Source organism: Hypanus sabinus, assembly GCF_030144855.1.
Source record: "Hypanus sabinus isolate sHypSab1 chromosome X2 unlocalized genomic scaffold, sHypSab1.hap1 SUPER_X2_unloc_1, whole genome shotgun sequence".
Taxonomy (NCBI): domain Eukaryota; kingdom Metazoa; phylum Chordata; class Chondrichthyes; order Myliobatiformes; family Dasyatidae; genus Hypanus; species Hypanus sabinus.
Window position 1 is genome coordinate 363,368 of NW_026778979.1, and position 72,089 is coordinate 435,456.

Genomic DNA, 72,089 nt, shown 5'->3' on the forward strand with positions numbered 1-72,089 from the left:
CTTCTGTGAATCTTGCTGGAGGACTCCTAAGTCCCTCTGCACCTCTGGTGTTTGGCCCTTCCTCCCATTCAGATAATGGTCCGCACTATTGTTCATTTAACCAAAATGCATTTTCATACATTTCCCAACACTCTATATAATCTGCTACTTTTTTCCCATTCTTCCAATTTGTCTTCTTTCTGGTACAATTGCATTGCTTCCTCAGCACTACCTATCCCTCCACCTATCTTTTTATCATCTGCAAACTTTGCCACAAAGGCATCAATTCCATTATCTAAATCATTAATCCATCAATGTGAAAACCTGCGGTCCCAATACTGACCCTGAAGAACACCACTGGTCACAGGCAACAAACCAGAAAAGGCCCCTTTTATTCCCACTCGCAGTCTCCTGTCTGTCAGCCATTCCACTATCCATGCCAGTATCTTTCCTCTAACACAATAGGACTTTATCCTGTTCAGCAGTCTCATATGTGGCACCTTATCAAATGCCTTCTAAACTCCAAGTAAATGGCACCCACTGGCTCCCTTTGTTCACCATTCCTGTAATTTCCTCGAAGAACAGATTTACCAGGCATGATTTCCCTTTACAGATACCATACTGACTTTGACTTATTTTGTCATTAGTCTCTTGGTACCTCGAAAGCTCAAACTTAATAAGGGATTCCAACATGTTCTCAACCATCGAGGTTTGGTTAACTGACCTATACTTTCCCATCTTTTTCCTTCCACTCTTGTTAAAGAGTGGAGTGATATTTGCAATCCTCCAGTCCTCCGGGACCATGTCAGAATTAAGTGAATTTTGAAAGACCATTACCAATGCATCGGTTATCTCTCCAGAAACCTCTCTCAGGTCTCTGGGACGTAATCCATCATGTCCTGGTGACTTATCCAACTTAAGACCCTTTCGTGTGCCGAGTACTTTTCCTTTTGTAATAGCAATGACACTCAATGCTACTGCCTGCTAGTTAAGGACCACTACACACTGCTAACGTCTTCCACAGTGAAGACATATGCAAAGTACCCATTACGTTATCTGAAATTTCTTTGTCCCCAATTACTATCTCACCAACATCATTTTCCAGTGGTTCAATATGAACTCTCAACTCACTTTTACTCTTTATATTACTGAGAAAATGTTTATTACCCTGCTTTATATTATTGGCTTGCTTGCCCTCATATATCACCTTTTCCCTTCCTATAGCTTGTTTAGTTGCCTTGTGTTAGATTTTACAACGTTTTATTTCATCCAAATTCCACTCACTTTTGAAACCTTATATATGCCCTTTCCTTGGCTTTTATGCAGTCCTTCACTTACTTTGTCAATCACCGTTTCCTACCCCTGCCGCTTAAGAACGTCTTCGTCTGTGGACCGTATCTATGCTGCGCCTTGTGAACTATTCCCAGAATCTTCAGCCATCTATGTTTTGCCGTTATTCCAGCTAGTATCCTTTCTAATCCACCTGGCAGAGCTTCTCTCTCATGTCTCTGTAATTCGCTTTGTACCATTGCGCTACTGATATATGTAAGCTATGCTTCTCACTCTCAGATTGCTGTTTGAATTCCATCATTTTGTGATCACTGCCTCCTAAGGTTCCTTTGCATTAAGCTACCTATTAACGTCTTGGCTTTTACACAACACCCAATCTAAGATAGCCTTTTCCTGAGTAGTCGCAAGCACGAGATACTCTGCAAAGCTATCACGTTGGTATTCAATAAATTCCCTCTCTTGCGAGCCAACACTTTAAATATGCTTGATTTTCCTATTCCCCTTGCATATTGATGTCCTCCATTACAATAGTGTCATTACCATTTTTACATGCCTCTTCCAGCTCCTTTTTCAATGTCAACCTTTCCTCTTGGCTACTATTGTGAGGCCTAACATAATTCTCATCATGTTTATTTTCACCTTTGCAATTTCGCATCTTCACCCACAAAGATTAAACAAGGATTGAACCCCATATCACGTCTTTCTAAAGATGTAATTCCATCACGAGCCACACTACCGCCTAAGTTGCCCTGCCTGTCCTTCGATACAATGTATGTCCTGTGATCCTGAGGTCCCAACTATGGCCACGACTCAGTGACGCCCACAGAATCAAAGCGACCAATATATAATTGCACCAAGTGTTCGTCCACCTTGGTCCGAATGCTAGGCGCATTAACTACAACGCCTTCAGTTCTGCATCTGCGCCCTTATGAATTTTACCTGTGTGGTGCATTTCAACACTTCTATCTGTCTGCATTTCAACCCAATCATCAGCTTCTCCTTCCTTACATTCATGTTACATCTATCATCTACCTTTAAGCTTGTTGGCGCATCCTCAGCTCTGTCACCCTGGTTCCCACACCGCTGCCATGTTGAAACACTCTCAACAGCTCCAGTAAATCTGTCCGCAGTAATATTGGTCCCCCTCGTAATCGTTCAACCTATCCATTTTGGACAGGACACGACTGTCCCAGAGGTTGTCCTAATTATCCAAAAGCCTGAATCCCTGCTCCCCGCTGGAATTCTTCAGCCGGGCATTTATCTGCCACCTCATTCTATTCCCCCGTTCACTATCGTGCGAAACAGACAACAATCCCGAGATTACTATGAGTTCCAGATTCTCAGCTTCCTTCAAGACCACCTCCTGTTTTTCCCTCCAGTGTCATTGATCCCAATATGTGCCATGACTTCTGGCTGCGCTCCCTCTCTTTTCAGCATGTTGTGGACGTGCCCAGAAACATTTCGGACCCTGGCACCGGGGAGACAAAATACCATCTGTGTCCCTTTTAATGTCCACAGAACCGCCTATCTGTCCCTCAGACTATAGAGTTCCCTATTACTGCTGCCATACTTTTCAGTTCCTATTGTTCTGTGCAACATCAGGGAATTGCCTGAATTCATGTACAAGTTCCCTGTAGCAGAGGAGACTGTAGAGGTGTGGTAGGCGTGTATTGCCTGAGTTCATGAACCAGCTCCTCGGAGAATACGAGACTGTAGAGTAGAGCGGGGTGTGTTATATCGCGACTGGTTCAGCCTGGAAAATGAAACAAAAATAATCTTCCTTTTCTGTGGGTCAGTACTACAGATTAAACTTAAATGATTGTCAAAAGCATCGGATCCTTTATGAAACATAGAAACACAGAAAACCTGCAGAACAATACAGGCCTATTGTCCCACAGATATGTGTCAGATGTGTCCCCACCTGAGAAAGTACCAAGGGTTACCCATAGCCCTCTAGTTCTCTGAGCTCTATGTACCTGTCCAGGTTCTCTTAACAGACCCTATCATATCCACCTCCACCACCATCGCCGATAGCCTATTCCACGCAATCACCACTTTCCGTGTAAAAGGTTGACCCTGACATCTCCTCTGTACCTACTTCCAAGCACCGTAAAATTAGCCATTCACATGCTAGCCATTTCAGCCCTGGGAAAAAAGCCTCTGACTCTCTACGTGATTAATGCCTCTCATCACCTTATACACCTCTATCGGATCATCTCTCATCCTCTGTCACTCCAAGCAGAAAAGACCGTGTTCACACAACCTATTCTCATAAGGCATGCTCCCCAGTCCAGTCAACATCCTCGTAAATCTTCCCTGCACCCTTTCATGTGTTCAACATCCTTCCTGTCCTGACGCGACCAGAATTGAGCAAATCATTGCAAATGAAGTCTGACCATGTTCCTGTATATCTGCAGCATTACCTCTCGGCTCCTAAACTCAGTTCCACGGTGTTCGAAAGTCAATGCACCGCATGTTTCTTAAACACAGAGTTAACCTGCGCAGCCGCTTTGAGTGTCTTAAGAAATTAGACGCCACATTGCCAATAGTCTTTCCATTAATGCTATAATCTGCCACCATATTTGACCTACCAAAATGAACCTCTTCGCACTTATCTGGATTGACCTCCAACTGCCACTTCTCAGCCCAGTTTTGCATCCTATCAATGTCCTGCTGTACACTCTGACATCACTCCACACCATTGACAACACCTCCAGCCTTTGTGTCATCAGGAAATTTACTAATACATAAAGTACGGTGTGTTACACCATTACTGGCTAGGCTGCAAAATGAAAACTCTGTGGCTCAGTACTGACAACTTAAACCGAAAGGACTATCAGCAACATCAGATCAGTTATGAGAAAAAATGAACTAAATTGCCCATTGCCCCCCTCCACTGTTACCCTCTGCAGTGTTGCTCAGTTCAACAGAAGCTGAGCAGTGAAACCACCCGCTCCACACAACACTCTCCTCTCCAGAATCACGTGTGCACCTGGTGCTCGCTGGAACACCGGGGAATCAGGAAACTACAAACGGAGGGGCGAGTGGAGGCTTTAACAGCGAATCTGAATCAGATCAGAAACGTTTCTGTGCCATCAGTCATTTTCAGACACTCTGTCTCTGAGCTCCAAACAATGTCTTCAATATGTTTTCTTTTTGAGGAAATACGCGATTGTTCCATGTTCATCAGATCAGGCATTGACAACCTATTTCCTCAGATGTTCGACAGAAACACATGGAGACTCTGCGGGAATAAACTGAAAAACTAAGAGTGAACACGATCCTGATGAGAGAGAAGGTGAAGGTTTTCCAGCTGGTCGATCGATACGCTGAGCTCACGGTCATTTCTACTGTTCGAGATCGGACACTGGTGGAACATGAGCTGCTGGCAAGAGGCAGAGACCACGAGGAGTGGAGACAGAAACATCTCTGCAAAGACTTGGAGAAACTCCACATTGCTAATCTGTTTCAGAATCGTTACTCACATAGTTTTCGGGAAGAAATGAAAAGAACCTCAGGATGTTCGGCAGCAGTGGCCGGAGTCCCGGGGATCGGGAAAACAACAATGGTACAAAAGATTGTTTATGACTGGTCCACAGGGAAAATATACGAGCAATTCCATTTTGTATTCGTTTTCAAATTCCGAGATTTCAACTCCATTAACTGCAGAATAAATCTGAGGGAATTGATTCTGGATCAATATCCTTACTTTGGGAATGTTCTGAGAGAGGTGTGGAAGAACCCAGAGGGCTTATTGTTTATTTTTGATGGTTTAGATGAATTCAAACACAGAATCGATTTTGCTGACAGTCGGAGAGACACAGAACCCAAGCACCAGTGCCCAGATCCCGAGTGGTGGTGTGAAGTGTCGGACATTGTGTACAGTTTAATCCAACACAAGCTGCTCCCAGGGTGCTCAGTGCTGGTGACCACCCGCCCTACTGCGTTACATTTATTGGAAAAGTCAGAGATCAGCATCTGGGCTGAAATCCTGGGATTTGTTGGTGAGGAACGGAAGGAATATTTCATCAGATATTTTGATGATCAGACGGTGGCAGAAGCTGTTTTCAAATACGTGAAGGAGAACGAGATCCTATACACCATGAGCTACAACCCCTCCTACTGCTGGATCCTCGCTCTGGCACTGGGCCCCTTTTTCTCACAAAGAGTCAGTGACCCGCAGCGAGTTCCCAAGAACATCACCCAACTCTATTCCTACTATATCTACAATATCCTGAAAAACCACGGCCGTGAAATTGAGAACCCCCGTGAAGTGTTACTCAGGGTTGGTCAGATGGCCTTCAGAGGAGTGTCCGAGAAGAAGATTGTGTTTACGGGTGAAGATTTGATCAACTACAATCTGCAGCCTTCCCAGTTCCTGTCCGGGTTCCTGATGGAGCTTTTGGAGAGAGAAAATTCTGCCCGGAGCGTGGTGTACACATTCCCACACCTCACCATCCAAGAGTTTGTAGCTGCAGTCGCACAATTCCTGACTCTACATCCCGGCGATATACTGAAATTCCTCACTGAAGCCCACAACACGACAGATGGGCGATTTCAGGTATTTCTCCGATTTGTTGCTGGTCTCTCCTCCCCAATGACAGCTCGGGGCCTGGAGGAGTTTCTGGGTCCATTTCTTCATCAAACAACCTGCCGGGTGATTGACTGGGTGAAAGAGGAAGTTAAACGCCAGATTGGAAACGCAAGGAGTGAAGCTGGTAAAAGGAGCCTCCTGAACACATTGCACTACCTGTTTGAGTCTCAGAATCGTGGACTGGCTCAGGCTACACTGGGATCTGTGGAAAATCTTTCATTCAGTGAAATGTCACTGACCCCGATTGACTGCGCGGTCCTGGCCCATGTCATCGGATTCTGTGATACAATAATAAACCTCGATCTGGCTGGCAGCCACATTCAGTGTGAAGGAATCCAGCGGCTGGGACCCGGGCTGCACAAGTGCCAGGATTTGAGGTAACTTGATTTATCGCTCACTCTGAACTGTGAAACTTCCATTGTGATTTTGGTAAAGTTGTAGTAAATCCGATTGTGAAGAATTGTGTAAAATCACCAGGGGATCGGTCTGTATTTCCCCAAGGATGAGAGCTTTCTGTGTTTCGTTGTTAAGGGCTGTGTAGACTTTAGATTAGTAAAGAATGGCCATTTGATTAATGGTAGTAAATCACAGGAATGGCCGTGACTGCAGCAGGTTGGTCAGAGTTTCACACACCCTTCCCGGTGAAGGACAAGAGATCGTCAGCGGACTGTCCCTATGGGAAAGAAATAATTATCATTATGAAATTGTCCTCCACCGCCCTTCCCCGCGTGTGACTATCACCATCAGTCCACCTATGTGACTGTGCTCACTACCGGATACCCAGACCCCATGGGTGCATCTGCTCTCCCGCATGTGGGGCTCAGTTCAGATCCACCCCTCCCGTGCAATCCCTCGTCTTGTCGGAATGTCCTTTCCCATCAGTATCCTCCTATGGGATCTCTCTTTCCCATCCCCCTTCCTCTTGTGTGATCTCTTCTCCTTCCTCCCGTGGGACCACTCCTCTTTCCTCTTCTGGGATCTCTCTTCTTTCCTCATGTGGGATCTCTCCTCTTTCCTCTGTGGGACCTCTCCTCCAGCCTCCCCCGTGATCTCTCTTCCTCAATCACCATCCTCTTGCAGGTTCTCTCTTCCTATCCCTTTTCCTCAGGTGGGTTTGCTTCCACCATCTCACATCGAAACTTTCCCTTTAACAAATCTTCCTCACTGTGGGACTTTCCCCCATCCTTCAACCCACCCCCTTCCGATTCTCCCACGTCTGGAACACGTTTCTAACTATTGGTGAATGACACAGAATATGTGGAGTTTACATGGTCACGCTGACAGACAAACTTACTGACATTCGGTGAATACCCTGGAGCTGGGCAGTGAGGAACATGGGCAGTGATGGGAACTCCGACCGGTGATTTACTGATGGGTTTAATTTTTCCTGAAATATCTGAGTGCGAGAAATTCCCTCAGACACACGGGTTGAATCACTTTGTACATCAATTTGTCTGTTTGTTTAGACTTGGGCGTAATGAACTGGGAGATTCTGGGATGCGGCACTAAAGAACCCGGAGTGTAAAATAGAGAAACTGCGGTAAGTACGGGACTGTGGGAGATTGTGCTTACAGTCACTGGGTGTCTGACACTGAACACTAACGAGATATGTAATTGTGTTACTGATAAACACTGGCTATTTGTGCCGTCTCCTGTTTCGCTGTGTCCTTTACTCCGCTCTCTCTCATCTCCAGGCTGAGCCATGTCGGTGTCACAGATTCCGGTGCCAAGGAACTCACTTCCGCACTCAATACAAACCGATCACTTACGGAGCTGCTCCTGAGTGAAAATGACCTGGGAGATTCAGGAGTGAAACTGGTGTCTGCAGCTCTGAGGAATCCGGAGTGTAAAATACAGAAATTGGGGTAAGTACCAGACTGTGGGAGATTGTGTTTACAGTCACTGGGTGTCTGACACTGAACATTAATGTGATCAGTTGTGTTACTGATAAACGCTCGAGATTTGTACTGTCTCCTGTCTCTCTGTGTCTTTCACCTTCACTGTCTCTCATCTCCAGGCTGGAGAAAGTTGGTCTCACAGATTCTGGTGCCGAAGATCTCGCCTCCGCTCTCAGTACAAACCCATCAATGTCGGAGCTGTACCTTGGTGATAATAAGCTGAGAGATACCGGAGTTAAACTGATGTCAGTGGGTTTGAGGAACCCGGAGTGTAATTTACAGAAACTGCGGTAAGTACCAGACTGGGGTATCGAATTTACAGTCACTGGGTGTCTGACACTGAACAATAATGTGATCAGTAATTGTGTATCTAATAAACTCTGGGGATCTGCAGCGTCTCCTTTCTCTCTGTGTCAGTCATCCTCTCTCTCTCATCTCCAGGCTGGAGAGAGTCGGTCTCACACAATCTGGTGCCAAGGATCTAGCCTCCGCTCTCAGTACAAACCCATCACTGACGGAGTTGCAACTGAGTGATAATGAACTGGGTGATTCAGGAGTGAAACTGGTGTCTGCGGCTCTGAGGAACCCGGGGTGTAAAATACAGAAACTGGTGTAAGTACCAGACTGTGGGAGACTGTGTTTGCAGTCACTGTGTCTGACACTGAGAACTAATGTGATCAGTAATTGTGTTACTGATAAACACCGAGGACTTGTCCCGTCTCCTGTCTCTCTGTGTCTTTCACCCTCGTTATCTCTCATCTCCAGGCTGGACAATGTCGGTCTCACAGATTCTGGTATCGAGGATCTCGGCTGCGCTCTCAGTACAAATTTATCACTGACGGAGCTGGATCTAGGATGGAACTCTCTCACAGATCGATCTGTCCCCGGTCTCCGCCGCCTCATACTGACTCTCCCCAGTCTGGTATGGATCCGGTGAGTGTCTGTGTTAATGTTCGATGCGATAAAATAACAGCGGATCCGCGGGTTTTCTGGTTTCCCGGTCTCCTGTAACTGATACTGATGTGTAATCTGTTTATTTCATCTTTATTCATCCATCTGTTTCAGGCTGGGTGGGAATCAGTTCAGTGAGACCGGGAGGAAGGAACTGAGATCTCTGCAGGAACCCAGACCCGGACTAAGAGTGTGGACCGCGTGAATCTATGAATACGTGAACATCCACGTCCACGTGATGAGGACACTTTGGCCGATTCCCCCCTCCCATTTAACTTCCCCTCCCCTTTAACTCCCGCCCTTAAATTGCCGCGCACCAGATTTAATTCCCAAAGGTTTTGAAGGAACCTGCTTCAGTCTCGTGCTCCGCGAAAAGAGAAGCGATCCCGCAGCCGCAGTGACGTAATTCCGCCTCCTGTCCAGCAGAGGCGCTGTTTCCGCCGGTTATCCGCTTTCGAGACTCCCCACGTGAGATGGAGAATTACGCGAGGATGGCGGGTTTCATTCTGGGACGCCATTGATGACATTAAGAAAACCCTCGACTTTATCTTTGAAGTGGTGAGCACCCTGAAGTCTGATGTCGTGCAAATCAATGGGCCTTGTACGGACCACGAAAAGGTAATTCAGACTTTGGAGCTGAGGCCGAGCATTATCGGAGAAGGTGGAATCTGAAATTCTCGACATTCCAGAGCAAACAGATGAAAATGTTAAAAATAAAGTAGCTCAAAAATGCGAAGCAGTAGCTCCGGAGTCCAACGAGGAGATTTGACGACGCGTGGAAGCTGCCCATCGTCTCGGTCGGATAAGAGGGAATAAGAATTCAAGGATAAGAATGGAGGAATTCCAGGGGCGGGTGGAATATATTTGAAGCAGGGTTTAAGGGTCGGCCCAACAAAAGATGCCTCGGTTGACCATTTTTCGATTTTCAAACTGAACCACCAGCAATCTGGAATGGACACTATCCAGAAAAAAAAGAGTACTTGCTCTTGCAGAGGCTGTGGTTCGCCGAGGACCTGACTGCAGCTGATAAGTTTGCCCGACAGAAGCTGTGGCCGCTGGTGGAGGCGACTAGAAAAGATGAGAAGCGTGCTTTGTTTGCTGGTACTCGAGCTTTCATTGATGGAAAAGAGATCCGAGCAGAACTGTAACGTGTTGGTGTGGCAACTGGTCTACTATCACTGCTAATATTCGAATCTGGTCTTTGTTTATGTCGGACTGGGATAGTTTTTTCTTACTTTTATTATTAGAAATGAAGAATTTTTTTCTGTATATATATAGTCTGTCATGAGACTGTTTTTCTTTAATGCCAGGGGACTTAGTCACACTGTTAACCGTAAGGCTTTATTCTTGTTCTTCAAGCAGCATAAACATGTAGATTTCTTCTTCTTAATCCAAGAGTCACACTCTGTGACTGAAGACGTTAAACTATGGAAATCCCTGTGGGGGAATGATGCTTGGTTATCACATAGTTGTGGACATTCTGCGGGGGTTCTTATTCTGATGTTTAACTTTAAAGGATATGTTTTGCACTCTGAGGCGGACAAACATGGCCATTTTCTGGTTCGAATTGTTCAATATTGTGATAACACTTCTCATATTTCTAATATTTATGGATATAATATTATAAATGATAATGAAAGATTACTTGATATTTTGGGAAAACATGTTTTGGTTATTGGCTCTTCAAATTTCCTAACTTTTACTCGTTACGATAGGAAACTTTAATATCGTTTTAGATTTTAAAAAATTGACCGATGTTCCCCATGGTAACACTCCACTTATAATAACTTTACTAACTTTATTCTGAAGTTTAATATTATAGATATTTGGAGAGAGCACTTTCTTGGAGTAAGAGATTATACTTGGACTAATTACTATTATATGCATGTCTAGATTAGATTACTGGTTACTATCCATACCTTAAGAAATGATAGTCTCTTTTATTTTTTCCCTCATCTTTAACAGATCATAAAGCTACCTCTATACAAATTGCATTGTCTTCAGCTGAATCCAACTTAAAATAAGATTGGGAACTAAATAATTCCATTTTGGGGCAAAAAGTTGTCCCTTTGCACATTAAAACGTTGGCAAACTCCTTCTTACGTAAAGCGATGGCAAAGAATAATTTCTCTACAAATTGGGAACATTTAAATTCGAATTTGCCAAATTTGAAAGGAAATGTAGTCGTGACTTAGTAAAGAAAAGAAAATCGGAAGAACGATTATTGATCTCAGAGACTACAACTTTATGTGAATTGATTCCAGATAACCTTCCAGGGACAGATAAGAGGAACTAGCTTTATTAAAGGATAAGTTATACCATTTCTAACTTATAAAGGCAGATTGTGCATATGTGAGATCTAGAAAGCAATGGCTGCAAGAGGGTGAACAACGGACAGCTTATTTCTTTCGTTTAGAAAAGCAACGTGCCCAATTCAATTCCATTCATTAGAAAAATATTGATGGTGTGACCACAGAGTAATCTAATAAAAAGTGTAAAATATGTACTGCTTGTTCTGCTCAAACTTTGTGAAGTATCTACTCTACATTTCATGAATGATATTAATATTCCTAGGAACCTGTCGAATGATTAGAAAGCCTTGTGTGATGCTCTTATTACCGTGGGAGAGGTTAAGGCTGCCATCTCAAATGTAAAAATCAATAAGTCGCCGGGTGTGAACGGTCTGACTGCGGAATTGTGTAAGATGTTTTCTGACACCTTAGCTCACTTTTTACTAAATTTGTTATTTTAGAATACATTGATAAAGAATTTCTTTCCACTTCTTTAACACAGGGCCTTATTACTTTAATTCCCACCCGAAGAAAAGATGAAATATTTGTCGATAATTGGCGTCCTATTTGCCTTCTCAATAGTGATTATAAAATTCTGGCCCAAATCATTGCTGACAGAATGAACATAGTTTTACCATTTATTATTGACGAAACACAGTCAGGTTTCATAAAGGGTCATCATATGTCTCATAATGTCAGATTGATTATTCTCATCTTGTTTAAAATGATAGTTTTATACTGTTTCTGATTTTCGCAAAGCTTTTGATACTATTGAGCAGCAGTTTATCATCACTGCTCTTGGTAAATTTGGATTTGGTCCAGTATTTTGTCAGGCGGGGTGGAATTATCCCGGGAGGGAATCTTTTTGTTCCCCTTACTGAGGACGGTGCATTCAGCAGTCTGGCCGATATAATGATGTTAGATTGACAAATCCCTCGGCAGTGAGCCTAGATCTACAGCGCTCTCGGACGCGGGCCTGAAGTGTGATTTTATAATCATCGGTTCCCCGATGCAGAGTGGTGGTGAGAAACGGGAAGGATTATTCAGACTGGCACTCGTTGTCGCCGGTCAGCTAATTGTGTGTGAATGTGAGTGAGTAGAGAGCACGTCAGCGCTCACACACGTCAGCGCTCACACGTTGTTTACCTTACACTTGTCATGATGAATCCACTAAACGGCTGCAGCTTCCTGTCTTGGTGTCGGACTTTATTCACATTAGAGCAGAAACGATGACCTGGGGTTACTGCTGCCCTCCGCCCCCGGAGAACTACAATAATGGGTCTGAGCTCCTCACACTGACACAGTAGCATCTCAGCCCCAGGCTGAGGGACGTCAGAATTGCGGAGTCTGGGTGCTCAGGATCTCATCTCCACTCTACCCCCACCGTGGCTACCTGCCCCTGCAGACAGGCACAATAGACTGTTATGTCAGACGTGATTTCACTTATGTCCCAAGTGCGATAAGGTTGGGGGATGGAATACCGGGCACAGGCTGAAGCTCCATCTACATCATCCCATCACACACACTCCCGGGGTCAGACACAGAGTGAAGCTCCCTCCACACCGACCCATCACACACTCCCGGGGTCAGACACAGAGTGAAGCTCCCTCCACATCGACCCATCACACACTCCCGAGTTCAGACACGGAGTAAAACTCTCTCCTCGCTGTCCGATCTCGCCCTCTCATACCCAGCCACGGAGAAGCGGTCTCTGTGACGTGAGATGTATCAGCTAAGTTCAGTTTGAAACTGTCGCACAGGAACATCCTCCATCCCACACACGAGTTGAATCTACGTAGGGGTGGTTAGAGAGAGGGGGAGTGATGAAGTGTGCACGGAGGTGGAGCGGGTGGGAGGGGGCACAAATGGGAAGGGAAATGGTGGTGGATATTAGAACGCTAGCGGTTGACAACCGAATTTGACGTCTATCGTGGAGAAGTAGCCCAGGATGAAATTGAAGATGAGGATAATTTTGCAAAATGAGACCCCAACACTTGGCGTCCTATCTCACTGACCGCACTCCTAACGGGACGCTGTCCCTTCCCGTCCACTGACACTGGTCTCGATCTCAATCCAATGCCATCTTTTCCCATTCATTCCTGTCATCCGCACTCCCAATAGACGTCACCCCTTCCCATTCACTCCACCCATTCGCATTCCTAACGGGACGCTGTCCCTTCCCGTCCACTGACACTGGCCTCGATCTCAATCCAATGCCATCTTTTCCCATTCATTCCTGTCATCCGCACTCCCAATAGACGTCACCCCTTCCCATTCACGCCACCCATTCGCATTCCTAACGGGACGCACTACGACCCATTCGCTCCCATCATCCGAAAATTCCAACGGGACCCCACCGCTTCCCACTCACTCCCACCATCCACACTCTCAATAGACCCCAAGAGGGTGACGCTGTGACATAAAATGCAAAAGATGTGTTTAAAATGTCTGACGGGACAGTTTAGGGCTGGTGATACTTTTTTAAAGTAGGCTTCGGGAATGGAGGGGGTGAGAGGCCGATTGAAAGCGGCCTTCACCATCGTTAATTTTGTTGAGAAAAAGGGAGAGATTTGGTGACTGAAGGAGACCCCGTTCGGCCGGGTTAAAACGGGACCAAGGAGGGAGCGATGCCTTGGTTAAAGTGAGCGGCAGAGAAGGAGTGAAGGACACGTTGACTGCAAATGGCCGACGCTCCTCTGAAATGGCTGCTGGGGAGAGTGTGACGGATTTGGTAGAAGTGAGCATAAGAGAGGGAGGGACGCGCTGACTTAAAACGGAAGAATCCTGGGTTAATGTTGCACAGACTGACAAATACAGAATGAGACACACTCTCACACTGTAACAGAGACTGACAGATACAGAATGAATCCCATACTCTCACACTGTAACAGAGACTGGCAGATACAGAATGAAACCCATACTCTCACACTGTAACAGAGACTGGCAGATACAGAATGAATCCCATACTCTCACACTGTAACAGAGACTGACAGATACAGAATGAAACCCAGACTCTCACACTGTAACAGAGACTGACAGATACAGAATGAAACCCACACTCTCACACTGTAACAGAGACTGACAGATACAGAATGAAACCCACACTCTCACACTGTTTCAGAGACTGTTATACGCGAATAAAATTCTTACGTTAACACTAAACCAGAGAGTGACACCGCCCGAACCCCACAGTCCAAGCCTGTAACAGGGACTGATATCCACAAAATGATCTCCATACACTCACATTGCTCCGAAGGCTGGTGAGTTATGAATGAACCACCCCTCTACACACTGTACTGGCGACAGACAGGTAAGGATAATCTCATTTCCACCGTCCGCATGTCCCCGCCTCCTCAGAGACAGCCGTTTATCAGCCCTACCCCGCCCGCACAGGGACCCCGCTTGTGTCGCGTCTTTTAAATTCTGCAACTGCCCTTTTTCGGGGGTTTTTCACACTACGTCAAGGTATCCATTCAGAAAATTCAATTTAATGTTTTTATGGATTCTGCCTGACATGCTGATTATTTTAAGTATTTTGTTCAATAGTGGACACATCATCAAACAACAATATCGGCTTCAAATCATCTACCTCTTTAGGGGCTGCTCCATATTACTGCAGCATACTCCCGTTTGTAAATACTTCGATGCATATTGGCTCCACATCTCCCTGACTCCACAAACACGAATCGCTGTCCCACCACTCTACAGGGATCAGCTGCCGGCTGATGTGGTCACAATGTCTGCACCGCACTCGCTGATACATCGGCATCACAGCGTTGTCGGTAACTGATCGGGTCCGCAGACTTCACACACAAAACTGCAAATGTTGCTTCGCCGATGCTCTTACGGGGAACTCGGATAACGGAAAGATCAATCAGCATGTCTTTCTCACACGGTAAGATGTTTCAAGCATGCTGTGTGAGATTCAGCCTGTCTTCCAGCTGCCCGCGATCCCTCTGAAGAATCTCTGAGCGACGCGGTCTTCTGTCTCCTGTACGCGGTGCCCTGAGTGATGCAGGCTGGCATGCCAAAATCCGCTTTTACCTCCCCGTCTACGTGGAACCACATACCAACATTTAGTGCGTTCCGTTAATCGAAAACTAGACAGAGTTAACACAGATTTCTCTCCACCCCGCCACATCTAAACACATTTCCCTGTCTTACACTCCCCTCTCTCTCCTCCCAATGCTTTCCTTTCGCCGCCACCACTCTACCCATACCCCAAACACACCCCCTCCTCTTACTTACCGGCCATCTGTCCCTCTCCACTTCCCCTTCACTATTTCTTCCACTCTGCCGCCTTCGTCTCTTGTTCTTCTCTTTACCTCCCTCGACACTCACCCCCTTCTCTCACACACTCTCAACTATCCCCTTCTGCTCCACACACTCTCTCTGTCTCTTGCCGTTCCTCCCCTCTACTCATCTTTGTCTTTCATCTCTCTTCCCCCTCAGTCTTTCTGCCTCTCACCCGTGTCATTCCTGTCTCACCCTATCACCCCTCTCCCCTTCCCCGGCTCACACAACCTGTCCCCCTCTCACCCTACTCTGTCCCTCATCCCTCTCCGACTCACTTCTCTCCTTCTTCTATCTTTCACAACTCCACACTTCTCCGTCTTTTAACCTCATTCCCACTCTCACCCTGCTCTGTCTCTCACCCCTCTCCCGCTCTCATTCCCTCCCTCTCACCTCTCTCCCCCACTGTGTTCCACCATTCCCTCCCCACACTCTCGACCTCTTTCATCTCCTGCCTCTCACGCGTCTCCCCCCCCCCCCCCACTTCTCTCTCCTCTCCGACTTCCACCATTCTCTCTCACATTTCTGCCTCACCTCCCGTTCCCCAATCGGTCTCTCACGTCTCTCCCCTCTTTCGACTGTTCTCTCCCACCTCTCCTCCCTCCCCCTTCTCTAAGCCCATCCCTCCCCCCTTCCTCCCTGTCTCTGTCTCCCACCTCCACTTACCCCACACTCTCACTCCCTCCCACTCCCTCTCCCTCTCCTCCATCCCTCCTCTCCCCCAGCCAACACACCCCAAACACCCAGATCTCTCTCACCTCCTCCTTTCTGTTTCTCACCGCTCTCTCTCCCTCTTTCCACCGCTCTACTCCTGACGACCACCTCCAACTAAAGGAGCATCGCGTGCTGCACCGTACCGCCTTCGGTTGAGAGTGGGATCTTCCTGTGCACAGCGAGGGTTGAGACACAGGGAGGAGAAATGGGAGACCGGGTGGGGGGGATGAAAATGACTGGGAAGAGGCGGGAGGGAGCAAGAGAACGGGGAGGGTTATAGAGCGGGATGAGGACGGAGGGGAGAAAGGAAAAGGGTGGGAAGACAGAGTGGAGTGATGTGGATAGGGTGGGGGAGAGAGGGGTAGAGGAAGAAATGGAGAGAGTGGGGATAGAGAGCGGAAAGTTAGGGGAGTGGGAGAGAGAGGCGGAGGAGTGGGTAATAAATGACGCAAGGGCGATGATGGTTTCCTGACCTCGTCTCCTCCCACATTCTCTTTCTCCCCTCTCCTCCTCAATCTGATCTCGCCTGCCCCCGAAGAGAATGGTGGTGATCCACGCTAACCAGCCCACGGCGCCAGTCCTCGCCTCCATCTTCTCCAGCAAGCCCGCGTCCACTCCTGCCTTTGACGGGCCTCATGAACGACACTTTCCTCACGGGACAGTCTGAAGGATTCGGGCCGCGCGACCTGAAGAGGGCAGCAAAAAAAACGAGACGGTATTTTGGAGACGGGGGGTGACGGTGCCAGTCTTTCTCGGAGCCACATTCCTCCCCGTGGGTACACCCAATTCCAGCTCCCTTGTTATGAGTCGCCCTGTCCCACCCTCAGCATCCCTTCATTCCTAAAACTCTCAAATCTCTGTCCCCTCGCTCCCGCCTCTATGAGCGCCATCTAACCCTGACTGGTGGCCTTTTTGTGCTGGGTACCATTGACAACCGCTCTCCCAGCAGCATAGAATGAGTCACACCCTTTTCCTCACCTTCCAATCACTTCCCTCCCTGTTTATTCAAACCCAACTCCCCGTTCCTCCTCTCATTGCCCTCGGTGCCCGCTCTCCCGACTCTCCATTTAACACTCTGCTGACAGCAATTTTGTGCCAGTGTGTAACTCTCTCTCTCACTTCCTCCACCACGAAGTGTGTCACTCCCTGACACTCATCCTCTTGTCACACTACTTCCCATTCCATCACTCGCAAATCCCTTCCCTCGCTCACCTCGCTCTCCTCTCCCCGATACCTCAATGCTGTTTACTGTTTGGCTGCCATTTTACGATGCAATTTTTCGCCTCTCCACATCGCCTTCTCTCTCTGTTACCCACGGAGTCACTCCCCTATTCACCTCATCACTCCTGACACCTTCCCCTCTCTGTTCCCTTGCCCTTTCTCCCGCCATCCACCACTTCCTGGGTGGCGAACATTTTCTGATGGGAAATTTCGCTCTCCCACCCAATCCCTTCCCTCCGTCGTTGACTGAGTGGCTGCCTCTCTCTCTCTGCTGGAGCACTCAACTCTCCGTCCCACCAAGTCCACGACCTCTCGCTCCTCATTTTCCCAAGAGCACACCCTTCGCCTTTCTTGCCGTCCGTCTGATTTGCGAAGGCAATTTCACCACAAACCCTTCCACCACATTCCCTATCCTGCTCCTCCCACCCTGTCCTATCACCTCCCTCGCCGTCCATTCATTCCCCTCCTTCCCTTTCCCAACACTTTCCCTCCTTCTCCATCGCGTCACTTCCCCTTCCTCCCCATCCCATCACACCCCCTCTCCCCGTCACATCATTTTCCCTCCCTCCCCATCCTGTCAAATCTCGTCTCTCCCCGACCTATCAATTCCCGTCTCCCTCTATCCCATCACTTCACCTCCTTCCCCGTCCCATCACTCCAGCTCCCTTCCTGTCGTTTCACTCCTCCACACCCCATCTTTACCTTATCCATGTCGTCCACAAATTTGTGAAAGGAAATTTCGCCCCTTCCCTTTTCGTCCCCTATTGAGTCAGTGACTTCGCCACCTCTCTGTCTCATCAGTCCGGTCCTCATCCCATCACTCCTCTTCCTCCCAAACCTCCCCAAAACCCACATGTATATGGGTGTGCCTGTGTGAATATCTGAGATACATACATTACTTTATTCAATGACAAAATTATTAGAAGTGAAGCAAAAATACAAGACGTAAGACTATGTAAAGCACACATTAAAATACTGTTTTTGCAATGAATAACACGCTCGCTCCCGGGATTGCATCCATGGGCAACGAGTGTTCCTTCGCCATCGATCCTGTGTGCGACAGTGGCCATTGTGAGTCAGAGCCTCACTCCATCCGTGGCGGCAACATTAACCCAGGATTCCCTGCCAGTCCCTCCCTCTCTTATGCTCACTTCTACCAAATTCGTCACTCCCTCCCCAACAACCATTTCAGAGGAGCGTCGGCCATTTGCAGTCAACGTGTCCTTCACTCCTCCTCGGCCGCTCACTTTAACCAAGTCGGCGCTCCCTCCTTGATCCCGTTTCAACCCGGCCGGACGGGGTCTCCTTCAGTCACCACATCTCTCCTTTTTCTCAACAAAATTAACGATGGTGAAGGCCGCTTTCAATCGGCCTCTCACCCCCTCCATTCCCGAAGCCCACTTTAAACAAGGTATCACCAGCCCTAAACTGTCTCGTCAGACATTTTAAGCGAATCTGTGACTATTTTATGTCACAGCGTCACTCTGTTGGGGTCTATTGAGAGTGTGGATGGTGGGAGTGGCTGGGAACTGGTGGGGTCTGTTGGAATCTTCGGATGATGGGAGCGAATGGGTCGTGGTGCGTCCCGTTAGGAATGCGAATGGGTGGAGTGAATGGGAAGGGGTGACGTCTATTGGGAGTGCGGATGACAGGAATGAATGGGAAAAGTTGGCCTTTGATTGAGATCGAAGCCAGTGCGAGTGGACGGGAAGGTACAGCGTCCCGTTAGGACTGCTATCGGTGAGAGAGGTCGGTAAGGGGTGGGGTCCCGTTTTGCAAAATTATCCTCATCTTCGATTTCACCCTGGGCTACTTTTCCACGATAGACGTCAAATTCGATTGTCAACCGCTAGCGTTCTAATATCCACCACCATTTCCCTTCCCATTTGTGCCCCCTCCCACCCTCTCCACCTCCGTGCACCCTGTATCACGCCCCATCTCTCTGACCACCCCTACGTAGATTCAACTCGTGTGTGGGATGGAAGATGTTCCTGTGCTAGATTTTCAAACTGAACTTAACTGATACATCTCACGCCACAGAGACCGCTTCTCCGTGGCTGGGTATGAGAGGGCTAGATCGGTCAGCGAGGAGAGAGTTTTACTCCGTGTCTGACCCCGGGAGTGTGTGATGGGTCGGTATGGAGGGAGCTTCACTCTGTGTCTGACCCCGGGAGTGTGTGTGATGGGATGATGTAGAGGGAGCTTCACCCTGTGCCCAACGCCGGTATTCCATCCCCAATCCCTATCGTACTTGGGACATAAGTGAAATCACGTCTGACATAACAGTCTATTGTGCCTGTCTGCAGGGGCAGTTAGCCACGGTGGGGGTAGAGTGGAGATGAGATCCTGAGCACCCAGACTCCGCAAGTCCGACATCCCTCAGCCTGGGGCTGAGACGCTACTGTGTCAGTGTGAGGAGCTCAGACCCATTATTGTAGTTCTCCGGGGGCGGAGGGCAGCAGTAACCCCAGGTCATCGTTTCTGCTCTGATGAGAATAAAGTCCGACACCAAGACAGGAAGCTGCAGCGGTTTATGGGATTCATCATGACAAGTGTAAGTTAAAGAACGTGTGAACTGCTGACGTGCGGGAATAAATAAGCTGCTCTCGACTCACTCACATTCACACAATTAGCTGACCGGCGACAACGAGTGCCAGTCTGAATAATCCTTCCCGTTTCTCACCACCACTCTGCATCGGGGAACCGATGATTATAAAATCACACTTCAGGCCCGCGTCCGAGAGCGCTGTAGATCTAGGCTCACTGCCGAGGGATTTGTCAATCTAACATCATTATATCGGCCAGACTGCTGAATGCACCGTCCTCAGTAAGGGGAACAAAAAGATTCCCTCCCGGGATAATTCCACCCCGCCTGACAAAATACTGGACCAAATCCAAATTTACCAAGAGCAGTGATGATAAACTGCTGCTCAATAGTATCAAAAGCTTTGCGAAAATCAGAAACAGTGTAAAACTATCATTTTAAACAAGATGAGAATAATCAATCTGACATTATGAGACATATGATGACCCTTTATGAAACCTGACTGTGTTTCGTCAATTATAAATGGTAAAACTATGTTCATTCTGTCAGCAATGATTTGGGCCAGAATTTCATAATCACTATTGGGAAGGCAAACAGGACGCAAAATATCGACAAATAATTTATCTTTTCTTGGGTTGGGAATTAAAGTAATAAGGCCCTGTGTTAAAGAAGTGGAAAGAAATCCTTTATCAATATATTCTAAACTAACAAATTTAGTAAAAAGTGAGCTAAGGTGTCAGGAAACATTTTACGCAATTCTGCAGTCAGACCGTCCACACCCGGCGACTTATTGATTTTTACATTTGAAATGGCAGCCTTAACCTCTCCCACGGTAATAAGAGCATCACACAAGGCTTTCTAATCATTCGACAGGTTCCTAGGAATATGAATATCATTCATGAAATGTACAGTAGATGCTTCACAAAGTTTGAGCAGAACAAGCAGTACATATTTTACTATTTTTATTAGATTACTCTGTGGTCACACCATCAATATTAATCTAATGAATGGAATTGAATTGGGCACGTTGCTTTTCTAAACGAAGGAAATAAGCTGTCCGTTGTTCACCCTCTTGCAGCCATTGCTTTCTAGATCTCACATATGCACAATCTGCCTTTATAAGTTAGAAATGGTATAACTTATCCTTTAATAAAGTTAGTTCCTCTTATCTGTCCCTGGAAGGTTATCTGGAATCAATTCACATAAAGTTGTAGTCTCTGAGATCAATAATCGTTCTTCCGATTTTCTTTTCTTTACTAAGTCACTACTACATTTCCTTTCAAATTTGGCAAATTCGAATTTAAATGTTCCCAATTTGTAGAGAAATTATTCTTTGCCATCGCTTTACGTAAGAAGGAGTTTGCCAACTTTTTAATGTGCAAAGAGACAACTTTTTGCCCCAAAATGGAATTATTTAGTTCCCAATCTTATCAGCTGAAGACAATGCAATGCAATGCAATTTGTATAGATGTAGCTTTATGATCTGTTAAAGATGTGGGAAAAAATAAAAGAGACTATCATTTCTTAAGGAAATTATTCTTAAGGAAATTATTCTTTGCCATCGCTTTACGTAAGAAGGAGTTTGCCAACGTTTTAATGTGCAAAGAGACAACTTTTTGCCCCAAAATGGAATTATTTAGTTCCCAATCTTATCAGCTGAAGACAATGCAATGCAATGCAATTTGTATAGATGCAGCTTTATGATCTGTTAAAGATGAGGGAAAAAATAAAAGAGACTATCATTTCTTAAGGTATGGATAGTAACCAGTAATCTAATCTAGACATGCATATAATTGTAATTAGTCCAAGTATAATCTCTTACTCCAAGAAAGTGCTCTCTCCAAATATCTATAATATTAAACTTCAGAATAAAGTTAGTAAAGTTATTATAAGTGGAGTGTTACCATGGGGAACATCGGTCAATTTTTTAAAATCTAAAACGATATTAAAGTTTCCTATCGTAACGAGTAAAAGTTAGGAAATTTGAAGAGCCAATAACCAAAACATGTTTTCCCAAAATATCAAGTAATCTTTCATTATCATTTATAATATTATATCCATAAATATTAGAAATATGAGAAGTGTTATCACAATATTGAACAATTCGAACCAGAAAATGGCCATGTTTGTCCGCCTCAGAGTGCAAAACATATCCTTTAAAGTTAAACATCAGAATAAGAACCCCGCAGAATGTCCACAACCATGTGATAACCAAGCATCATTCCCCCACAGGGATTTCCATAGTTTAACGTCTTCAGTCACAGAGTGTGACTCTTGGATTAAGAAGAAGAAATCTACATGTTTATGCTGCTTGAAGAACAAGAATAAAGCCTTACGTTTAACAGTGTGACTAAGTCCCCTGGCATTAAAGGGAAACAAGTGAGAAAGACAGTCTCATGACAGACTATATATATATACAGAAAAAAATAATTCTTCATTTCTAATAATAAAAGTAAGAAAAAACTATCCCAGTTCTACATAAACAAAGGCCAGACTGGAATATTAGCAGAGATAGTAGACCAGTTGCCACACCAACATGTTACCGTTCTGCTCGGATCTCTTTTCCATCATGAAAGCTCGAGTACCAGCAAACAAAGCACGCTTCCCATCTTTTCTAGTCGCCTCCACCAGCGGCCACAGCTTCTGTCGGGCTAACTTATCAGCTGCAGTCAGGTCCTCGGCGAACCACAGCCTCTGCAAGAGCAAGTACTCTTTTTTTCTGGATAGTGTCCATTCCAGATTGCTGGTGGTTCAGTTTGAAAATCGAAAAATGGTCAACCGAGACATCTTTTGTTGGGCCGACGCTTAAACCCTGCTTCAAATATATACCACCCGCCCCTGGAATTCCTCCATTCTTATCCTTGAATTCTTATTCCCTCTTATCCGACCAAGCCGATGGGCAGCATCCACGCGTCGTCAAATCTCCTCGTTGGACTCCGGAGCTACTGCTTCGCATTTTTGAGTTACTTTATTTTTAACATTTTCATCTGTTTGCTCTGGAATGTCGAGAATGTCAGATTCCACCTTCTCCGATAATGCTCGGCCTCAGCTCCAAAGTCTGAATTACCTTTTCGTGGTCCGTACAAGGCCCATTGATTTGCACGACATCAGACTTCAGGGTGTTCACCACTTCAAAGATAAAGTCGAGGGTTTTCTTAATGTCATCAATGGCGTCCCAGACTGAAAACCGCCATCCACGCGTAATTCCCCATCTCACGCAGGGAGTCTCGAAAGCGGATAACCGGCGGAAACAGCGCCTCTGCTGGACAGGAGGCTGAATTACGTCACTGCGGCTGCGGGATCGCTTCTCTTTTCGCGGAGCACGAGACTGAAGCAGGTTCCTTCAAAACCTTTGGGAATTAAATCTGGTGCGCGGCAGTTTAAGGGCGGGAGTTAAAGGGGAGGGGGAGTTAAATGGGAGGGGGGAATCGGCCAAAGTGTCCTCATCACGTGGACGTGGATGTTCACGTATTCATAGATTCACGCGGTCCACACTCTTAGTCCGGGTCTGGGTTCCTGCAGAGATCTCAGTTCCTTCCTCCCGGTCTCACTGAACTGATTCCCACCCAGCCTGAAACAGATGGATGAATAAAGATGAAATAAACAGATTACACATCAGTATCAGTTACAGGAGACCGGGAAACCAGAAAACCCGCGGATCCGCTGTTATTTTATCGCATCGAACATTAACACAGACACTCACCGGATCCATACCAGACTGGGGAGAGTCAGTATGAGGCGGCGGAGACCGGGGACAGATCGATCTGTGAGAGAGTTCCATCCTAGATCCAGCTCCGTCAGTGATAAATTTGTACTGAGAGCGCAGCCGAGATCCTCGATACCAGAATCTGTGAGACCGACATTGTCCAGCCTGGAGATGAGAGATAACGAGGGTGAAAGACACAGAGAGACAGGAGACGGGACAAGTCCTCGGTGTTTATCAGTAACACAATTACTGATCACATTAGTTCTCAGTGTCAGACACAGTGACTGCAAACACAGTCTCCCACAGTCTGGTACTTACACCAGTTTCTGTATTTTACACCCCGGGTTCCTCAGAGCCGCAGACACCAGTTTCACTCCTGAATCACCCAGTTCATTATCACTCAGTTGCAACTCCGTCAGTGATGGGTTTGTACTGAGAGCGGAGGCTAGATCCTTGGCACCAGATTGTGTGAGACCGACTCTCTCCAGCCTGGAGATGAGAGAGAGAGGATGACTGACACAGAGAGAAAGGAGACGCTGCAGATCCCCAGAGTTTATTAGATACACAATTACTGATCACATTATTGTTCAGTGTCAGACACCCAGTGACTGTAAATTCGATACCCCAGTCTGGTACTTACCGCAGTTTCTGTAAATTACTCTCCGGGTTCCTCAAACCCACTGACATCAGTTTAACTCCGGTATCTCTCAGCTTATTATCACCAAGGTACAGCTCCGTCATTGATGGGTTTGTACTGAGAGCGGAGGCGAGATCTTCGACACCAGAATCTGTGAGACCGACTTTCTCCAGCCTGGAGATGAGAGACAGTGAAGGTGAAAGACACAGAGAGACAGGAGACAGTACAAATCTCCAGCGTTTATCAGTAACACAACTGATCACATTAATGTTCAGTGTCAGACACCCAGTGACTGTAAACACAATCTCCCACAGTCTGGTACTTACCCCAATTTCTGTATTTTACACTCCGGTTTCCTCAGAGCTGCAGACACCAGTTTCACTCCTGAATCTCCCAGGTCATTTTCACTCAGGAGCAGCTCCGTAAGTGATCGGTTTGTATTGAGTGCGGAAGTGAGTTCCTTGGCACCGGAATCTGTGACACCGACATGGCTCAGCCTGGAGATGAGAGAGAGCGGAGTAAAGGACACAGCGAAACAGGAGACGGCACAAATAGCCAGTGTTTATCAGTAACACAATTACATATCTCGTTAGTGTTCAGTGTCAGACACCCAGTGACTGTAAGCACAATCTCCCACAGTCCCGTACTTACCGCAGTTTCTCTATTTTACACTCCGGGTTCTTTAGTGCCGCCGACACCGGTTTCATCCCAGAATCTCCCAGTTCATTACGCCCAAGTCTAAACAAACAGACAAATTGATGTACAAAGTGATTCAACCCGTGTGTCTGAGGGAATTTCTCGCACTCAGATATTTCAGGAAAAATTAAACCCATCAGTAAATCACCGGTCGGAGTTCCCATCACTGCCCATGTTCCTCACTGCCCAGCTCCAGGGTATTCACCGAATGTCAGTAAGTTTGTCTGTCAGCGTGACCATGTAAACTCCACATATTCTGTGTCATTCACCAATAGTTAGAAACGTGTTCCAGACGTGGGAGAATCGGCAGGGGCGGGGTTGAAGGATGGGGGAAAGTCCCACAGTGAGGAAGATTTGTTAAAGGGAAAGTTGATGTGAGATGGTGGAAGCAAACCCACCTGAGGAAAAGGGATAGGAAGAGAGAACCTGCAAGAGGATGGTGATTGAGGAAGAGAGATCACGGGGGAGGCTGGAGGAGAGGTCCCACAGAGGAAAGAGGAGAGATCCCACATGAGGAAAGAAGAGAGATCCCAGAAGAGGAAAGAGGAGTGGTCCCACAGGAGGAAGGAGAAGAGATCACACAAGAGGAAGGGGGATGGGAAAGAGAGATCCCATAGGAGGATACTGATGGGAAAGGACATTCCGACAAGACGAGGGATTGCACGGGAGGGGTGGATCTGAACTGAGCCCCACATGCGGGAGAGCAGATGCACCCATGGGGTCTGGGTATCCGGTAGTGAGCACAGTCACATAGGTGGACTGATGGTGATAGTCACACGCGGGGAAGGGCGGTGGAGGACAATTTCATAATGATAATTATTTCCTTCCCATAGGGACAGTCCGCTGACGATCTCTTGTCCTTCACCGGGAAGGGTGTGTGAAACTCTGACCAACCTGCTGCAGTCACGGCCATTCCTGTGATTTACTACCATTAATCAAATGGCCATTCTTTACTAATCTAAAGTCTACACAGCCCTTAACAACGAAACACAGAAAGCTCTCATCCTTGGGGAAATACAGACCGATCCCCTGGTGATTTTACACAATTCTTCACAATCGGATTTACTACAACTTTACCAAAATCACAATGGAAGTTTCACAGTTCAGAGTGAGCGATAAATCAAGTTACCTCAAATCCTGGCACTTGTGCAGCCCGGGTCCCAGCCGCTGGATTCCTTCACACTGAATGTGGCTGCCAGCCAGATCGAGGTTTATTATCGTATCACAGAATCCGATGACATGGGCCAGGACCGCGCAGTCAATCGGGGTCAGTGACATTTCACTGAATGAAAGATTTTCCACAGATCCCAGTGTAGCCTGAGCCAGTCCACGATTCTGAGACTCAAACAGGTAGTGCAATGTGTTCAGGAGGCTCCTTTTACCAGCTTCACTCCTTGCGTTTCCAATCTGGCGTTTAACTTCCTCTTTCACCCAGTCAATCACCCGGCAGGTTGTTTGATGAAGAAATGGACCCAGAAACTCCTCCAGGCCCCGAGCTGTCATTGGGGAGGAGAGACCAGCAACAAATCGGAGAAATACCTGAAATCGCCCATCTGTCGTGTTGTGGGCTTCAGTGAGGAATTTCAGTATATCGCCGGGATGTAGAGTCAGGAATTGTGCGACTGCAGCTACAAACTCTTGGATGGTGAGGTGTGGGAATGTGTACACCACGCTCCGGGCAGAATTTTCTCTCTCCAAAAGCTCCATCAGGAACCCGGACAGGAACTGGGAAGGCTGCAGATTGTAGTTGATCAAATCTTCACCCGTAAACACAATCTTCTTCTCGGACACTCCTCTGAAGGCCATCTGACCAACCCTGAGTAACACTTCACGGGGGTTCTCAATTTCACGGCCGTGGTTTTTCAGGATATTGTAGATATAGTAGGAATAGAGTTGGGTGATGTTCTTGGGAACTCGCTGCGGGTCACTGACTCTTTGTGAGAAAAAGGGGCCCAGTGCCAGAGCGAGGATCCAGCAGTAGGAGGGGTTGTAGCTCATGGTGTATAGGATCTCGTTCTCCTTCACGTATTTGAAAACAGCTTCTGCCACCGTCTGATCATCAAAATATCTGATGAAATATTCCTTCCTTTCCTCACCAACAAATCCCAGGATTTCAACCCAGATGCTGATCTCTGACTTTTCCAATAAATGTAACGCAGTAGGGCGGGTGGTCACCAGCACTGAACACCCTGGGAGCAGCTTGTGTTGGATTAAACTGTACACAATGTCCGACACTTCACACCACCACTCGGGATCTGGGCACTGGTGCTTGGGTTCTGTGTCTCTCCGACTGTCAGCAAAATCGATTCTGTGTTTGAATTCATCTAAACCATCAAAAATAAACAATAAGCCCTCTGGGTTCTTCCACACCTCTCTCAGAACATTCCCAAAGTAAGGATATTGATCCAGAATCAATTCCCTCAGATTTATTCTGCAGTTAATGGAGTTGAAATCTCGGAATTTGAAAACGAATACAAAATGGAATTGCTCGTATATTTTCCCTGTGGACCAGTCATAAACAATCTTTTGTACCATTGTTGTTTTCCCGATCCCCGGGACTCCGGCCACTGCTGCCGAACATCCTGAGGTTCTTTTCATTTCTTCCCGAAAACTATGTGAGTAACGATTCTGAAACAGATGAGCAATGTGGAGTTTCTCCAAGTCTTTGCAGAGATGTTTCTGTCTCCACTCCTCGTGGTCTCTGCCTCTTGCCAGCAGCTCATGTTCCACCAGTGTCCGATCTCGAACAGTAGAAATGACCGTGAGCTCAGCGTATCGATCGACCAGCTGGAAAACCTTCACCTTCTCTCTCATCAGGATCGTGTTCACTCTTAGTTTTTCAGTTTGTTCCCGCAGAGTCTCCATGTGTTTCTGTCGAACATCTGAGGAAATAGGTTGTCAATGCCTGATCTGATGAACATGGAACAATCGCGTATTTCCTCAAAAAGAAAACATATTGAAGACATTGTTTGGAGCTCAGAGACAGAGTGTCTGAAAATGACTGATGGCACAGAAACGTTTCTGATCTGATTCAGATTCGCTGTTAAAGCCTCCACTCGCCCCTCCGTTTGTAGTTTCCTGATTCCCCGGTGTTCCAGCGAGCACCAGGTGCACACGTGATTCTGGAGAGGAGAGTGTTGTGTGGAGCGGGTGGTTTCACTGCTCAGCTTCTGTTGAACTGAGCAACACTGCAGAGGGTAACAGTGGAGGGGGGCAATGGGCAATTTAGTTCATTTTTTCTCATAACTGATCTGATGTTGCTGATAGTCCTTTCGGTTTAAGCTGTCAGTACTGAGCCACAGAGTTTTCATTTTGCAGCCTAGCCAGTAATGGTGTAACACACCGTACTTTATGTGTTAGTAAATTTCCTGATGACACAAAGGCTGGAGGTGTTGTCAATGGTGTGGAGTGATGTCAGAGTGTACAGCAGGACATTGATAGGATGCAAAACTGGGCTGAGAAGTGGCAGTTGGAGGTCAATCCAGATAAGTGCGAAGAGGTTCATTTTGGTAGGTCAAATATGGTGGCAGATTATAGCATTAATGGAAAGACTATTGGCAATGTGGCGTCTAATTTCTTAAGACACTCAAAGCGGCTGCGCAGGTTAACTCTGTGTTTAAGAAACATGCGGTGCATTGACTTTCGAACACCGTGGAACTGAGTTTAGGAGCCGAGAGGTAATGCTGCAGATAGACAGGAACATGGTCAGACTTCATTTGCAATGATTTGCTCAATTCTGGTCGCGTCAGGACAGGAAGGATGTTGAACACATGAAAGGGTGCAGGGAAGATTTACGAGGATGTTGACTGGACTGGGGAGCATGCCTTATGAGAATAGGTTGTGTGAACACGGTCTTTTCTGCTTGGAGTGACAGAGGATGAGAGATGATCCGATAGAGGTGTATAAGGTGATGAGAGGCATTAATCACGTAGAGAGTCAGAGGCTTTTTTCCCAGGGCTGAAATGGCTAGCATGTGAATGGCTAGTTTTACGGTGCTTGGAAGTAGGTACAGAGGAGATGTCAGGGTCAACCTTTTACACGGAAAGTGGTGATTGCGTGGAATAGGCTATCGGCGATGGTGGTGGAGGTGGATATGATAGGGTCTGTTAAGAGAACCTGGACAGGTACATAGAGCTCAGAGAACTAGAGGACTATGGGTAACCCTTGGTACTTTCTCAGGTGGGGACTCATCTGACACATATCTGTGGGACAATAGGCCTGTATTGTTCTGCAGGTTTTCTGTGTTTCTATGTTTCATAAAGGATCCGATGCTTTTGACAATCATTTAAGTTTAATCTGTAGTACTGACCCACAGAAAAGGAAGATTATTTTTGTTTCATTTTCCAGGCTGAACCAGTCGCGATATAACACACCCCGCTCTGCTCTACAGTCTCGTATTCTCCGAGGAGCTGGTTCATGAACTCAGGCAATACACGCCTACCACACCTCTACAGTCTCCTCTGCTACAGGGAACTTGTACATGAATTCAGGCAATTCCCTGATGTTGCACAGAACAATAGGAACTGAAAAGTATGGCAGCAGTAATAGGGAACTCTATAGTCTGAGGGACAGATAGGCGGTTCTGTGGACATTAAAAGGGACACAGATGGTATTTTGTCTCCCCGGTGCCAGGGTCCGAAATGTTTCTGGGCACGTCCACAACATGCTGAAAAGAGAGGGAGCGCAGCCAGAAGTCATGGCACATATTGGGATCAATGACACTGGAGGGAAAAACAGGAGGTGGTCTTGAAGGAAGCTGAGAATCTGGAACTCATAGTAATCTCGGGATTGTTGTCTGTTTCGCACGATAGTGAACGGGGGAATAGAATGAGGTGGCAGATAAATGCCCGGCTGAAGAATTCCAGCGGGGAGCAGGGATTCAGGCTTTTGGATAATTAGGACAACCTCTGGGACAGTCGTGTCCTGTCCAAAATGGATAGGTTGAACGATTACGAGGGGGACCAATATTACTGCGGACAGATTTACTGGAGCAGTTGGGAGTGTTTCAACATGGCAGCGGTGTGGGAACCAGGGTGACAGAGCTGAGGATGCGCCAACAAGCTTAAAGGTAGATGATAGATGTAACAAGAATGTAAGGAAGGAGAAGCTGATGATTGGGTTGAAATGCAGACAGATAGAAGTGTTGAAATGCACCACACAGGTAAAATTCATAAGGGCGCAGATGCAGAACTGAAGGCGTTGTAGTTAATGCGCCTAGCATTCGGACCAAGGTGGACGAACACTTGGTGCAATTATATATTGGTCGCTTTGATTCTGTGGGCGTCACTGAGTCGTGGCCATAGTTGGGACCTCAAGATCACAGGACATACATTGTATCGAAGGACAGGCAGGGCAACTTAGGCGGTAGTGTGGCTCGTGATGGAATTACATCTTTAGAAAGACGTGATATGGGGTTCAATCCTTGTTTAATCTTTGTGGGTGAAGATGCGAAATTGCAAAGGTGAAAATAAACATGATGAGAATTATGTTAGGCCTCACAATAGTAGCCAAGAGGAAAGGTTGACATTGAAAAAGGAGCTGGAAGAGTCATGTAAAAATGGTAATGACACTATTGTAATGGAGGACATCAATATGCAAGGGGAATAGGAAAATCAAGCATATTTAAAGTGTTGGCTCGCAAGAGAGGGAATTTATTGAATACCAACGTGATAGCTTTGCAGAGTATCTCGTGCTTGCGACTACTCAGGAAAAGGCTATCTTAGATTGGGCGTTGTGTAAAAACCAAGACGTTAATAGGTAGCTTAATGCAAAGGAACCTTAGGAGGCAGTGATCACAAAATGATGGAATTCAAACAGCAATTTGAGAGTGAGAAGCATAGCTTACATATATCAGTAGCGCAATGGTACAAAGCGAATTACAGAGACATGAGAGAGGAGCTCTGCCAGGTGGATTAGAAAGGATACTAGCTGGAATAACGGCAAAACATAGATGGCTGAAGATTCTGGGAATAGTTCACAAGGCGCAGCATAGATACGGTCCACAGACGAAGACGTTCTTAAGCGGCAGGGGTAGGAAACGGTGATTGACAAAGTAAGTGAAGGACTGCATAAAAGCCAAGGAAAGGGCATATATAAGGTTTCAAATGTGAGGGGAATTTGGATGAAATAAAACGTTGTAAAATCTAACACAAGGCAACTAAACAAGCTATAGGAAGGGAAAAGGTGATATATGAGGGCAAGCAAGCCAATAATATAAAGCAGGGTAATAAACATTTTCTCAGTAATATAAAGAGTAAAAGTGAGTTGAGAGTTCATATTGAACCACTGGAAAATGATGTTGGTGAGATAGTAATTGGGGACAAAGAAATTTCAGATAACCTAATGGGTACTTTGCATATGTCTTCACTGTGGAAGACGTTAGCAGTGTGTAGTGGTCCTTAACTAGCAGGCAGTAGCATTGAGTGTCATTGCTATTACAAAAGGAAAAGTACTCGGCACACGAAAGGGTCTTAAGTTGGATAAGTCACCAGGACATGATGGATTACGTCCCAGAGACCTGAGGGAGGTTTCTGGAGAGATAACCGATGCATTGGTAATGGTCTTCCAAAATTCACTTAATTCTGACATGGTCCCGGAGGACTGGAGGATTGCAAATATCACTCCACTCTTTAACAAGAGTGGAAGGAAAAAGATGGGAAAGTATAGGTCAGTTAACCAAACCTCGATGGTTGAGAACATGTTGGAATCCCTTATTAAGTTTGAGCTTTCGAGGTACCAAGAGACTAATGACAAAATAAGTCAGTCAGTATGGTGTCTGTAAAGGGAAATCATGCCTGGTAAATCTGTTCTTCGAGGAAATTACAGGAATGGTGAACAAAGGGAGCCAGTGGGTGCCATTTACTTGGATTTTAGAAGGCATTTGATAAGGTGCCACATATGAGACTGCTGAACAGGATACAGTCCTATTGCGTTAGAGGAAAGATACTGGCATGGATAGTGGAATGGCTGACAGACAGGAGACTGCGAGTGGGAATAAAAGGGGCCTTTTCTGGTTTGTTGCCTGTGACCAGTGGTGTTCTTCAGGGTCAGTATTGGGACCGCAGGTTTTCACATTGATGGATTAATGATTTAGATAATGGAATTGATGCCTTTGTGGCAAAGTTTGCAGATGATAAAAAGATAGGTGGAGGGATAGGTAGTGCTGAGGAAGCAATGCAATTGTACCAGAAAGAAGACAAATTGGAAGAATGGGAAAAAAGTAGCAGATTATATAGAGTGTTGGGAAATGTATGAAAATGCATTTTGGTTAAATGAACAATAGTGCGGACCATTATCTGAATGGGAGGAAGGGCCAAACACCAGAGGTGCAGAGGGACTTAGGAGTCCTCCAGCAAGATTCACAGAAGGTTCATTTACAGGTTGAGTCTGTAGCAAAGTAGGAAAATGCAATGTTGGCATTTATTTCAAAGGGAATTGAATATAAAAACAAAGGGATAATGCTGAGCCTTTATACGACCGTAGTCAGGCCGCACCTGGAGTATTGTCAACAATGTTGGAACCCATGTCTCAAACTGGATGTGTTGTCATTAGAGAGAGTCCAGAGAAGATTCACGATGATGATTCTGGGAATGGGGGAGGGGGATTAACATGTGAGGAGCGTCTTGGCAAATTTGGGCCTGTAATCACTGGAATTTTGCGGAATGCGGGGAGGTGGGGTGAGGTTGGGAATCTCTTTGAAACCTACTGAATGTTGAAAAAGCCAGATAGCGTGGATATGTACAAGATGTTTTCTGTGGTGAGCGTCTCCAGAACTGAAAGGCACAACATCAAAATTGAGAGGCAACCATTACGACAGGTAAGGAGGATTATTGTTGCCAATGAATAGTAAATCCTGGAATGCTGTGCCACAGACTGCAGTGGAGGCCGTGTTTGTGGGTATATTTATGGCAGAAGGTCTTGATTGGTCAGGGCATCAATAGATATGGTGAGAAAGCAGGTGTATGGGGTTGAATTTCATAGATGTCTCCAGGTGCACAGCCGAAGACCCGGACGGTACAAGGTGTTCTGAAAATTACAGATGGTTACATGTCCTCCAGCTACAGCAACAAAAAATGTCTGCCATGTTTAGACAGTCTCTAATCATATCACTAAAAACTGGTATTCAGACTCTCAGAGTAAAAGAAAGACTTTGAGATCTCCGTTCCATCGTTTACCTTTCAGACGCGCGGGCACTTCAGATAAACCCCGCTCAGTGTCCATGTAGGCGAACTGGCCGTCACCTGTCCAAATAGATTAACCTGCATGAAGTCTGTTCTTTGTAATACTGTACATTCATTAGCATTTACATCTGTAACACATAGTGTATTGTTCACCGTACCGCGTTCCCGTATTTCATTCAATATTCTGCTCAGCTTCGGTAAATGATGGTGTAGTTTCACAAAGGATTCCCACATCACCCTCCGGGCTCCGGTGCCCTTCTCCATCACCAGATCCAGGAGGAGTTTGGAAGCGCCCGCTCGGTTTCCCTTCTCCGCGAGCTCAGTCACGCTCTGTAATGAACAATGGGGAATATATTGAGGAGCGGAGGGATGGGTACAAATCTACCCTGAGCATGGACTGTCCCAGCACTTTCTGCTCGACACAGATCGCTAACAGCCATTGAAGTGTTCATAGCGGGAGAAAGAATTTAAAGAAGCGAGAGGTGTCAGTCCGGACATTCTGTGCCACAGATTGCGCAGTAATTATCACTCAGCAATGTTTAAGTGGAGCAGACATAGGGTGAGTGAGCCAGAGATAGTGCGGAGAATTGAGGCTTAGTGTCAGAGACGGTCCAGTGAGGCTTTAGCTGGAATTTGGGTAATATTTTAGCTCCCGTTTTTACGGTTAGAACAGTGGGAAAGCCAGGCAGGATAGTGGAATGTTCTTCCTGCAGGGTGTGGCAAGACAAGGAGAAATCCAGTGTCCCTGACAAGTACAACTGGAAGAAGTGCATCCAACTGCAGCTTATTACAGACTGTGCTAAGGAACTGGAGCTGTAGCTGGATGAAACCGGGATCATTCAGGTGGCTGAGAGGTTGACTGACAGGATGTACAGGGATGGAGCTATACACAAGGGGCAGGACACAGTTAAGTGGGTGACTGTCAAGAGGGAGAAATCAGAATATGTCACTGCATAGAACCAATCCATAACAGAACAAATTTTCTGTTTCCGGGTATGACCTAGAAGAGAAAAGCCATGTCGACTATACCTCTGGCACTGAGTTTGGTTTTGTGAGTCAGAAGGACTGAAAGAGTGAGCTGCATTAACAGGGGGAATTCTGCTGTTAGGAAAACAGACTGTGGATTCTGTTGACGACAACAAGATTTCTGGCTGGTGTGTTGCCAAGCTCGGGGATCTCTCGGATCGAGTCTGAAACTTTCTTAACGGCAGGGTGTTTCGCCGGATGACGTAAGAGCAGGAAGTGTGAGGAGTTCCTGCAATGTGTGTTCATGGATACTAAGCCAAAGGGCAGGACCCCCAGTGTTGTGTTCTCAAGATCGCTATCCGCACCAGGTACCAGTGAGGCCTGAAGTAGGACGATAATACAGACTAACGTGTGGCTGATGAGATGGTGCATGACTGAGTGCTTCAGATGTTGGGATGATTGGGCTCTCTTCCAAGGAATTTGGGACTTGGACAGACGTGATTGTTTTGCACTCGAATTGGAGGGGGACTGCTACCCATGGGGGAAGGTTTGTTAGCGCTGCATAGGGAGTGGGGATGTGTTACACATGAGCAGGGGAATGAAGGACCGGAGTGGATAATGGAGCGGTTGTGTGGGACAGTCAGGAAGCTAAAGGATGAGCATCGTGAAGCTATTTTTTTTCCGAAATCCGTATTATTTCAATGTAAAGAGTGTTGTAGAAAAGGAAGATGCGATTCACGCATGGATCAGCACATTGAATTACAGGATGGCGATTATTGATGTGATTTGGTTGGAATTGGTGAAGACTGGCTTTTCAGCACTGTCTGAAAAGTTTTGTAGCGTTAGACATGATTCAACAGATTACTGGTCGGATTACAGAAGGAGCGGTCGCTTAAGGGAAGATATCACTGCATTGCTCAGACTGGACAGACTAGAGAGCTCATCTATTGAGTCTACATGGGTGAAACTGAGCAATAAGAGAGGAACGACCAGGTTAATGGGATGACATTGTGCCTCACCGAATAGTTACTGGGACTTAGCGGATCAAATTTGTAGAAAGATCACAGACAGTTGCAAGAAACATCGGCTTCTGATGGTAGGTGATGTTAACTGTCCATTTATTAGCTGTGACATCCACATTTTAAAGGGCTCGATGGAATAGTGTATGTCAAGTATGTCCAGGGAAGTTTCCGTAATCAATACATTGCGGTCGTGACAATTCTATCAGGGTACAAGATACGGCAGATGACAAGTATGTGTCCAGGGATCTGGAGATCATAATGCCTTTAGTTTAAAGATCATTATGGGCAAGGATGGGTCTGGCCCTCGGGTTAAGAATCTAAATTGGAGAAAGGCCAACTTCAGTAGCATCGGAAGGATCTGACGAAAGGGAATGGGTCTGGTTGTTTTCTGGTAACAGATGTGCTTGGTAGGTGCGAGGCTTCCAAAACTGATATTTTGAGAGTACAAAGTTTGAATGCGTGAATGACCACAAGTACAGATTGAATCTTACTGACAGAATAAAAGGCAAGTGTAACATAGTCCGGGAACCTAGGCTTTTGAGAGATATTGAGGCCCCGAGCGCATCACAAGTACAGGCTCGACGGATCAGATGAGGCACTTGATGAGTAAAATAAATGCAAGAGTTACTGAAGTAAGAAATCAAGAGGGCTAAAGTACGGCATGAGTTTGCGCTAGCAGACAAGGGAAAGGAGAACACCAAACACTTCATCAAATATATTCAGAACAAAATTGGTCCTCTTGAAGTTCAGAGTGGGCCTTTATGCATGAGGTTGAAAAAAATGGGGGAGATTTTAAATCAATTTTTGGCATTTATATTTAGTCAGGAGGCATGCAGAGTAGTTAGAGTGAGGCAAATCAGCAGTGAGATCGCGGACTCTATACAGATTACAGAGGATGAGATATTTACTGTCTTGAAGCAGGTTAGGGCACAAATATCCCTGGGGCTTTGCTTCGTTCCTCGTTTGAGGCTAACAGAGATTGCAGGTGCTTCAGTAAAGATATTTTAAACGTTTGATGCGGAAGTATTGGAGGATCGGTGATGTTGTTCTGTTGCTTGAAAGTCTGTAAGAATAAACCAGGGAATCACAGGCTGGTGAGACCGACACCACTGATGGTAAAGTTACTCGCATGTACTCTAAGGGACTGAATATGAGCATTTGGATGGGCAAGGATTGATTAGGGATCTTCAACACGGATTTGTGCTTAGTAGATCTCATCTAACCAATCTTATAGGTTCTCGAGGAATTTACCAAACAAATCATGAAAACACGTTAGTGGATGTTGTCTACAGGGATTTCAGCTAGGCCATTGTCAAAGTCCATCATGGGGGCTTTGTCAATAAGATTTAAGTCGCTTGGCATTCATGACATGATAGTATGTTAGTTTAGATATTGGATTCACGAGAGAAGCTAAGAGAGGCAGCAGAGATTTGTTTCTCTGAGTAGAGGTCTATGACTAGAGGTTTTCGGCAGGGATCTTGTTGTTGTCTGTCATATGTATCAACGCTCCGGATGATAATGTGGTAAACTGGGTCAGCAAATCTGGATGACACCAAGGCAGTGACAGCGAGAAAAGTTATCAGAGATTGCAGTGGGACGTGGAACAGTTTAGAAATGGTGGAATGTAGATTGGGAGACTGAATGTAATGAAGGCACGTGTGAGATGTTGTACTTTTTGAGGACAAACCACGATAACACTAAGACATTTAGAGGTAGGACATTGAGCAGTGCGGTGAAACTGAAGTGTCCGGGAATACAGATCAAAAATCTCTTGAAAGTGTTGTCGAAGTTAGATGGCCTTTTGGACAGGGGTCTTCATAAATCAAAGTATTGAATACAGAAGTTGGGATATCATGTCGAAATTGATGTAGCACAGGCTAATTTGAAGCAATTTGTGCAACTACCTCTCGAAAGGATATCAATAAAATTGAACGTGTGCAGAACAAATTTAAAGACTATTGTCAGGTCTTGAGCATCTGAGATCGTGGGAAAGTGTAAAAAGCTTAGGGAATTATTCCATGGAGTGTAGGGGAACCAGGAGAGATGTGATAGAGGTATACAAGTTCATTAAAGGTGTAGACAGAGCAAGTGCGAAAAGGCATTTACAACTGAGGTTGCGTGGGACCGGAATTAGAGGTCACGGGGTAACGATGACAGGTGAAAGGCAAAATAACCATATAACTATCGCAGCACGGAAACAGGACATCTCGACAATTCAAGTCCTTGCCGAACGCTTAGTTTCACCGAGTCTCACTGTCCCGCACTCAGCCCATAACCCTCCAGTCCTTGTCTGTCTATATACATAACCAATTTTACTTTAATTGACAATACCGAACCTGCCACTACCACTTCTACTGGAAGCTCGTTCCACACAGCTACCACTCTCTGAGTAAAGAAGTTGCCCCTCGTGTTACCCTTAAACATTTGCCCCCTATCTCACAACTCATGTCCTCTTGTTTGAATCTCCCCTACTCTCAATGGAAAAAGCCTATCCACGTCAACTCTATCTATCCTCCTCATAATTTAAAATACCTCTATCAAGTCCCCCTCAACCTTCTACGCTCCAAAGAATAAAGCCCGAAATTGTTCAACCTTTTCCCGTAACTTAGTTGCTGAAACCCAGGTAACATTAAATATGTACTCTCTCTATTTTGTTGACATCTTTCCTGTAATTCGGTGACCAGAACTGTACACAATACTCCAAAGTTGGCCTTGTACAATTTTAACATTACATCCCAACTCCTATACTCAATGCTCTGATTTATAAAGGCCAACATACCAAAAGCTTTCTTCACCATCCTATCCACGTGAGATTCACTGTGCACCATTATTCCTAGATCACTCTGTTCTACTCCATTCTTCAATGTCCTACCATTTATCATGTATATCCTATTTGGATTATTCCTACCAAAATTTAACACCTCACACTTTACAGCATTAAACTCCATCAGCCACCGTTCAACCCACTCTGCTAACTGGCCTAAATCTCTCTGCAAAATTTGAAAACCTGCTTCATTATCCACAACGCCATCTACATTAGTATCATTTGCATACTTACTAATCCAATTTACCACCCCATCATTCAGATCATTAATGTATATGAGAAACAACATTGTACCCAGTACAGATTCCTGAGGCACACCACTAGTCACCGGCCTCCAACCTGACAAACAGTTATCCACCACTATTTTCTGGCATCTCCCATCCAGCCACTATTGATTCAATTTTACCTCTTCAATATTAATACCGAACGATTGAATCTTCCTAACTAACCATCCGTGCGGAACCTTGTCAAAGGCCTTGTCTAAGAATACTTTACAGTAATTTACACACCACTGACGTCAAACTGACAGGCCTATAATTGCTAGGTTTACTCTTAGAACCCTTTTTTAAACAATGGAACCACATGAGTAATACGCCAATCCACCGGCAACATCCTCATTTCTAAAGAAATTTGAAATATTTCTGTCAGAGTCCCTGCTAGTGAATATCCTGTCAAGACCCAGAGATTTATCCACTTTTATATTCCTTAAAGGCGCCAGTACTTCCTCCTCTTTAATCGTCATAGTTTCCATAACTTCCCTACGCGTTTCCCTTACCTTACACAATTCAATATCCATCTACTTAGTGAATACCGAATAAAAGATATTGTTCAAAATCTCCATCTCTTTCGGCTCCACACATAGCTGACCACTGTGATTCTCTAAAGGACCAATTCTATCCCTCACTATCCTTTTGCTATTAATATAACTCTAGAAACCCTTCGGATTTATTTTCACCTTACTTGCTAAAGCACTCTCGTATCTTCTTTTAGCTTTTCTAATTTCTTTCTTAAGATTCTTCTTACATTCTTTGTTAGAACCTCATTTATGCTGCCGATATTTATTCTAGATATCTCTCTTTTCCCTAACCAAGTTTCCAACATCCCATGTCTCTCTCAAACATTGAACCTTTCCTTTCAACCTAAAAGGAACGTAAAGATTATATTCCCTCAAAATTTCACCTTTAAACGACCTCCATTTCTCTATTACATCCTTCCCATGAAACAAACTGTCCCATTCCACTCCTTCTGAATCCTTTCGTATCTCCTCAAAGTTAGCCTTTCTCCCATCAAAAATCTCAACCCTGGTTCCAGTCCTATCCTCCAGAATATGAAGGGGAATTTGTTCACTCAGAGGTTGCTGAGAGCGTGGAACGCGCTGCCAACGGAATTAGTCGATATACATTCGATTTGAACATTTACGATCAGTTTGGATAAGTTCATTCAATGGGGGAGTTATGTGCGTCTCCAGCCAGGGTTCAGATCAATGTCTGTAAGCTGGTGTGGACGGTGTGGACTAGATAAGCAGAAGAGTCTGTTGCTGTACTGTACAGTTTGATGACTATGGGTAGGTCAAGCTATGGTAAGGTCGCTGTTGATTTTCCCTGGGGTAATTGCTGGTGATCCCCAACAGGTTTACACTTCCCAGCCGGTATCTGAGGGAGGTGGGGGGGCAGTGTAAGCCTACAGCTGAGAATTCGCAGTGAGGTGCGGACAGCAAATTCAGAACTATTGTGCATGTGTGACAGACCAAAGCCAACGGGTGGCAATGTTGATTAAGAGGTTTGGACTGAAGTTGTCAGCTGCCTCACGTGGGATGTAGTGTTTAGTATGATGTGTGGCTCTTCACTAAAATTCAATCTGGGTGGCATTAGGGGAATGCACTCCAGTAGCACAAGGACCATTTGTATTTCTGTGTTAGCTATTCTAATGCCGCACTTCTAGATGTTAACAGTATATGCTGTCGTAATTACATACTCAGATAGGAATAGTCACAAGAAACAGAAAGTAACAGAAACAAGAGCCATATTCGGATACTGATCAAAAAAGAGTCAGTAGTTCAAATGAGAGACGATAATCAGTGTGGCCTTGTCAATTGAAAATCAGGGTGAAAGTAGACTCGAGAAATGAGATGAGAAATAGCTCACTATGTATTTGATTTGTGGGTATCCCATGGGTCAGCAGGAGAACACAGACTGGTGATTGGCCATTAAGGTCGAACATTGAGAGCCTGATGTGATACAAAAACAGTGGTGTAAAGTGGTCCCGTGTCCACTTGCAAAATCCGTCAAGTGACATTTTACTGAAGTCACCTGTCAATCATTGTCTTTATCCTAAACCGTCTAAAAATTAATGTCTTCCGACAATTGGATAGAGGATTGTATTGGTGAAAGTAGGTTCAGTGTTTCCGCAGATGTAAACTATTTTCTTGATGTTAACCCCAAGCATTGCAGGATTGTCATAGCCCAGTGGTGCCGTTGTGCCCGTTCTTTCAGTCTTTGATTGATTCAGTTGAATCTACACTGGATCTATGTTCCTTCCACTTACGTGATACTCCCGCTCATTGAAATGATGATCATGTGTTAACATGAAGCCGACTCCCTCCACGCCCTCCTCAATCGCCTGCTCCAGTCGCTCCGTGTAGAATCTCGTCAACCGGAACAGGTAGTGATCCTCACAATTTGACAGTAAGGCGGAGACTGCAGAGTTCAGATCTGTAGTCAGTCACAGAACATAAAATAGTAGAGTGCACCATGCGTATGCCAACACAATGCCGTTTAAACCAATCCCATCTTCAGGAACATGGCCAATGTCCGTCCGTTCCCGGCCTCTCAGATGCTGCTGGGTAGCTGTTTCCAGTCCCTCCCTCGGCAGCACATTCCAGACATTGATTACTCTCTGTGGAAAACATGCGTCATAAATCCCCCTTAAACTTTACCCTCTAACCTTAAACATATTCCCTCTGGGATTTGTGGCGAATTTCGTCTGCACCCTGTCCAGACACTCATATCATTCTCGTGATGTGGTTACCAGATTTGTGCACAAAACTGAAATTATCTCTTAACCATGGTTCATCCAGTTAAAGCCCATCTTTAACAAATACCTCAACTTATCGTTGGCACACTACCAACTGTGTTGCCACTTTCAGGGAGCTGCGCATCTCCAGCACAAGGCCCGTCCGTACATCAATCTTATTAACGCTTCCTGCATTCACAGTGCACATCGTTGCGAACTTGACCTCCCAAAGTGCAACTTCTCACATTTGCCCTAATTATCTGTACCTGATGATTCTCTGTTCATATTTCTACAGTGTTTGTAATTGGATCCAACACTTTGACAACAGTCCCAAATTTAATGAACTCCGCCAACTCTGTAAATTGACGAATCATTCCACTCATGTCGCTTGACATCATAATGCGTTATTGATTTATTTACATCACACACGGCACATGGTGAAACAGTGAACCTTGCGGACTCTACTGGTCACAGACCTTCATCCAGAATAATGCCTCTCCAGTCCTGACTCTTTGTTATGTGCCCAAGACAACTCTGAAATCAATATGCAAATTCTGCGATTAAGATGCCTCTAACCGAAACGTCGATGGTTAAATTCTTTCTACAATACTACCTGACCTGCTGAGTTACTCCAGATTTTCTACTTTGCCCTCTCTGCTTATCATTTTGTTTTACTTTAATCCTGTTCGCCAATGTCATTTCAGTAGCCACCACCACCCACCCTCACCCCCAACCCCGATTCCCTGATTAAAATTATGGTCACAGAAACAGACACCGGGAAACTATCCTCACCTCCATTGTGCAACAACCCGAAAATCCGGGGAGAATTCACCATTGCCCTTCCGAAAGAGAAAGCAACATTTGTTTCTATCACCGGCTGTCGAAGGCATATCTCACATCAGGATGTACCAAATACTGACAGAAATTCTGTCTGTTCCCTGGACTGTTACCTTGCTCGCTGCTGTATTCCTGTCTGAGTTTCGCCCGCACCCTCATGGAAGCGGAGTGATTCAACCATCTCCTTGTTAGATACCTGCGCTGGAGCTGGTGAATTGTTCCAGTGCCCAAGGTCGCTTTATCAGGAGGATCAATGACCCCGTTTGCTGCTACTTTCTCTCTGCCCCTTTATCGCTGAAGTTTATTCCTCTGAACTATTGGTGGTTTGACCTCACGTGTACCAGAAGGACAGAGCTTTAATGACAATGAGCCCAAATGAACATACCTGTGTCCATTCTGAATTTGGTTGAGTGTCGTCCTCCTGTTTGCCGTCCGGGTGGAAGAAAGCTCCGCCTGCTGGCAATGACCTGAAATTACACAAATTAAACAGAGTGAGTCCTTTACTCTGCCCTTCATAATTTAAAGCACTTTTGTAAGGTCATTGCTCACTCTCCTACATTCCAGGGAGTAAATGGAGATTGGAACAAATACTTCCAACTGTAGGCAAAGTTCAAGAAGATAGCAAGAACATATAAGGAAACTCTCTTAAAGAAGCGTTGCATTAAAGCTGAAGAAACCAACAGAATTGAAAAAACAACAAGAGATCTGTTGAAGAAAATCAGAGAAATCAAAGGAACATTTCATGTAGAATGAGTATAGGAAAAACCATCGGAAGCTGAATTATTCTCACCTTAATTCCTCAAGAATATTATGGCAACGTGGAAACTGTGTGTCGTGTTTTACAAGTTGCCCGTCTCACTGCCCTATGCGGATCTCTCGTAACCACGGCAACACACAATGCTGGAGGAACTGAGAAGGTTAGGAAGCATCCAAGGACAGTCAATGTTGTGGAGCGAGTCCCTTCATCAGGACTGGAAGGGAAAGGGGAAGGAGCCAAAGGATTGACTGATTTGGAAGGCACTGCTTGTTGTTCTGTGAGAAACGGTGTTCAGGGTCTCTGTGTCCGTGCATTGTCCTTGCACATTCATCTGAACAACGAGCAGCCGTTCTGTTGAAATCAAATCCAGACCGGTTCGACAAGACACTGTTGTTCAAATGTGAAGGAAGTTTAATATGTTATTTAAACCTTTCTGCTACATGGCGCGATGTAAAGAACATTACCTGCAGTCTCCAAGGTGACTGTCCTTTATGTTTCCATAGATGCTGTCCTGCTTGCAGAGTTCCTCCGCCATTTTGTGTCTGCTTCTTGGATTTCCAGCACCTGCTGATGTTCTCTTGTTTTAAAGAGATCGGTGACGGGTGGGATGTTTCGCATGTCACTACCGTGGTAAAAGATGCTTTCTGCTCTCACCGGTTAGAGACAACCCTGGAGAGTATTTGTGGTTGACGGCAAAGACCTCGTTTGTCTGAATCCATTTGGACAATAACTGACTCGTTGACATGAACACGCCAGGACTCCCTCCTCCCTCTAAATTCACTTCCGATCCCGACCAAAGCGGACCCTCGCTGTAAATGCTGAATAAAGGTACAGAATCATAGACAACACTTACTTCTGATGTTGTAACCGGACAGTGTTCAGTGTGGTCCCGGGAAATCAGTCTGACTACCCGGGTGACCGAAAGTGTTCCTGTACCGGTGTTCTCACCCTGTACGGATTGAGTCTGAGCTGCTGGTCCCGAGGCCACTCGGCTGTGATGTGTCTGTCGCTCATCAGATTGACAGGGCCGGGTGAGCCGGGGTAGAGCTGGACGGCCGCGGTCCGGGTCACACTAACTCTCAATGGCTCAGGACGGGTCTGACAGCGGGAGGAGGCGGGAGTGGGATCATGTAGCAACCCTAAAGAGGTAAACAAACAGGCTGCGTTAACCTTTCTGTCCGGATTTCCATGGAGATCTCGCCTTTTTCTTTCATCGCAACCAGTGGGGTGGAGTTTCTCTGTTTGGCTCAGCGAGTCCCAGGCTGCGAACGTGATCCAGCCTGGGTTCTGTGAGGATCTGAGATCCGCCTTCTGGGTAAGAAAGACTGCCTGACATGGATAGAGTTTCAGCTGAAACTCCCCTCGCTTGTTCAGTGACAGGGAGCGTCTTTTCTGCTGCAATTAAACCAAACACATACGACTATTTATGTCAGATGGAAATGCAATAATCTCTCAATGATAGAGTTAATAAATGAATGTTAGTGAATTTCCCTGAATCGAGAAGTCCTGAGAAAATCTTGGAACAGATTTATTGTACGCGACCCAGGGTTCAATGTCTGGTGGAGACCGGATTCAGATGGAGAAATGGAGAACATCCGGCATGGGACGGGTTAAATATGCACAGGGTCAGTCCCGAGGCGACCTATCCGCCGAGCAACCACAGTCTCTCCTGCCTCCTTACTTTCTCCTTTCACCAAGCTTACTCAAATTTCACCCAAGTTCTCTGCGACTAGAAGTATTGAGAGAAGTGATTTCAGAAAGCAATTAAAGGATTTGGGCCGAGTTCAGTGGAATAGGGTCCTTTTGTTCTGAGAAATATTTAAGCTGATTTCATTCCACGCCAGACAGCATTGGGGCGGAGCTCACAGAGCAAAGTGGAGATCAAGTTCACAGCTTGGATTTTATTTAACAAAGAACACCTCCCCGGGGGTTGTAATGAAATATCACAGAATACACAGCAGTCCGTCCAGAAAATGTTTTCAATCATCAGAAGCTCACGCAGCCTCTGCGGTTCCTTTCCGTATTTCGCACCATCCCCCACCCGCCGAACAATTCCAGGCCTGGTTCAGGTTGTTCTTCAGTGTGGGGTCGATCTACGACTGTTGCAACCCGCCGATGTCACTGCTCATCCCAGTCCGGGTCTCCCACAAGCTCATTGAGAGGCCAGTCACAGGGCACAAATCAGGATCCAGCCTGCTTCATTTAGTTTAATTCAGGAGCTTTTTGTTCCTTTGCAGAAAACTGAGTCTCAACAGACTCAGAAGTAACCCAGATGGCCCACATGACCCAGATGGGCCAGGTGACCCAGATGACCCAGACGGGCCAGATGTGACCCAGATGTGACCCAGATGGCACAGATGACCCAGATGGGCCAGATGACCCAGATGGGCCAGATGTGACCCAGATGACCAGATGGGCCAGTTGACCGAGATGGCAGGCTATGGGCAGGCAAGGAGTAAGATAAGAGAGGGAAAATGGGATGAGGACTGGAGAAGGGGGGGGGGGGGGGTAAGCATTACCGGAAATTCGAGAAATCGATGATTATGACGTCAGTTTGGAGGCAACCCAGACGAAATATAAGGTCTTGTTCCTCTAACCTGAATGGGGCCTCATCGCGATAGTAGAGGATCTTCTGGCGCACGGAACATAGGTGCTCGGCGAAGCGGTCTCCCAACCTCCGTCGGGTCTCAGCGTTAAACAGGAGGAACAGCAGGAGCACCGGACACAGTACACCATCCCTACAGCCTCAGCAGTGAAGCGTCGCCTCACCTGGAAGGAATGTTTGTGGTCGAGAATGGTAAAGAGGGAGGAGATGTCGGGGCGGGTGTAGCATTTGTTCTGTTTCCAAGGATAAGCCCCAGGAGGGAGATCAGTGAGAGGGTCTGATTTATGTGCTGGTGGCGAATTCTGTTGGGATGGTGAAACCTATCCCGGTTAGGGTGGCGGGAGGATGGGGTCAGAGCAGACGTGCACGATATGGAAGAGATGCGGTTGAGGGCAGCGTTGATGGTGGAGGAAGGGAAGCCTCTTTCTTGAAAAAGGAGGACCTCTCCTTCGCTCTGGAATAAAAACACTCATCCTGAGATCAGATGTGCTGGGGACGGGGGAATTGAGAGAAATGCATCGCGATTTTACAGATAACAGGATGGGAATATTTATAACCCTGGCAGCTTTGAGAGTCCGTGGGTTTGCAGTAGACATCAGTGGATAAGCTATCTCCTGAGACAGTCAGTAAAAACAAGGAAAGTACTGAAAGGTTGCGCCTCAATTTTGAGACTGCCCCCTCTAGTGCTGGATACCCTCACCAGAGGAAACATCCCCTCCACATCAACCCGATCTCGTCCATTCAACACTCGGTAGGATTCAATCAGATCGCCGCGCATTCTTATGAATTCCAGTAAGTACAGGCGCAATGCCGCCAAACGCTTCTTGCACGTTAACCCTTTCATTCCCGGAATCATCCTGGTGAAATTCCTCTGAACTCTCTCCGAGGACAACACTTCCTTTCTGAGATACCGGGCACAAAAATGTTGACGATACTCCAAGTACAGCATGACTAGTTCCTGATAAAGGCTCAACGCTATCCCTTTACTTCTGTATTCATGGGCTGATCTACAGAGGGAATCCGAGTTCGTAACTCCCAGATAATGTTTCCAGTGTCAGGCAGTTATGCTGCAACTCTATAAATCTCCATTTTAACCGCATCTGGAGAATTGCATTCTAATGTTGGAATAATGCAGAAGCTTTGGATGGTAATTAGAGGACGCTTAAAAAGATGCTGCCTGGATAAAGTAGGACTGGACAATGCAGGGGAATTTGCTCTGTTCAGGAGAAGCTGTGGGAAGCTCGACAGAAGTTTATGGGTACCTGAAAAGCACAGACAGAGTGGACAGCCGGTATTTTGTCTCTAAGTAGGAAATGTCTGCTACCAGACGACACGCACTTCAGCAGAAACGGGGAACAGTACTTCACTGGTTCTTTTTGTGATGTTTAATTATTTTGTACTTTAGTGCATTTTTTCTCTCTTTTCCTGACACTGCTGCTGTAAAACAAACACCTTATATTAGACTGTAATGTTCAACTTGACTCTGAATGTTGCAACTTTTGGTTGTTTTCGGACCCATAGTGATGGTGTCTGGAAGGAATTCCAGGGGTGGTGGTGGAGACAGATGTGATAGAGGCTATTAGATACCACGTGAATGGTTGGAGAATGGAGGAATGTGGACCTTGTGTAGGCAGAGGGGACTGGTTTACTGAGACATAAAGTGACCAGTTCAATTGGTCCAGAACAACACAGTGAGCAGAAGGGCCTGTTCCCCTGCTGTCATTGTTCTATGTCGGTGAGACCACGGCTGGAGAACTGTGCAACTCTGGCCGGCCGCCTTGGAAAGGACGTGATTAACCTGGAATTCGCAGTAAGGATTCACAACTTTTGTTACCGGCCGGGGAGAACGGGAGTCAAAAGGAGACTCGATTGTGACTGGGCACTGACCCGAAAACTGAACATGATGTACCACCGATTCTCCCCTCCGTCACCACAGGCCCCGTTGTCACGATGTAATTGTCGGGTTACGTAAAGAGTGACAAATGACACAAATTGTTCAATGATAGAATGGTTGCACATAAGTCACAAACACCCGCTTTTCATCGGAAATACAGCTCCCATTGGCACCGCGCTCAGCCAGCTTCAGCTGCCGATTATGCGGGGCCCATCTGGTAGTTGTAGTCCATATGTCTCAGCTTCTCACTCGCTCCCTGCTTCAACACTATTCCTCAGCCATCACAAACATCTGTTGGAACAGATTCACGGTGACGTCGGAGGAGAACCACGCCTGTCGTTGTGGACGCAGAGGCCGGCAACCACCGATAACAGGAATTAGGGCAATTAATGCCTCACATTCACCACCCCACTCTGAAGAAATTCCTCCTCATCTCTGTTCTGAGGGAAGTTTGGAGCAAGTGGTGTACCGCAGGGTCGAGTGCTGGGACATTGGTTATTTGTATATTTCTCAATGTGAGTTTGTGAGACCTCCGTCGGAGAGGGTCGACCACGGATGTTGCGTCCTAACTGTCCAGATATGCACCACAGAAGCCTCAGATAAATACTCCGGACATGGTCTGACCAGAGTGTTATAAATTACAACATAATCTCCTGGCTTTTGAACACAGTGCTTCACGAATCAAAGCCTGTATACTAAAAGCCTTCTTCACCACCTAATCGAACTGTTTTGCCACATCCAACGAGGTGTGAACTTGCATCCCAAGAACTGTCTGTCCGCAACACTGTTCGGCATCTTGCCGTTGGCAGTGAACAAAGTTTCTACAGCACATTACAGGCCTTTCAGCCCACAATGATGTGCTGTCCATGTCACATACTCTAGAAACTGTGAAGAACTTCCCGTAGTGAGGTAATCAGAATTGGACACAGTACTCCGGGTGGGGTCTGACTCAGGCGTTGTTTCTCTGTAACATCACCTCACAGCTCTTGAAATCAATCCCACAGTTGATGAAGTCCATTACGCCATACACCTTCTTAACAACACTGTCAACCTACGCAGCAGCTTCGAGTGTCCTGTGGACACAGACGCCACGATCTCGCTGATCTGGGTCATCGGACCGGGTTATGACTTGAATTATGATTTGTTCAGTGTTGCCACCTCCCCTGACCCCCGTCTCCCTGCGGGTCCCAACACCGGGAGGGTGGGAGTTTATCTCAGTTATGAGTACGGGACAGTTTCATTTTACAACGCGGTGACCAAGTCCCATCTCCGCACCTTCACAGAGAATAATTCACGGGGAAACTTCATCCTTTCTTGTGGACTTGAGATGAGGGCGGTACTGACTGGAAAAGGGAGGTCATGTTGAATCTTGGAAAGACCGTAAGACATAAGAGCAAAATGTGGCCGTTCAGCCCATCGACTCTGCTCCGCTATTCTATCATCGCTGATCCCGGATTCCACTCAACCCCATATACCTGCCTTCTCGCCATATCGTTTGATAGCCTGATCGATCAGGAAATGATCATCTTCCGCCATAAAAATACCCACAGACAGCTTCCAACGCAGCCCGTTGCAGGGTATTCCACCGGTTCACTACTCTCTGGCTAAAAATATTCCTCCTTACCCCTGTTCAAAAACATCTGCCCTCAGTGTTGAGGCTGTGCCCTCTAGTCTGGATGCCCCATCGTATGAAACAAACTCTCCACATCCACCCTATCTCGTCCCTTCAACACTCGTGGGTTTCAATGAGATCCCCCTTCCCTTCTGACGTCTGGGACCCAAAACGTTGACAAAACTCCAAGTACAACCTGACTTGTGTCCCATAGAGTCTCAGGATTATCTCCCGAATTAAATATTTTATTTCCCTTCATAAAAAAAAAAACAACATTTTATTTCGATTCTTTACCACAGACTCACCCTGTGAAATAACCTCCTGGGACTCTTGCACGAGAACTCCGAACACCCCCTGCACCTCTGATGTTTGAATTTTCTCCCCATTTAAATAATAGTCGGCACTATTCCTCCTTTGACCAAAGTGCATTATCATACATTTCCCAAAACCGTATTCAATCTGACATTTTTTTTTTACCATTCTTCAAATTTTTTTAAGTCCTGCTCCAATCGCATTGCTTCCATAGCACGCCCTTCTCCTGCACTTATCTTTGTATCATCCGCAAACTTTGCCACAACGCCATCAATTCCATTATCTGAATCGTTGACACACAATGTGAAGAGTAGCGGTTCCAATACTGACCCCTGAGGAACACTGGTCACTGGCAGCCAGCCTGAAACGGCCCATTTTATTCCCACCTGCTGCCTCCTGCCTGTCAGACATCCCTCTGTCCATGCCAGTATCTTTCCTGTAACGACATAGGATTTTATCTTTCTCTGCAACCTCATGTGCGGTACCTCATCAAAGGCTTTCTGAAATTCGAAGGAAATTATATCAACTGCCTCTCATTTGTCCATCCTCTTTTTCACTTCCTCACTGACCTCTAACAGGTTTGTCAGGCACGATTTCCTTTTACAGAAACCATGATGACGTTAACTTGTTTTATCATCAGTCTCCAAGTACCTCGGAAACTCACCCTCGGTAAATGATTACAATACTTTCCCAACCACGGAACGCAGGCTGACTGGCCTAGAAATTCCTTTCTTTTTCCTTCCTCCCTTCGTAAAGAGTGCAATTTTCTACTTTCCGATCCTCCGGGACCATGCCAGAATCGAGAGATCCTTGAAAGACCGTGACCAATGCATCTGTATCTCTTCAATAGCTTTTCTCAGGACTCTGGGTTGTCGTCCATCCGTTCCACGGGACTTGTCCACCTTCAGACCGTTGAGTTAATCACACGGTTTTCCCTTTTTAATAGCAAAGGCACCCACTCCTTCTGTGTCTTCCATAGTGAAGAATGATGCAAGGTATTCACTAAGTTTCTCTGCCAGTTTTTCATTCCCCATTACTACCTCAGCAGCATCATTTTCCAGTGGTCCAATATCAGCTCTCATCTCTCTGTCACTATTTATGTAGCTGAAAAAATAGTATCCTGTTTTATATTATTGGCGAGTTTGCTCTCGTGTTTCACCTTTACCATTCTTAGGGCTTCTTAGTTGCCTTTTGTTGAACTTTAAAGCATCCCGATGATCCAACATCCCACTCACTTTTGCTACTTACATGCCATTTCCTCAGCTTTTATATAGTCCTTATGATTATTTTCTGGAAGTTCGACTGTAAAGTTCTATGAGTTTTTTTTTATTTAGGATGTGCTGACAACAGTTCGGAGGGACTTCAGTCAGCGATGCTGGATTAAAGTCAGGGCGACAATGAAGGCAGCCTCTGGGTGGGCAGTCTTCAGCGTGTTGAGGGTTTCGTACAGTTCTGTGACAGCCCGGTCAGTATCAGCCTGGGGAGGAATGTACACTGCTGTGATGATAACACCGTGAACTCCCTGGGCAGCCAGTAGGGTCTAAACAGCTGCTCCACATCTGGGCAACAAAGGATTGGAGCACATGCATATTCTGGGGGTTGCACCAAGCATTGTTAACCATGAAGCATACCCCACCTCCTTTACTCTTCCCAGTTTCCGCAGGGAACAGGGCGAACCCAGAGGGTTCGATGGCGTGGTCCGGTGTCTCCTCCGTCAACCAGGTCTCCGCAAAGAACAAAACGTTACATTATTTTGTTTCCCGCTGATGAGAGATTTCGGCTGTCAGTTCAGACAGCTTGTTGTCCAGGGACTGGTTACTAAACAGCTTGGAGTATGGGTTTCTTGGATTATATGTCCCACTGTCCCGCTCTTGGTAACCCTACATTGTTTTTCTTAATGCCTTTAGTTGATTTTAGGATACACAATTTACTGAGGTCTCGGGATTCTGTACTGCTTGGGAATCCTGATTCGTGGTATATTGTGGAAAATTATAATGACGTGTTAAACATTGCTGCAGAAGACTCAAAAGATAACTTAACCGGGATGCTGGTGTGGCTGTTTTTTTGTTCATGAATTACAAGTAACGATGCAGAAACAACTTACTAACCATCTATCAGTATATATAGTAGAATTTGTTTCCATCATTTTAGGCTTACAGTGGGTGGTGGAAATTTGTTCATGTAAAGTTGTCATTTATTCAGATGCCTGTTCGGTTTTGATGAGTCTTAAATCAGGTAGTTCTTGCAGTAGGACAGATTTACTGTTGGAAACTCATCATAAATTATTTCATACACAGAATATTGATTTATATGTCCACTTCAATGGGACCCTGTACAAAGTTACAAAAGCTGTTAATATGTCAACTAGCATATCAGAAGCTAAAGGGTTGGTGGGTTTAAGAATTATGTCAAGACTGGTGGGATAAAGGGCACCAATGGAGACACCTTTACAGAACACTTACATGTTGTGTTTATGGGAGATTGTGGATGAAACAAGAACATAAGGAATTACATTAACACGACTTGGAATTTGACACACTATGCCTAATTACTGTATTCCTTTGTTCGTGTTGGGAAGCATCATTCTGGGTATGCAGTCTTCATTTTAAAAAATGACAATAATTTTAATTTAACTCACGCTACTGTGTTTTGTTACGTACAAGCTATAGGACTTTTGGGGGTAATTTAGGTTTCATTTGAAAAAGGAAGCAGTGAGGGTTTTATGTCCCAATTCTCGACACCACGTTCCAGTGCAGTTCGTGTACAGAATGCGGCTTTAAATTGGAGTGTCCGCCGCTGTTTATACAAACCCCGCCCTCGTTCTCACGTCAGCCAATTATTCAAGGAGAAGGCGGAGACTGGTGATCGACAATGGATTAGCCAACCAGCATCCGGCTAGACCGTCGCCATCAAAGTGGTCCTGACGAAGGGTCCCAGACCGAAATGCTGCTTCCCGACTTTCTGAGTTCCTCCAGCTTGTTTGTACGTGTCGACTAGATCTCCGCCTCTTTCTGGCAACGTCGGGCTGCCAGTTCGGTGGGCGGGAAAGGGAACTGATGGGCATATTTGCAGTCCAATGGGCGAGCGGCATTCAGGAGTAATTCTGTGACTGCCATCTGACGGATCCAATGAGGTGGCGAGTTTCCAGGCCGGTGCTTTGCCCCGTCCCGCACACACACTCTGGTAACCTCCCGGAGCTGCCGATCGATGGGACAATCCGCCCGGGAATAAACATAGAAACCTCCGGCACAAAACAGGAGGTGCTGTGCCGAACATGTCCTCACCTTAGAAGCACCTGGGAGATGAGGTGATGAATGTGAGGAGCTGGAGCCCTGACCGGAGACACTGCGGCCGCCTCTGCCGTGTGCTCAGGACGAGGCTTTATTAATGAACTGAAGCCCCGAGGTGACCGGATATTTCACCGCGCTCATCACCTGATAACGTCTGACCGGCGCAATCCCCACGGAGACAGATTGTGATTACACTAATGAATTAATATTTAGACCATCTGTGGGAGTCAACTGTCTCAACAAAGGTTGGGATCAATTGAATATGCTGCCAGTGTAAATTTGCCTTGAGACTCGTCACGGCTCCAAATCTGCACACAGCCCCACATACACATGAAGTGCAAGAATCATTTCATGGAATGGCTGTCTCCATTAAAAAAAATCAAAAACAGAGGTCAAAGTTCATATTGCATTTATTATTGAAGTCCGTATAAAGGGAAAAACCATGAGATTTGTAAAACCTGGAAATCCACCGGTTCCCCCAAGTCAGTGTTCACCCCGAATCCGCCAACACACCCACTCTTCACATATCTGCAAATCGGTGTGCACCCACAAATCTGTGCTCACCGAAAAAAACTCCACATTCAACCCTCCAGTCTGTGTGCACCCCAAAGCAACCGACACACCTGTTACCAGCTCCTGTTTCCTTAACTCCGAGTGTCACTTTCAGAGGCAGGAGCTGGTTTCTGAGTGACAGCCGAAGAGAGAATATTTAAGAACTGTGTTCACAAAACAGCTGCCTCCTCCTGAAAAGTAGCAAGAACAAAGTTTAAATTTCAAACACACGTTCACATGCATAGTCCCCATATTCTAGCTGTCATCCCTTTAAAACTACGCTCCTCCCCAAACCCATCCTCACCCTGGTGTCAGTGGGTGCCCGTAAATCCATCAACACCCCCATATTCACTGAGAAACCTCGATGTCGGCGCAAATCCACCAACACCCCCATATCCGTCAAAACATTTCTAAGTCAGCACAATCCCCAAATCTGTGTACACCCGAAAATCCGCTGAGACACCCAAATCCGTGCGCAGCCCTAAATACTCCCAATTCCCCGTGCACCCTCAAATGCCCAAAGCAGTATGACCCCCAAATTCACCGACACTCCAAAATCCATATTCACCAACATATTCTGAAACCTTCGCACATCCGCAAATCAATGTGCAGACCCATTTCCATGTGAAGCCCCAAACCCGCTGACATCCCCACAAGCACACTAGATTATCCCAGAGAAAGAATCATTTCAAACAGTTCACAAAATAACTGCCTCCATCTTAAAACGATGAAAATGCAAACTGCATTCATTTTTAAAGTATTTTTATATGTCTGAATCTCTGTGTGTTCATATGTGTCCTCGTATGTGTCTGTGCGTCTCTTTGTGCGTCTGTGTCTGTCTGTTTCAGCGACCAGCTCGCAGACGGCGCTCGGTCTTTGTCGTGACGGGTAGCTACTGAGAACACACGGCTATCCCGTCTACTCCACATCCCCTCCCCCGCCTATTGTGTAGCACACAGAAAGGGAACAAACTGGCCTCTCCCGGAAACCACAAGCCTTCATCTCTGAGAGAACATTGCTGCTTTCCAAACTATGAAGAATTACACAACATCTATAATTTGCTATGAATGTCAACCGTCATCACAGTGCGGGGCTGGGGGGGGGGGGGGCGGACGGGGGGGGGTGCCGGGAAACAAGCGACAGAAAAGGGGGAAGATTAGGGAGGAATGTTTAGAGGAAAGAGTGGGGCACTGTAGATGAGAACGGATGAAGAGATGAGGACAGGGAGAGAGAGATTGAGGAGATATATATTTAGTCTCTCTCTCTCTCTCTCTCTCTCTGTCTCTCTCTCTCTCTCTCTCTCTCTCTCTCTCTCTCTCTCTCTCTCTCTCTCTCTCTCTCTCTCTCTCTCTCTCTCTCTCTCTCTCTCTCTCTCTCTCTCTCTTTCTCTTCTTTCTCCTCCGCACTCCCTATTCTGTAGAACATAAAAGGGCAACAAAATGGCCTCTCCGGGAAATCACAAGCCTTCGTCTTCCGAGAAAACATCGTCACTGTCCAAAAAACGAAGAATTGCACAACATCAGAAAATTCACTGTGAGAGTCAACCGTCATCACAGTGCGGGGTGGGGGATGTGGGAAAGGCGGGAAAACGAGCTGCAGTAAAGGAGGAATTGGGGTGAGAGTGAGAGGCAGGGGTAGCATTGGGTAGAAAGGGAGAAAGAGACAACAAGGTAAAGGAGGAGGGACTGAGTGGGTAGGGTAGGGAGAAATGTGCTGAGGACAAGGGTGTGTCAGTGGGGAAGGGAACGGATGAAGTTAGGAGAGGGACAGAGAGTGTGTGGAAGAGAGGGAAATAGGTGAGGGGAGAGGAGGAAGAGAAAGAATGGGGTAGTGGGAGACAAGAGATGGAGAGAAAGAGACAGTGAGGGAACGGGGAAGCACAGATGGCAAAAGTGGGAAGGGGTGAAGATGGGGGTAGGAGAATGGGGAGAGTTTGAGCCAAAGAGGAGGAACGAGATCTTTTTGGGAAGTGGGGTGAACGCCAATGTGTGTGTGTGTGTGTGTGTGTGTGTGTGTGTGTGTGTGTGTGAGAGAGAGAGACAGAGAGTGTGTCTGTGAGTGTTTGTGTGTGTGTATGAGAGAGAGAGAGTGTGTGTGTGTGGGGGTGTCTGTGTTTGTTTGTTTTCAAGAACTTTACAATCCCTGGCACTGATCGCCACACTTTGACCATGGATATCCAGTATCTATTCACTTCTATCCCCAGCAGGAAATCCTGAAAGCACATCGTTTGCTTCCTGACAACAGCCCCAACTAATTCCCCTTCATCGACACTTTATTTGGAGTCAGAGAGCACTATAACAAACAAACAAACAAACCCTTTTTTTCATTTAGTCCGTACCGAATTGTTATTCTGCCGAGTCCCATAACCGCAGCTGGACCATGGCCCTCAATACCCCTCCCGTCTATGTACCGATCCAAACTTTTCTGCAATGAAATTCATAACTTCCACTGACAGCTCTTCCCACACCCTCACCACCCTCTGAGTGAAGGAAATCACACTCAGGTTCCTCATAAATATTTCACCTTTCACCCTTAAACTGCGACCTCCAGTTCCCATCTCACCCAAACTCAGAGGAAAAATCCTGCTTGCATTTACCTTGTCAACAACACTCATAATTTTGTATGAATCTGCATAATCCCACTTCATTTTTCAACACTAAAGGCAATAAAGTCATCAGATTTTCCTAAAGCTCAAGTCCTCATGTCCCAGCAAACGTATTGTAAATTTTCTCTGCACTCTTTCAATGTTGTTGATAACTTTCCTTCAGGCCAGTAACGAAAACTACACACAATCCTCCAGATTAGGCCTGATCACTGCAGTAAAGCCGAAACAGGGGATAACTTTCCTGCAACACAACACAATCTCAAAGCCTGTGCTTGTATCACACCCAAACATTATAAAGTTGAAGCTGAAGCTGATCTATAAACCACAACCATAATCAAGAACAGATCCAATTTAACAAATGAGATTAGTCAACAAATACTTTCATGTAACACCCTAGAATACCCGCAGGGATAACTGAGAATATTTAATGTTTCTTTATATTTATCAATTATTTTCTTATCCGGTGCTTCCATGTCAGCTTATTATCCGTCCACATGCCTGGAAATCTCACCACTGACAACTTTTAAGGAGTTTGACCATATCAGTTCCAATCATTTCCAATCAAGTGCAGGTTCATTAATCCTGTTTGTGAAACACATAACTTGTCCCATCTATTTGCCGACTTTTCAACATTATTAATTGCGAATGCATCCTATATACAGTAAAAGTGAAATTTCTACCTCTAATCCATAAACCTCCATCATCTGCATATAGAGATTTACACAATGAAAAACCTGCCTCAGAAAAATATATTAATTATAATATAAAATAATAAATACTGCCTGTGGGATCCCAGTCTCTATCTCATAACAACCTGAATATAACTTTCCCACCCATACCTGACACAAAACGTTCAATTAAAACAACTCAAAGTTAGATAATAGCCCCTCCATCCTCATTTCCACAATTTCATAAAAATTCTTTCCTTCCATAAATAACATCTGCCTTTTGAATAGTAAAAATACTGCTGTTACAACATCTATATTTTACTGGCTTTACTAATACCATCTTCCAAATATAAAAATGAATTCAATGTCATACTTGCCCATCCATACCTTTACAAGACGTACAAATAGAAACAATCAGAAAAAATTGTACAATAGCCCTCTCGATTGCATTTCCAAAAAATAATCAAGTCCATCCTTCAAGAAATATTATCTGCCTTTTCAATATCAAAAATATTGCTATTACAACATCTTTATTTAACTGTACTTTCCTAATATGATCTTCCAAACCCAAACTGATTCCAATGTTATTTAAGGCAGAGATTGCCTGGTAACTGAGTAGCCAGGGTATCAAAGATTATGGTGAGAAGGTGGGGGAGTGGGACTAAATGGAAGAATGGATCAGCTCATGATAAAATGGCAGTGCAGACTCGATGGGCAGAATGACCGACTTCTGTTCCTTTGTCTTATGGTCTTATTCTACCGTTCCAAATTGCCTCTGATAAAACGTGAAATTACCTCTTTTATCGAAAATATAATTCAAACACTTGATTACCATACATTCTACAAACTTACATAAATGAGACTTTAATGATATTGGCCTACAAGGAGGATCAGACGGGGAGATCCAGGTTTTAGAATGGGAACTACTACAATCATTTTCCATGTGAAAAGTATATGGCCAAACCTCCAAATACGATTCAGAAAGCTAATATTTTCACAAAAGAAAATTACACACATACCTGCTGAATCAAGATTTTCTACAAGTTCATTATACATTTTATTCCCATTCACAACACTATACTCTGCCCCTTTCCTTATAAAACTGACAACCCCACCCCTCTTCCAACTAACTTGTCAAGACAAATGACAATATAATCCTGCACAGGAATAAAAATTAAAATGAGCATGCTTCCTGAACAGATATAACATCGGAAGAATCTGACAATTCAGAAATAAACTGCTGAAAGTGTTGACCATGTAAAATCAGGCTTCTTGCATTTCACTTCAATATTTCAATCCCATTACATATCTTCACAAGTAGACTGGGATGCAGAAACCCCCACAACTCAGAGCTTCATTTTCAGCTTCCCACAAAACACCAGTTACACCAAGATACCTTTCTGCAGCTTTCACAATCATTTTAATTTCCTCAGCAGGATGAGATGTCTGAGCAGGACAATTCACCACATTGGTTATAAGCATCACACAAACTTCATTTTTTCCAGCAGTGAAGTATCTTTGGTGAGAGAACTGTGATGCCGGCATATATCCACTGACGTCACAGTCTGTTCTCTGAGTGGGATCACTTTATCCAGTTTACCTGCTCTGCTTGCTGTACTTGTCCTTGAACAGGCCCTTCTGCTCACTGTGTTGTTCTGAACCAATTGAACTGGTCACTTCATGCCTTACTAAACCAATCCCTTCTGCCTACACAAGGAACACATCCCTCCATTCGCCTCACATCCATGTGGAATCTAATAGACTCTGTCACATCTGCCACCACCACCACCCGATATTCACTCCAGACACCCACCACGATGGGAATGAAAAACAAAACTTGAAACGCAAATCTCCTTCAAACATTCTGAGTCAGGTTTTTAACATCATTGCCTTTTCAATTCTTTTTTCAACAGCAGCTATGCAGAGAAAAGATACAAAATGCACTAAATTACAAAATACTTCAAAAGTGCAAAAAGGTCCAATGAGGATGTGTTCCCCCTTTCTCCTGAAGTTCATGCCCTCTGGCATTGGACATTTCCTCCTTAGAGAAAAAATCCCGGCTGTCCACTCTGTCTGTGTCTCTCACATTCCTGTAAACGTCTGTCAGACCACCCTCAGCCTCTGCCACTCCGGAGAAAATTCCCCGAGATTGCCCAGTCTCACTTTATCCAGGCAGCATCTTGTTAAGCCTCTTCCACTCACCATCAAACCTTCGCATTATTCCTGTCTTCCAATGCAATTCTCCAGATGTGGTTAAACTAGAGATTTATACAACTGTAACATAACTGCCTGACAATGGAACCACTATCTGGGAGTTATGAACTCGGATTCCAGGATGCCCCTGTAGATCAACACAGTCCAATCTCACCCAATGAATATAACAGCAAAGAGATAATGCTGAGGATTTATATAACACTAGTCAGGCCACACTTGGAGTATTGTCAACAGTGCTGGGCCCCATATCTCAGACAGGATGTGTTGTCATTGGAGAGAGTCCAAAGGAGGTTCAGAAAGATGATTTAGGGGAAGAAGGGGTTAAAATATGAGGAGCACATGGCTGCTTGGACCCTGTGCTCACTGGAACTCAGGAAAATGCCGGGTCATCTCATTGAAACCTACCGAATGTTGAAAGGACTGGATAAGGTGGATGTGGAGAAGGTATTTCCTGTGGTGGGGCCCAGCCACAAAGTTGAGGGGCCACCTTTTCAAACAGAGGTAAGCAGCTTATTTGTTTTATTAGCCAAGGTGTATTGTATCTGTGGAATGCTCTGCCACAGACTGCGGTGGAGGCCGAGTGTGTGGGTATATTCAAGGCGGAAGTTGATCGTTTCCTGATCGGTCAGGGCATCAAAGGATATGGCGGGAGGTCAGATATCTGGAATTGAGTGCGATCTGGGATCAGCCGTGATGGAAAGGTGGCTGACTCAATGGGCTGAATGGCCTAATTCTGTTCCTATGCCTTATGGACTTATGAACACAAGCCCCCTCAATCATGATGAATCTACTCTGCACTCTTCCAGCACAAAACATCCTTTGTACAGAATGCTAAGCGGAACAGAATGTAACTTTTCAAGAACGTTGTCAAGTCAGGCAGCATCTGTTGAGGGGAATAGAGTCGATGACTGGGACAGAACCCCTCCCTTATGGCACTAACACAGGCCCTTCGGCCCAACCTTTCCATACCGTCCTCCAGTCCATTTAAACTAATCCCTCTGCCTGTCTTTGACACAGAACACAGAAATCTACGGCACATTACAGGCTCTCCAGCCCACAATGTTGTACCGACCATGTAACCTGCTCTAGAGACGGCCTCGGATTTCCTGATCGTATATCCCTCTATGTTTCTAAGCTCCATGAACCTATCTAAGAATCTCTTAAAATATTCTATTGTATCCACCTCCACCACCGTTGCCAGCAGCCCATTCCATGCACCCACCATCTCTCTGTAAGAAACTTACCCCTGACATTCCCTCGGTACCGAATTCCAAGCAGCTTAAAACTACGTCCCCTTGTGTTAGTCACTTCAAGCCTGGGAAAATGCCTCTGGTTATCCACATGGTCAAAGCCTCTCATCATCTTATTACAATTACTTATGTACAGGTTAGGAGAAATATGGCTTCAACATCACCTCACTGCTCTTGAACTCAATCCCACGGTTGATGAAGCCCATCACACCAGACCCCTTCCTAACAACACTGCCAACCTCCACAGCAGCTTTGAGTGTCGTATGGACATGGACCCCAAGATCTCTCTGACTGTCCACACTGCCAAGAGTCTCACCATTAATATTATATTCTGTGTTCAAATTTGACCTGCAGAAATGAATCTCTTCATCTGTGTTGAACTCCATCTGCCACTTCCCAGTTCTGCATCTGAGGCGAGGAAATAGATGGCTGAGCCTCTGGCTAGGATCATTATGTCCTCACTGTACTCAGGAATGGTACCGGAGGATTGGAGGGAGGCGAATGTTGTCCCCTTGTTCAAAAAGGGTAGTAGGGTCTGTCCGGATAATTAGACCATTGAGCCTTACATCTGTGGTGGGAAAGCTATTGGAAAAGATTCACAAAGATAGGATTTATTGGCATTTAGAGAATCATGGGCTAATCAGTGACAGTCAGCATCACTTTCTGAAGGGCAGATCGTGTCTAACAAGCCTGATGGAGTTCTTTCAAGAGGTGACCAGGCATATAGATGAGGGTCGTGCAGTGAATGTGATCTACATGGATTTTAATAATGCATTTGATAAGGGTCCACACGGTAGGCTTATTCATAAAGTCAGAAGGCATGGGAACCAGGGATCTTTGACCAGGTTGATTCGGAATTGGCTTGCCTGCAGAAAGCAGAGAGTTGTGGTGGAGGGAGTACATTCGGATTGGACGGTTGTGACTAGTGGTGTCCCACAAGGATCAATTCTGGGACCCCTACTTTTCGTGATTTTTATTAACAACCTGGATGTGGAAGGATAGAAGGATGGCTTGGCACCTTTGCAGGAGACACAAAGGTAGGTGGTGTTGTGGATAGTGCAGAGGATGGTCAAAGAGTGCAGAGAGACATTGATAGGATGCAGTAGTGGGCTGAGAAGTGGCAGATAGAGTTCAAACTGGAGAAGTGTGAGGTGGTACACTTTGGAAGGACAAACTCCAAGGCAGAGTACAAAAAAAAAATGGCAGGATACTTGGAAGTGTGGAGGAGCAGAGAGTTCAGGGGCTACATGTCCTACAGATCCCTGAAAATTGCCTCACAGGTAGACAGAGTAGTTAAGAAAGTTTATGGGATGTTAGCTTTCATAACTCAAGGGATAGAGTTTAAGAGTCGTGATGTAATGATGCAGCTCTATAAAACTCTGGTTGGGCCACACTTGGAGTACTCTGTCCAATTCTGGTCACCTCACGATAAGAACGATGTGGAAGCATTGGAAAGGGTACAGAAAAGATTTACCAGATTGCTGCTTGGTTTAGAGAGTATGGATTATGATCAGAGATTAAGGGACCTAGGGCTTTACTCTCTGGAGAGAAGGAGGATGAGAGGAGAAATGATAGAGGTATAGTTGATATTAAGGGGAATAGATAGAGTGGCCATCCAGTGCCTCTTCCCCAGGGCACCACTGCTCAATACAAGAGGACATGGCTTTAAGATAAGCGGAGGGAAGTTTAAGGGGGATATTAAAGGAAGATTTTATACTCAGAGAGTGGTTGGTGTGTGGAATGCACTGCCCGAGTAAGTGGTGGAGGCAGATAAACTGGTGAAGTTTAAGAGACTACTAGACAGGTATATGGAGGAAGTTAAGTTAGGGAGGCAGAGTTTAAGGGTCGGCACAACATTGTGGGCCGAAAGGCCTGTAGTGTGCTGTATTGTTCTATGTTCTATCTATTTCTCGCTGGAATCTCTCTTTGAATTTAATTTTTCATTGAAGGCACGACACGGTACAGAAAACTTAATGCATTACATTTTCCTCCATTTTGCTTTCATACCTTACCACTAAACAACACCACAACGTCATCAGTGGGGCCTTCTGGGAGTTGTAGTCAAAGTTCACGCTCGCTCCCTGTCAAAGCATGTTTCGTCAGTCACCACAGACGTCACCGAAACAGACCCACCGAGGCGTGAAGGGGAATCACACCCGTCCTTGTGGGCGCCGAGGCCGGCGACACCGACAGAAACGACTCGCTGATCTCCACCATGGCGATGGAGCGGAAGAGGAGGGGCAGATCATGGGCCGATTTCCTCCAGCCTCTCGTAGCTCGACGTAACACAGACCCCTGCTGTCATTGCCTGTACTGCCTGTCGCTCAAATGGGAACTCAGAGGGTGATTGGTTCAAGTGAACGTCAGTTAGCCTTCCTGTCTTTATGAGTTTGGATTTGGATTCATAACGGGACAGGAAGCAAATTGGGAGAAATGTGAGTTTCTATGTGATGGTGCATCAGTCTCCGAGTGACATTATTAACAATAAAAGGGCAAAGGCCGTGCTGAGGAAGGAGGTGATTTACTGGAGGTTATATGGAGATAATATTGGAAGGGATATCAAACTTGGAATTGTTTGGGATATGATTTAGAAAATGGGGTGATTTGTGGGGATCATAATATTCCAGTGTTGATTAATGAGGGCCAAATGATTGTTACTGAAACCGGGAAGGTTGTGTTACTGGCTGGGTCATTTGTTGAGATTCATAATCAGGATAATTTAAGTGAAGAAGTTAAACAATGCAGGGATATGTTTTTCAGTGAATAACCTGATGTGCTGGAAGTCAGCTGTAGCAATAATAGTATCACTGATGGAGAGATTTCTTTGTATAAACTTAAGAAGTCTATTAATAATGCAGGTCAGGTGTCCCCAGGAAAGAGTGATATTTGAAATTGTAATTGTATATAATTCGCTTTTGTGAAAATATTAAATGTTTGAATTGTGTAGCTACTTTCCTGATGGAAAATGGAGATAATAGTGCCTATTCTAAAACCTGGCAGATCCCCATTTGATCCTTCTAGTCAAGGGCCTATATCGTGAATGTCTCATTTATGTAAACTTTGGAATGTATAGTAATCAAGCGCTTGAGTTATATTTTGGAAAGAGTGGTGATAAAGTGTTTTATTAGACTGGATTTTGGAAGGGTGAAATGACATTAGATTCAGTTTTAGGTTTGGAAGATGATATTCGGAAAGCACAATTAAATAAAGATGTTGTAATAGCAGTATTTCTTGATAGTGAAAAGGGAAATGAAATGGAAGAAAGGACTTTTGATTAAGTTCGGAGTGAGGGGGACATTGTATAATTGTTTTTAGGTTTTTTTGGATGGACTGTCCAAACACAGGGCATGTTATGTTTCTGTTTCTATGAGATAGAGAATGGGATCCCACAAGGCAGTATTTGTAGCCCTTCATTATTTAATATTATGATTAATGATATTTTGTCTGAGATGGGAAAATGGGATACCCTGGGTAAATCACAATATACAGATGACGTAGCTTTATGGATTTGAGGTATTAACTGCAATTTACAATTAATATGTCAAACAATGGGCAGATTGATGAGGATTTTAAGCTTTCAGTCGTTAAAACACATTGCGTCGTTTACAAACAGCATTAATCGACTTGCCCTTGATTTAAAATTAAATGATTAATGTCTTGAGGAAGTGTCAGTGGTAAGATTTCTTCGTATGTGGATGGATAACAAGCTGACGTGGAAGCACCCATCAGTAAAATAATTGATATATGTAAAGGATCTTTGAATCTCCTCAGACAGCAATGTGGGTATTCTTGGGTGCAACATGGAAATCTTTGCTGACCAATTATATTTGTTTAATTTCAGCTGTTCTTGATTATTCTGTGTGGCTTATGGATCAGTTTCATCTTCAAATTAAAAATGTTTGTATATGATACAATTACAGACTTTTAGATTGTGTTCTGGTGCAGTAATGTTGTCTTCTGTTTTGGCTTTACTGATTGCAAGAAAATGGTCATCCTGTTAAAGGTGTGCTAGAGGACGGTTGCGGACATCACAAGAAGAGTGCTTTTTGTTTTGGCTGGCTGGGTTCTTATCACGCTGGGAATACGGGTGTATTTGATGATACCATATGTCCCACTGACGCTTTCTCCGTAACACCACCTTGTTTTTTCCAATGACTTCAGTTGATATCAGGTTACACGATCGAATTCGGTTCTGCATGAGAGTCTGTTGGTTCGTCAGTATATTAATGAAAGTTATTATCATACAGTAGCCATTTTTACAGATGAATCAAAAGATAAGTTAACTGGGGATGTTGGTGTGGCTGTTTTTGTCTGCCTGAATTGCAGGTAATGATAAAGAAATGACTTATAGCCATTCATCAGCATAGGAAGCAGAATTCTTTCCCAAGTGGAGGAAATTGGTCCTTATAATTTGCTCAGAATACATTTCGGTTTTGATGAGTCTTAAACAGGTCATTCTGGCAGTAGGTCAGATTGACTGTTGGAAACTTGTCAAACGGTAGTTCATATATCAAGTTTGATGTTTCTGTCTGCACATTATGGGCCCTGCATATCACACTGTTGAGAGAAATGATGATGTTGACTGTTTAGCACTAAAAGCTGTTAAATGTTAAGCTGTGGATATAGACCTTCCACTTAGCAAATTAGAAGCTAAAGGGTTGGTAGTTTTAAGAATTAGGGGCTTATGGCAAGACGTAGGATAATGGACATAAGGACAGACAGCTTTACAGAATACATAAACCTGTTGGGTTTATAGAAGAAGGGCTTAAAACAAGGGAAGGAATGATATTCACCTGACAGAAATATCCACACTACGCTTAATTATGCCTTGTAACTAATTGGAAAACTTCATTCTGTGTCGTGTACATTTTGTCATTATGAAACTGTCGAAACACATACTATTTCAATGTGAAGCGTACAAGGCTGAAGAAAAATCAAATGCAGTCTTCAGTACAATCTTTGCGAGGGTAGATATTTTTCAAATAAAAGCTATTACATTATGGGACTGACTTTAAATCAATTCACAGTTTGGGCTGGAAAAGGCAGGTAATAATTGTGTTAAACCTAAGGAAATGACCTATAGGGTAGCAAAGGTGAGTGGGATGTTGGATTATTGGGATGCTCTTAAAATCCAACAGAAGGCAACGAGAAAAGCCATAAGAATGGTCAAGACGACATATGAGGGTAAACTGGCCAATAATATAAATCAGGATACTAAAAGTTTAGTTTTCAGTTACATGAAGAGTGAAAGGGAGGTGAGAGTTGATACTAGACCACTGGAAAATGATGCTGGTGAAGTAGTAATGGGGGACAAAGAAATGGCAGATGAACTTAATGAACAATCTTCACTGTCTTTTCCGGTCAGCACCGCCGCCACTTGTCCCATTTAACCTGTCTTATTGCGGGTGGACTTTAGGACCCGGGGGAGATCAGGACCCGCCGCCAGCAGCTGCTGCTGAATCCCCGGTGTTTCCGTTTGGTTGACGGATGTTGTGAACGAGTTAAAATTAATAGATCGACAATTCTCATGTCGTATTTATTTCACTCCATAGAACCATAGAACACTACAGCAAAGAAAGCAGGATTTTTGGAACTTCTAGTCTGTGCGGAAACATTATTCCGCTCGTCCCATTGACCTGCACCCAGTCCGTAACCCTCCAGACCTCTCCCATCCATTTATCTATCCAATTTATTCTTAAAACTTAAGAGTGAGCCCGCATTTACCACGTCAGATGGCAGCTCATTCCACACTCCCACCTCTCTCTGAGTGAAGAAGTTCCTCCTAATGTTCCCCTAAATCTTTCCCCATTCACCCTAAAGCCATGTCCTCTCGTATTTATCGTTCCTAATCTAAATGGAAAGAACCTACTCGCATTTACTGTCTATATCCCATAGTTTTGTAAATTATCAAATCTCCCCTCATTCTTCTATGCTTCAAGGAATAAAGTTCTGACCTGTTCAATCTTTCCCTGTAACTCAACTCCTGAAGACCTGGCAACATCCTAGTAAATCTCAGCACTCTTTCAACTCTCCAGCCTCTCCATGGATACCTCATGTCTGACCCTTCTGAACTAACCTCCCATGTGGGACCTTGTCAAAGGCCTCACTAAAGTTCATGTAGACAACATCCACAGCCTTTCCTTCATCTACTTTCCTGGTCACCTCCTCGAAAAACTCTACAACATTCACTAAACACGATCTACTACGCACAAAGCCATACTGACTGTGTTTCATCAGCCCTTGGCTGTCCAAATACTTGTATATCCGATCTCTCTGAACACCTTCCAATAATCGTCCGGCCCTGCACCCGTGGCTGAGGACATTTTAAATATTTTTGTCAGGGCCCCTGCAATTTCTACTCTAGTCTCTCTCAGGGTCCGAGGAAATATCAAGTCAGGCCCGGGGGATTTATCTACCTTTATGCGATGTAAGGCAGCAAGCACCTCCTCCTCTTTAATCTACAATTGTTCCATGACACTACTGCTTGTTTCCCTTCCTTCCATATACACTATGCCAGTTTCCTGAGTAAATACTGATACAAAAAAAAACTGTTTAAGATCTCCCCCATCTCATGAGGCTCCACACATTGATGACCACTCTGATCTTCTAGAGGACCAATTTTGTCACTTACTATCCTTTTACTCTTAATACACTTGTAGAAACCCTTCAGGTTTTCTTTCACATTATCTGCCAAAGCCACCTCATGTCTTCTTTTTATTCCTTCCTGACTTCTTTCTTCAGTATTTTCTTACGTTTTCTATACTCTATAAGTAACTCATTTGCTCTTTGTTGCCTCTACCTGCTATACACTTCTCTCGTTTTCTTAACCAGATCGCCAATATCCCTTGAAAACCAAGCTTCCCTATGCCTGTTAACTTTGCCTTTAATCCTGGCAGGAAAATGCAAATTCTGTACCCTCAAAATTTCATATTTGGAGGCCTTCCACTTACTATACTCATCCTTTTCAGGGAAAAAAAAATACCCCAATCCACTCTTCCTAGATCTTTTTTAATATCCACAAATTTAGCCCTTCTGCTATTTAGAACCTCAACTCGAGGACCAGACCTGTCCTTATCCATAATTAACTTGAAACTGATGACATTATGGTCACTTGATACAAAATGTTCGCCTACACATACTTCTGTCACCTGAGTGTCTAGTTCCCTAACAGGAGATGAAGTATTGCAGCCTCTCTCGTAGGTACCTCTATGTATAGATTTAGAAAACTTTCCTGAAAACATTTAACAAACTCCAATCCATCTAGCCCTATTACAGTTTGGGAGTCCCAGTCAATATGTGGAAAGTTAAAATCCCCGACTATTACAACTTCCTGTTACTTACATCGGTCTACAATCTTTATACAGTTATGCTGCTCCAATTCTCTATGACTATTGGGCGGTCTATAATACACCCCTATTAGTGTGGTCACACCTTTCTCGTTCCTCAGCTCCACCCATACGGCCTCTGTAGGCAAGCCCTCCGGTCTGTCCTGTCTACACACAGCTGTGATATTTTCCCTGACTAGTAATGCCTCTCCCCCTCTTTCATCCCTCCCCCTCTATCATGTCGGAAACAACGAATATTTCTATCATGTATAAACCTTAGGTGGGAGGTTATCTTTTTGTATTAATGTTTTAAAAATAAATTATAAATTCTACCAATGGATCCTCTTACTAAAGGATTCATATTCAAAATAGTATCCAACAAATCAGATTCTTGCATATATGGAAACTTAATTACTTTTGTAAAAAATGTCTAAACTGAAGATATTGCAGTAAGTGTGTATGAGAGAGAGAATATTTGCTAATTAACTGTTCAAAAGTCATCAATCCACCATCACAAAATAAATGATAATAAAAATAAATAAATCTGCAAAAAAAAAAACAGATCCCCTTAATCACTAAGGATTAAACAAGTTTGGGAGAGAGAACTTAATATGACCTTTGTTAATGAAGATGGTCAATTCTTCTTTAATATGAACCAATCAGTCTTTAATTCAATTTAAAATTGTTCCCTGTTACTATTTAACAAAGTAGAGACTATCCAATATATTTCCTAACATAGACAATTATTGCGATAGGTGTGAAACTGAAGAAGCCACATTTTCACATATGTTCTGGTCATGTTCTTCATAAAATCTTTTTGGAAATCTTTATTTTCTACAATTTCTAAAGCTCTGAAAATTAATTTGCAAACTAATGTACATACCTTTGATTTCTGTCTGTACATGCAGTCCTCGCATGACCTTTATCCTCCTCCACCTCACTATCTGCACTAACACTCTGATTCCCCTCCCTCTGCAAATCTTTTTTACCCCCCCCCCCCAGCAGCACTGGCAAATCTACCCACAAGGATGTTATTCCCCCTCCAGTTCAGGGGCAAACCATCCCGTCGGAACAGGCCCCACCTTCCCGGGAACAAAGCACAATTGTCCAGAAACATGGTCCTCTCCCTTCTGCACCATCTCCTTAGACACGTATTCAGCTGCACTCTCCGCACATTTATACTTACAGGGACTTTACTCCTGACGCCGGTCCCGCGACCCGACCCGTTTACAGACCCGGAGCGGAACCGGAGCAGATTCTCAGCCACTGAATTCCATACCAAGTCGCGAAGAAAGGATAAAGTTTCCACATGAATTTATTCCCAGTGAAGGTGTGGAGATGGGACTTGGTCTCCGCGTTGTAAAATGAAACTGTCCCGGACTCGTAACTGAGATAAACACCCACCCTCCCGGGGATGGGACCGACAGCGAGACGGGTCTCGGGGGAGGTGGGACCACCGAACACGTCATAATCCCGATGTAACCCGTCACCAACCCGCCCGATGACCCAGAATCCGGTCTCCGGACTCGGTCTGAACCATCCCTTCCTCTCCACAGACTCTGCGGCAACTCCCAGACCCCAGCCCCGATTCCCCGTCACCTCCACCTCCCAGTAATGTCTCCCCGATGTGAATTCCTCCGAACCCAGCACACAAGCCCAGTGTGTGAATCTCTTCCCGGTGTCAGGGAGATTCCTACGGTTCCAGGTGAAGTTCCGTCTCACACTCTTCCGATCCTCAGACACCTCGAGATACGGATACGCCGTTTCCACATCCAGGGTGACAGAGACTGGGGGGAGAAGCAGAGAATTAGAGAGTCCCCGAGGATCGGGGGAAGAGTCGGGCTGCGCGGACACGGGGATCGGAGAGAGACTCGGGCAGCGCGACCCCGGGGATCGGGGGGAGACTCGGACAGCGCGGCCCCGGGGATCGGGGGGAGACTCGGACAGCGCGGCCCCGGGGATCGGGGGGAGACTCGGACAGCGCGACCCCGGGGATCGGGGGGAGACTCGGACAGCGCGGCCCCGGGGTTCGGGGGGGAGACTCGGGCAGCGCGTCCCCGGGGATCGGGGAAAGACTCGGACAGCGTGGCCCCGGGGATCGGGGGGGGGAGACTTGGGCAGCGGGGCCCCGGGGATCGGGGGGAAACTCGGACAGCGGGGCCCCGGGGATGGGGGGGAGACTCGGACAGCGCGGCCCCGGGGATCGGGGGGGGGGGGAGGAGACTCGGACAGCGCGGCCCCGGGGATCGGGGGGAGACTCGGACAGCGCGGCCCCGGGGATCGGGGGGAGACTCGGACAGCGCGGCCCCGGGGATCGGGGGGGAAACCCGGGCAGCGCGGCCCCGGGTATCGGGGGTTTTCCGCTTGACGGAGAGCAGAGAGACCCCTGGCCCTTGACTCCTCAGACGGCGGAAACATCCTCCCTCACTCCTGCCTGTTGACCCCTGAAAGAATTTTGTGTTTCCATGAGATCTCCTCTCATTCTCCGAAACTGGGAACAGAGAACATAGAGCAATACAGCACAGGAACAGGCCCGTCATACAATGTTCACTTTCATTTGTGAGTGTGAAGTGGGGCAGTGTGATGGTTTGAGACAGTAAAGGAGGTGATAATGGGAACCAGTAGGGGAGAGTTGAATGGCAGATTGAACCAGGAGGGGGAGGGTTTGAAAGCCTGTGGGTGAACTGTGTGTGTAGACGTAATGAGAAGCTGGAGGGGGCAAAGATGGCAGATGAGGATGACTTTGTCCCCGTACCCACAACCCCATCCCCCGCAGCCCTTCATTAGGACAGGGAATGAATTTGCAGGAACCCTTAAGCAACACAGGTATTGATGAATTGTTTCAGTCTGAACCCTAGACTGTTTACTCGTTTCCATAGAAACTTACCGGCCTGCTGTTCACCCAACAATTTGTGTGTGTTACTCTGCTTTAAATATACTCAATTATTTGGCCTCCAAAGCTGCCTGTGGCAGATTCACTATCCTGTGGATAAAGGAATTCCTCCTCATCTCTGTCCTAAATGGACATCCCTATAGTCGGAGGCTGTGATTACCGTTCTCGACCCACCCACATCCTCCCAACATCAACTCTCTCCAGACAGGTGTCAGAGAGATCTGGCGAGACCCTTCATCAGGACCTGTGCAGCTTGGATTACCAGCATCTGTAGATTTTCTTGTGTTTGATTTTTAAAGCAGAAGTTATTTTATCATGAGCTGATCCATTTTCCCATTCTCCCATTTAGTCCCACTCCCCCACCCTCTCACCATGACCTTTGATGCCCTGTCTACTCACATACCTATCAATCTCTGTCTTAAATACACCCAATGACTTGGCTTCCACTGCCGCGAGAAATTCACAGATTCACCACCATCTGGCTAAAAAAATTTCTTCGCATCTCCGTTCTGAATGGGCGCCCTTCAATCCTTAAGTCATGCTCTCGTACTAGACTCCCCCACCATGGGAAACAACTTTGCCACATCCACTCTGTCCATGCCTTTTAACATTTGAAATGCTTCTGTGAGGATCCCCCTCATTCTAAACTCCACAGAATACAGTCCAAGAGCGGTCAAACATTCCTCACATGTTAACACTCTTATTCCAGGAATCATTCTCGTGAATCTTCTCTGAACCCTCTCCAATGTCAGAACATCCTTTCGTAAATAAGGAGCCCAAAACTGCACACAGTATTCCAAGTGAGGTCTTTCCAGTGCCTTATAGAGCCTCAACATCACATCCCTGCTCTTATATTCTATTCCTCTGGAAATGAATGCCAACATTGCATTCACCTTCTTCACCACCGACTCAACCTGGAGGTTAAGCTTAAGGGTATCCTGCACGAGCACTTCCAAGTACAATTGCATCTCAGAATTTTGAATTAACTCTCCATTTAAATAATAGTCTGCCCGTTTATTTCTTATACCAACGTGCATGACCATACACTTTTAATCATTTTATTTCATTTGCCACTTCTTTGACCATTCTCCCAATCTATCCAAGTCTCTCTGCAGACTCTCTGTTTCCTCAGCACTACCGTCCCCTCCGCTTATCTTTGTATCATCAGCAAACTTAGCCACAAAGCCATCTATTTCATAATCCAAATCGTTGATATACAATGTAAAAAGAAGTGGCCCCAACATGGAGCCCTGTGGAACACCACTGGTAACTGGCAGACAACCAGAATGGGATCCTTTATTCCCACTCTCTGTTTCCTGCCAATCAGCCAACGCTCTATCCACATATGTAAATTTCCCGTAATTCCATGGGCTCTTACCTTGTTTAGCAGCCTCATGTGTGGCTCCTTGTCAAAAGCCTTCTGAAAATCCAAATACACAGCATCCACTGCATCACTATCTTAGATTTATAGATTCCCTCTCCTCCACTCTATCATTCCGGTTTACCACCCCCCTGACAAATTAGTTTAAACCCTCCCTTACAGCTCTATTAAACGTTCCCGCGATGATATTGATACCCTTCGGGTTCAGGTGTAACCCGTCCTTTTTGAATAAGTAGTACTTCTCCCAGAAGAGATCCCAATGATCCAAGAATCTGAAGCCCTGCCCCCCCACCAGTCTCTTAGCCACGCATTCATCAGCCTGATCCCACTATTCTTGCCCTCGCTAGCACATGACACAGGTAGCAATCCTGAGATTACTACCCTGGAGGTCCTGCTTTTCAGCTTCCTTCCTAACTCCCGGAAATCTCTCTTCAGGACCTCCTCCCTTTTCCTCTCGATGTCATTGGTACCAACATGTACCAAGACAGCTGGCTGCTCGCCCTCTCCCTTCAGAATATTCTGGACACGATCCGAGACATTCCGTACCCTGGCACCTGGGAGGCAGCACACCATGCGGGTATCTCTACCAGGCTCACAGAATCTCCTGTCTGTTCCCCTGACTATGGAATCCCCTATATGACTACCGCATTCCGCTTCTCCCTCCTTCCCTCCTGCACAACAGCGCCAGGCTCAGTGCCAGAGATCCGGTCACCGTGGCCGTCCCCTGTCAGGTCATCCCCCTCAACAGCATCCGAAACGATATACTTGTTGCTGAGGGGGGCAGCCAAAGGTGTGCTCTCCGCTATCCGGGCATTTCCCTTCCTCTCCTGACAGTCACCCAGTTTTCTGACCCCTGTAGCCTTGGGATGACTACCTCCCTGTAGCTCCTGTCTATCACCTCTTCGTTTTCTCTAATAAGCAGTAGGTCATCAAGCTGCTGCTCCAGATCCCTAACACAGTCTCCGAGGAGCTGAATCTCGGTTCACCTGACGCAGATGAGGCTATCAGGGAGGCTGGAGGTCTCCCAGGATTCCCACATCTGACACCCTGAACAAAGCACTAACCCTGCAGACAT

General features: G+C 45.5%; 3 protein-coding genes across 3 annotated transcripts in view; 1 reads left to right on the forward strand and 2 right to left on the reverse strand.

The window, feature by feature from the left end:
- LOC132385705 (NACHT, LRR and PYD domains-containing protein 12-like) overlaps positions 1-9,860 on the forward strand; it is a 10,703-nt gene extending 843 nt beyond the window's left edge. The window contains 10 exon segments of the mRNA XM_059957916.1: positions 4,488-6,240; positions 7,330-7,358; positions 7,361-7,403; positions 7,558-7,728; positions 7,881-8,051; positions 8,203-8,373; positions 8,527-8,694; positions 8,827-8,913; positions 9,057-9,330; positions 9,705-9,860. Of these exon segments, the coding sequence (XP_059813899.1) occupies positions 4,488-6,240; positions 7,330-7,358; positions 7,361-7,403; positions 7,558-7,728; positions 7,881-8,051; positions 8,203-8,373; positions 8,527-8,694; positions 8,827-8,913; positions 9,057-9,330; positions 9,705-9,860 (3,023 nt within the window).
- Positions 9,861-22,278: 12,418 nt separating this feature from the next.
- LOC132385672 (NACHT, LRR and PYD domains-containing protein 3-like) lies at positions 22,279-42,948 on the reverse strand. The gene is made up of 13 exons (XM_059957877.1): positions 42,878-42,948; positions 42,042-42,123; positions 40,352-40,522; positions 33,154-33,325; positions 32,990-33,055; positions 25,945-27,697; positions 24,771-24,857; positions 24,446-24,616; positions 24,123-24,293; positions 23,801-23,971; positions 23,480-23,647; positions 22,844-23,117; positions 22,279-22,470 (listed from the first exon to the last, which is right to left on the reverse strand). Exons 1-13 carry the CDS (start codon positions 42,946-42,948, stop codon positions 22,279-22,281), a joined length of 3,549 nt encoding a protein of 1,182 aa, XP_059813860.1.
- Positions 42,949-67,762: 24,814 nt separating this feature from the next.
- Positions 67,763-72,089, reverse strand: part of LOC132385673 (zinc-binding protein A33-like) — a 13,496-nt gene continuing 9,169 nt past the window's right edge. The window contains exon 6 of the mRNA XM_059957878.1: positions 67,763-68,527. Coding sequence (XP_059813861.1) covers positions 67,968-68,527 — 560 coding nt within the window. The 3' untranslated portion in view covers positions 67,763-67,967. The remainder of the gene's footprint in view (positions 68,528-72,089) is intronic.

What these genes read in the sequence shown, in the direction of transcription:
- LOC132385672 (XM_059957877.1), bottom strand. Translation starts at nt 42,948, where the DNA reads ATGGCGGAGGAACTCTGCAAGCAGGACAGCATCTATGGAAACATAAAG. An exon ending in AGTCACCTTGGAGACTGCAG is followed by an intron (nt 42,124 to 42,877) that starts GTAATGTTCTTT and finishes GTGTAATTTCAG; the next exon opens with GTCATTGCCAGCAGGCGGAG. An exon ending in TGTAAAATAGAGAAACTGCG is followed by an intron (nt 24,617 to 24,770) that starts GTAAGTACGGGA and finishes TCTCATCTCCAG; the next exon opens with GCTGAGCCATGTCGGTGTCA.